Source organism: Nicotiana tabacum, chromosome 6 (genome assembly GCF_000715075.1).
Source record: "Nicotiana tabacum cultivar K326 chromosome 6, ASM71507v2, whole genome shotgun sequence".
NCBI classification, from domain to species: Eukaryota; Viridiplantae; Streptophyta; class Magnoliopsida; order Solanales; family Solanaceae; genus Nicotiana; species Nicotiana tabacum.
In genome coordinates, this window is record NC_134085.1 from 98,189,335 (window position 1) to 98,261,423 (window position 72,089).

General features: G+C 37.5%; 3 protein-coding genes across 3 annotated transcripts; 1 reads left to right on the top strand and 2 right to left on the bottom strand.

Moving 5' to 3' along the window:
* The first annotated feature begins 20,362 nt into the window (after positions 1 to 20,362).
* LOC107786892 (peptide-N4-(N-acetyl-beta-glucosaminyl)asparagine amidase A-like) lies at positions 20,363 to 22,607 on the top strand. Its single transcript, XM_016608411.2, has one exon. It carries the CDS (start codon positions 20,651 to 20,653, stop codon positions 22,388 to 22,390), a length of 1,740 nt encoding a protein of 579 aa, XP_016463897.1. The 5' UTR covers positions 20,363 to 20,650; the 3' UTR covers positions 22,391 to 22,607.
* Positions 22,608 to 22,980: 373 nt separating this feature from the next.
* Positions 22,981 to 27,025, bottom strand: LOC107816921 (putative methyltransferase PMT23). Its single transcript, XM_075255005.1, has 8 exons — positions 26,343 to 27,025; positions 25,715 to 25,864; positions 24,647 to 24,917; positions 24,460 to 24,570; positions 24,092 to 24,266; positions 23,759 to 23,998; positions 23,481 to 23,675; positions 22,981 to 23,341 (listed from the first exon to the last, which is right to left on the bottom strand). Exons 1-8 carry the CDS (start codon positions 26,892 to 26,894, stop codon positions 23,140 to 23,142), a joined length of 1,896 nt encoding a protein of 631 aa, XP_075111106.1. The 5' UTR covers positions 26,895 to 27,025; the 3' UTR covers positions 22,981 to 23,139.
* A 2,028-nt stretch (positions 27,026 to 29,053) lies between these two features.
* Positions 29,054 to 40,107, bottom strand: LOC107816922 (eukaryotic translation initiation factor 2 subunit alpha homolog). Its single transcript, XM_016642669.2, has 7 exons — positions 39,620 to 40,107; positions 36,612 to 36,668; positions 36,434 to 36,520; positions 36,206 to 36,352; positions 35,969 to 36,073; positions 30,021 to 30,119; positions 29,054 to 29,466 (listed from the first exon to the last, which is right to left on the bottom strand). Exons 1-7 carry the CDS (start codon positions 40,001 to 40,003, stop codon positions 29,311 to 29,313), a joined length of 1,035 nt encoding a protein of 344 aa, XP_016498155.1. The 5' UTR covers positions 40,004 to 40,107; the 3' UTR covers positions 29,054 to 29,310.
* Between the last annotated feature and the right edge of the window lie 31,982 nt (positions 40,108 to 72,089).

Here is a 72,089-nt window from a genome sequence, read left to right on the forward strand (position 1 = left end):
TCCAGGCTGGTAGTGGGCTGGGTTTTTCCGGGTTTTGGTGGGCCCATCCGGGTTCGGGCTTAACGGGACAGGGCCGGGTTACTTATTTTTTCAAGTATATTTTTTTTTATTCAATGTTATTGATACTTAAGTGTTTGCAAACTTTTAAGGCTTAGAATTAAGGCTTAGAATTAAACTTTAAACTTTGAAGTTTAAAGTTTTAAATTTGAAATTTGAATTTTAAAATTTTAAAATAGAAATTTGAAAGTAAGTGACTATAAAAAATTATTTAATAAAACCAATAGGTAATATGTAAGGATCAAACTCCGAAGGCTTTCGTTTTATATTTCCATTGAATAATAAATAATACTTCAAATTAATTTGCAAGTTATATTACATCTTATTACAACAATTATAAAAAATAAGAAAGAGTACAGCACATGCTTTGCGTCATTTTTGTAAGTTCATCCATGTCAACATGAGGTTCTTGGTTTTCGGCATTGCTTGAATCGGAACCATAAACCATTATATCTCCATTTTCTTGGTCCTCCTCTTCATCTACCTCTTCACGCCCTTGATTTCACCATTCTGATCTTATCTAATCTCTGAAATACACTAGAATTTCCAAAGTGTTGCTGCCCAATGAAAGACGGGTATCTCCTAGTTGCTGCCTTGTTTGGCTAAATGCGCTCTCTGATGCGACTGTTGAAATCGGCACATTTAGCACGTCTCGAGCCATGGCTGAAAGAACAGGAAATTGATTTGAGTTGCTCCTCCACCAACCCAGCGGTAGAAATTCCTTTGTGTGGGTCTCTGGTGACTTTTGCAAGTAGAATTGGAGTTCATCAATATTCCTGCTACTGGTTTGTTGATGCTCTCCTAGTGCAGACCAAATCAAATAATCTTCAACACCATCATTATCCTCCAAAGCACCGGTCTCAGATGTTGAAACTAAATTTGAAGGAATATTTGCATCTACCGCAGCAGAAGCATCAACAATGTTAGCATAATAATTATATAAAGTTTGTAAATATTTGTGTAGATCAGAAATACAAGTTTCAATATCAGGAGTTTCAGTTGGTCCAATATCCATATAAACATATAAACAGTGATTAATTGGCGACAAGTGGCCATTTTGATAGAAGGGTTTAAAATACCAATTAGGTAAATATGGAGAATTGGGTAGAAATATTTTTTAAATTTATCTAGCATAGATTCAAAAACATAATTATATCCTTCTTTCTTCTTCAAATTATGGAATAAAAGAGAAATTTCAGCAATATGAACTAAACCATTTGCAATAGCAGGATATAAACTCTAGAAAACTCAAGTGTAGCCATATAAAATTTTTGTAAAAATTTTACAACATCTTCAGTGACATCCCAAGTTCTAGATGTTAACAAACGGTTAGGATCGGTATAACGAGAATTAATAACTTCAGTTATAGGTATTTTATATTATAATAACATCTTAAGAATAAATAAGTATAATTCCACCTAATAACTATTTCTTTGGGCATGAGTCTTGGTTTTAGTCCATATTGTATATATTTTTCCATAAATGCATTTAATCTAGCACTTCTATTATTTCCTTGGATTACACCAACAACTTTTCTAACTAAAGTGATCTCATCTCTAAATAATTCAAGGCCACTCTTCACAATTAAATTATAAAGATGACATGCACATCTAACATAAAATATTTCAGGAAGTGGTGGGTGTAGATGCAATTTTAATATTGTAATAGCAGCATTGTTGTAAGAAATATTATCAAATGACATACACAAAACTTTTTCTGTAAGATTATAAAATATAGCAATTTCATGGATAGTATTACTTATAAATGCACCAGCATGACTTTGATCTTCATCATATTTAAAAGAAATAATACGTTTTTGCATATAAAACTTATCATCTATCCAATGGCATGTAACAGTCAAATAATTATTTCTATTTACAGCATGACCAATATCAAAAGTAAGAGAAACTCTACAAAAAAAAACTGGCGAACAAATAACGGATATATGTCTGATATTGTCCAAAAAACCTAAAGATATCAGCTCTACAAGTACTTCTAGGAATACCTTTAAACAAAGGGTTATAAATTCTTTGAATATAAGTAACAAGATATGGTGAAACAGCAAAACAAAAAGGTAAACAACCTAAAACAATCATTTTAGCTAATTTTTCCTGATCTTTCATTATATCGTATTTACCCATTAAATCGCAAGTACCCGGGTTAAGTTTTTGTTGCCCAGCTTCCTCGTCAGCACCTCATGCAATAGGGTGGTTATCTATCATGTGCCTACGAAGTTGACCTGTTCCCCCTCCCTTACCTCCGAACTCATGTTTATAAACTTCCTTACAAATTTGACATCTTACATAATTTTTATCTTCTTCTAGTCTTTCAGAAATTCCAACACTTACTTCTTAATCTTCGATTCCTCTTAATAGGCAGGGGATGCTTACCTGTATTACCACGACCTCCACCTCTAGTATTTTGAGTTTGACTAGCATTACCAGGTGTAGCTGGTGGTGTTCCAAGATTATCGGGTTATTGAATATCATCTAAATTATCATCTATACCATAATTTTCTTGAAGCCGCTCTTAATCTACATTTAAATTTTTAGGTGAACTTTCATAAATATGTGTAAAGCTACTAGAAGAACCAACACCACCTCTTGATTTTTTTAGAAGTTTTACTCTTACCACTACAACCCCTACTAGTGCACGCTTTTTTGGGTGCTCTAAGTATATCCATTATGTAAATTAAATTAAGAAATTAAATTACTAATTCTCAATAATAAAATAAAAATATACACCAAAGAAGAGAAAGAGATGGAACGAGTGTACCGGGATTCCGGATGCCGCACTAAATTTGATATCAAACTTCAGTTGCTAGACTGATACTTGATACCACACTTCACGTGAATAATTGATATTTGATAATTATAATTTTGTAGTGAAATATTTGATGAAACTTGAAATAATAAGTAACTGAGAATTTAAGAGCAATAATCAATATTATCAAGCGAGAATTGAGAGAGAATTATAGTAAGAGAGTAAATTGTGAGAAAAAATTAAGAAGATAGGGGACTATTCATAGTTTTTAAAAGGTTAAAATTATAATTTATCAATAATTAGGGGTAGGGGGATATTTTCTTAAGGGGGTAGGCCGAAATGGCCATTTTTGCAAAAAACAAATGGCCGTTGCCCGACGGTCATTTTTGAATTTGACCGTTGGCAGCTGTCCAAAAATTTAAAAAACAAAATTTGCAACGGTAATCGGCTGGACCGGGCTATAGCCCGATAAAAACACGATAACATGTAATCGGGCCAACCGGGTTCCGGGGCACCGGTTACCAAATTTTGTTCGTTCAAGCTCGGCTCCCCACCCAACCCTCCCCCGACCGTTCCCACCCCTACAGTACCGGGCTGAACCGGGTCAAACCGGGCTGTGAACGGGCTAGTCCGGCCCGATTAACAGGTATACTCTGGACCAGTGATTTCATTTTTTTATATATTAAGGACCCATTTGTTCATAAGAACTTTCTCCTATTTATATATTTTTGTTATTGTCATTGTTATACATTATACTAACTTTTTGAAGATGAGCTTTAAGTTTTTTACTATCTTTTTCAAGTAAATAATATTTTTTTTCACAAGGTTGTAACATTTTTCAAGTGATATGCATGTCCAAACATAATTTTAAGTTTTAAATATTTTTTTAACTTAACTTCAATTATTTTTAAAAAATCTCGCATTTTATATGTTGAAACGCCTAATAAGAATCGTAATTTTCAAGGGGGATAAATTAAGGACTACAATAAAGCAACCCAATATACGTTAAAAGAGCATTTTGATATTTTTTCGAGAAAGGATATATATATATGTATATTCTGTTTTAGAAAATTTTGCAACGAAAACAGACAAGAAACTTTAGAAAAGTGAAATAATTCAAAAACATCAATATCTCGAAATAGTTGAGTACCATGACCCTTCTTTTTGAAAAAATCTCATTTGTCGCCTTATGGGTCTAGTAAGCACCATTATTTCATTGACTTTTCATAATTTTCTTTTTCCTACCGACCTTTCATAATTGTTTACATGTTAAAGGCTAATAGTCTGTTTGAACAAGCCGCACAAATCACCTCATTTTGAGAAATGATTTTTCTCAAACGTGCTTTTCTCAAAAATACTTTTGGTGAGAAGTAGTTTGTGTCTGTCTAATTAATTTGAAAAGTACTTATAGGCATATCAATTTTATTGAAATTAAATCCATAAAATAATTTGGACTATATTTTAAATTCAAGATATATTAGTTCAAACAAATTTATTGGGCTAATATAATTGGATTAGTTATATAAGTCCAATATATATGGATCAAATAAATAAGTCTTAATCCATTGAGCTAGCCCATTTAATTGGGCTAAAGTGATGAGTCCACTTCATTAAGCCCAAGATGTCATCTTCTTAGAGGCCTAGTTTGGTACCACGTGTCAAATGACATGGCGCGCCAAGTCAAGCGGAAGAGACAATAGGACCATGCCACGTGTCAAAATGACAAAGGCATGCCAAGTCACACTAAAAGGCCAATGAAATCGTGCCACATGTGCAAGTGACATGTTCTGGCCAATCAAATGCGGCAATATCATACTTCAATTTGATTTGTCGGAAAGAGTTTGTTCTTATCACAACTCCTCCCTTCCATAACTAAATAGGGGTCTTCATAACTCAGAAAAGACATTAGAAGTTATAACAATAAGCAAGAGAGAGCTCGTGGATCAAACGCTGCAGATTTCTCTAAAAGCTACAAGAATTCAAGTGTTCTAAGGATTAAAAGATCAAGACAAAGATTCAAGAACAAGCTGCAAGCCCTTGGATTAAAAATACGTCAATATCAAGATCAGGCCTCAAGCACTTGGATTAAAATAAAATAAAATTCAAAATCAAGCTCAAAAGCTCTTTTATTTACTGTGGAAAAGTAGAATCAAAGGATTCATAGAGATTGTAACACTTAAATATTCGAAATAAAATACTATGATTGTTGCGATATTTTTCGGTTTTGATTTTATTTTCTCGATGCAAATTTATTGTCTACAAATTCTGGCATGCCCAGTGGGACAATGTCTACCTCTTATCTCAACTTTTCAATCACCAAAGTCCAAGATCATTGAAATGGATTCAAAGAAAATCAACTCCTGTTCAACTTCCACCAAGGCTGCTAACTCCAGGTTCTACGCTGATGTGGAAAGCATCCTCGATGTTACCTTTGGAAGCTTCGGACCAGTTACGAGGAGCAAAGCAAGCTCTTTAGGACAACAAGCACCCCAAGTGTTGTCCGCATCAACCCCTGTTTTCAGATCTTCGTCCCCAAAAGGAGCAAGATCTTCCACAAACGCATCTGAAGGAGGAAGCGATGTTGCTGAAAAGATCAAGAAAACTCTTGCTTTACTTGACCTCTCCGGATCCAAGCACTTTGTTGTGAAGGAAAATGATGAAGCTTCAAGTGATGGATCCTCCCCACTTACACCATATAGCGTGAGCCAATCAATGATCAATCTGTGTGAAAATCCATGCTACTCTTCGTCGTCCACGACAATCATGCAAGCCATGGTGACAAACACTTCATCTATGGAGGAGCAGTTGGCAAACCTGACGGAAGCAATCGCTGGCTTGACCAAATACATGAAAAATCAAGAGGCTAGAATTGACAAGCTAACAGACAGGGTGGGAATCTTGATGGAAGAAGAATACACCCATGCACCCGGCAAGCTCTCAGAAGTTCTAGAGAGTGACTCTCCTCCAAGACAAGTAACATCCACTAAGGCTATCCCTGTGTCATCTGAATGGATGATTCCAATCGATCAACTGAAGAGTTCATTGAAGGAACCATTAAGAACAAATATGAAGTTGCTACCAAATCTTCCCTTACATATGCAAAGTCATACACTGTAAGGGTCGATATGTTGAAGATGCATGCTGGCTATCAACCTCCAAAGTTTCAACAGTTTGATAGTAAAGGTAACCCAAAGCAACATGTTGCGGACTTCGTGGAGACGTGCAACAATGCTGGGACTTATGGAGATTACCTCATCAAGTAGTTTGTCTGCTCGCTAAAAGGAAATGCTTTTGACTGGTACACGGACCTCGAGGCTGGATCTATCGATAGCTAGGATCAACTAGAGCAAGAGTTCCTCAATCGCTTTTATAGTACGAGATGTACTGTGAGTATGATAGAACTTACAAATACTTGTCAACGAAAGGGGGAACCAATTATCAACTTTATCAATCATTGGAGGAATGCAAGCCTCACTACAAAGACAAGCTTAGTGAAGCTTCAGGCATAGAGATGTGCATCCAAGGCATGCATTGGGGATTGCGCTACATCTTGCAAGGTATCAAGCCTGGCACATTTGAAGAACTTGCAACTCGTGCCCATGATATGGAATTGAGCATGACCTCCGCTGGAAATAAAAGGATGCCCATCTATGAACCTCACAAAGGGAATGACAAGCAAGAAGTCAGGAAGTGGGGAAGGTTTGTACCGAAGGCTGAAAGCAAAGAAGCTATGAATGTCAACACGTTACCTATGAAGCTCACGACGAAGGTGAGAAAGAAGCAGAGTATGAAATCCACTTCTTTTCAAGATAAGCCAAGTGAAAAGTTGACTCTAAAAGAAATGTAGGAGAAAGAGTACCCATTCATGTATTATGATGTGCTGGCCATTTTCGAAGAACTCCTCGAGTTAAATCACATTGATCTTTCGGAGATGAAGCGACCAAATTAAGTTGGAAAAACAAATGACCCAAATTACTACAAATATCACCGACTTGTAAGCCACCCTCTGAGAAGTGCTTTGTCTTCAAGGACAAAGTCATGGACTCGGCTCACGAAAAGAAGACTGTGATTGAAGATGAGAAAGCAAGCGCAAACCAAGTCTCTATCACCTTTGGCTCATTCAGTCCGGATGAATTATGTGGTTTTAAAGAAAGTAAAGATGAAGAATTACTGGAGAGCGACAAAGCTGAAGTCAATCAACCTGATGATGATGAAGGTTGGACATTGGTGACTTGTCGTAGGCGCCACAAAAGGAGCCCACGAAAAGAACCAATAGAACAACCAACAAGGAAAATGATGGTGAAAAGACCAAGGAGATGGAATCCATTTAAATATTTAAAGAAAGCAAAAGTGGAGGTGCACCATCCTCAAAAGCCACGACATCCAGTGACCTTGGAGGAGTTCTTTCCAAGTTGGTTCCGCACGAAGATTTCCCATGAGGGTATTGAGGCCTCTTGTTACAATGCTGATAAAGGGGAAGAAAAGAGTGATGTCCTACCATTGGCACCATCTTTGGAAAAGCTCATCGAGTCCACTCCTCAAGAAGTTAATGTTTGTGAGGAAAAAATCACGTTCATAAATGATGATCTTCTGCTAGGTGACACTCTTCATAACCGCCCATTATACCTGATTGGCTATATGCATGATGAAAAGGTAAATCGAATTTTGGTTGATGGAGGACCTCAGTGAACATTTTGCCAATTCGCATTGTGAAAGAACTTGGTATTCCCATGAACAAACTCTCAGACAGTCATGTGATGATCCAAGGATTCAACCAAGGGGGCCAAAGAGCCATAGGCACGATCAGGCTGGAAATCACCATTGAAGATATGCAATCAAGTGCATGGCTACATGTGATCGATGCAAAGACTTCATACAACATCTTTCTTGGAAGGCCTTGGATACATGAGAACAAAGTGGTTCCATCTACCTACCATCAATGTTTGAAATACTATGAGGGTGAAGTCGAGAAGAAGATAGTTGTTGATGATGAGCCATTCACCGAGGCTGACTCACACTTCGCTGATGCAAAGTTCTACTTGAAAAACTGCATTGTGAAGGGGATAACAGTTGATGGTGGCATGAAAAGCAAGAATGACGAGCCCATAACTAAAAGAGCTGAGGTGACTATTGGTAAAGCCAAAGCTGTTACTGAGAAGGTACACGCCAACGTGAATAAATCTCATAAAGGGCGTATTGCATCTTATGGCAAGAAAGTAAGTCATGTGCTCCAATATGTCCCTAAAAGGAAGAAAGACGAGGGCAAATCATATAATCTCCAAACCACGCTAAAGGAGTTAACTCTTCCGGTAAAATGAATTGAGGCAGTAAAGTTGTCCTCGAAGCCGCTTGCAGGGTTTGTAGCCCAAAATCATTGGCAGAATGTGTCACTCCCTACAAAGCGAACAGATGAAGGTTTTGATCCTAACACTTACAAGCTATTTGCAAAAGCTGGATACAGTCCTAATGAGTTGTCAAAGTTGGGGAAGCTCCAATCAGAAGCTGCAACGAGGCAACCATGTGAAGGTTTGGGATACAAGTAACCATCACCAGTGCGCATCTCAATAAGAAGGGCGAGCAACAATTATATCACTATAGAATATGAATCGGCCGCTTCTAACAAGTCTTCTATCTTTGATCGACTTGGAAAATCACCTGCGAGGACCTCCGTGTTTGAAATATTGGGTCCATTAAATAAGGGGAACAAGTTCCGAAGAAATTATCAAAGCATAAGAACACCTGATTCACCCAAAATTCAGGAGATCTCTAAGGATTTCCAAAGTTTGGTTCCTTCTAGAATGAGGCTACAAGCAAAACTTGTGGTTTCATGTGAAGAAGTACTGAAGGTAAAGCCATATACTGTGGTCTACACTAAGGAACGTGACGAGGATGAAGAAAGTGTGGGTTCTTCGTATCATGTTACTGTACAAATCAAGATGGCGTTCTATATTCAATAGAGGATAATGCGGAATTGGAGGATATTTCACCGTGTTATCACATATCCTTCAACGATAGGGACCCTCAAGAAGATGAAAATGTGAAGGATGCTCCACCTGAACTTGAAGAAGGAGTGAAAACGACAGTGATGCCTTAAAAGAAGTTAACCTTGGTACCGATGAAGAACCAAGACCCACCTACCTAAGTGATTTACTAGAAGCTGATAAAGAGAGCACTTATATTCAGTTACTCAAGGAGTTCAGGGATGTCTTTGCTTGGAGTTACAAAGAGATGCCTAGCTTGGACCCGAAAGTAGCAGTCCATCACCTTGCAGTCAAAAATGGTGCTCGCCCTATTAAACAAGCTCAAAGTCACTTTAGGCCGGACTTGGTTCCCTTGATTAAAACCGAAGTTAACAAACTCATCGAAGCTGGCTTTATTCGTAAAGTTAAATACCCAACATGGGTTTCAAGTATTGTCCTTGTAAGGAAGAAGAATGGCCATATTCGAGTGTGCGTTGACTTTAGAGATCTCAACAATGCATGTCTGAAAAATGAATTTCTGCTTCATATTCTAGAGCTGATGATCGATGCTACTACTGGTTATGAGGCAATGTCTTTCATGGACGGTTCGTCGGGCTATAACCAAATACTTATGGCACCAAAAGATAAAGAGCTTACTGCATTTTGTACCCCAAAGGGTATTTATTGCTACAAGGTAATGCCTTTTGGCTTGAAGAACGCTGGTGTTACTTACTAAAGGGATATGCAGAATATTTTCGACGATCTTCTCCACAAGAATGTCGAATGCTATGTTGACGACTTGGTGGTAAAATCAAGAGAGAAGGTGATCACTTGAAGGACTTGAGGATGGTATTTGAATTGCTCCGAAGGTACCAACTTAGGATGAATCCATTGAAATGTGCCTTTGGAGTTACTTCTGGAAAGTTCCTTGGTTTCATTGTCCAACATCGAGGGATTGAAATTGATCAAGCCAAAGTGGATGCCATTTTGAAAATGCCTGAGCCTCGGGATATCTATGAACTGAAAAGTCTGCAAGAAAAATTAGCGTACCTTAGGAGATTCATCTCGAACCTAGCTAGGAGGTGTCAACCATTCAGTCACCTTATGAAGAAAGGTGTCCCTTTCAAATGGGACCAAGCATGCAGTAATGCCTTTGAGAGCATTAAATCCTACTTGATGAAGCCTCCAGTTTTAGCAGCCCCTATACCTGGAAAGCCGTTAATACCATACGTTTCAGCACAAGAAAGGTTTGTTGGAGTGTTGTTAGCCCAAGAAAATGGTGAAGGGAAAGAAAACTCCCTTTACTACTTGAGTAGGATGATGACACCAAATGAACTGAATTATTCGCCAATTGAAAAGTTATGTTTGGCGCTAGTCTTCTCAATCCAAAAGTTGAAGCACTAATTTCAAGCTCATATCGTTCGTTTGGTTTCTAGAGCAAATCTCATCAAGTTCGTGATGTCAAAACCTGTCCTTAGTGATCCACTAGCAAGGTGGTACCTCCAGTTTCAACAATTTGAAATCGTGTACATCCCTCAAAAGGCTATAAAAGGACAAGCATTAGCGGACTTCTTGGTAGATCACCCTATACCTGATGATTGGGAGCTAACCGACGAACTACCTGATGAGGACGCCATGGTCATCGAAGTTCAGCCTCTATGGAAGATGTACTTTGATGGTGCTGCACATCGCGGAGGAGCTGGTGCTAGTGTAGTATTTGTCACTTCTTAAGGTGAAGTTCTGTCATACTCTTTTACGTTGATGTAACTCTGCTCTAACAACGTTGTTGAGTATCAAGCACTAAAATGGTTGTTGAAATGAAGCGGTTGCAATTGCAAGTCTTTGGTGACTCTCAGTTAGTGGTCAATCAGGTTTTAGGTAAACGAGGTCAAGAAGCCTGAACTACGCCCATATCATGATTACGCTAAAAGGTTATGAGGTGGCTCAGTGGTGTGTCTATTCAGTATGTGCTAAGGAAAGAAAATAAGAAGGTGGATGCTTTATCTTCCCTGGCTTCATCTTTAACCCTGCCCGATCAAGCGCAAGTTACTATCTGCCAAAAATGGGTAGTACCGCTTCCAAATGAGGCTGAAGGAAAAGAAAATGAACTCAAGCATCTTGTCACTGTTTCTGAAGTTGAGAAAGAGGAATGGAGACAACCCATTATCGACTACTTGTGCTATGGGATACTTCCAGAAAATCCGCGGAGAAGAGCTGAAATCCGTCGACGTGAACCTTGCTTCTTTTACTATAAAGATACCATATACAGAAGATCATTCGAGGGAGTACTCTTGCGATGCTTAGGGGAAGATGAAGCACTCCAAGCTTTGCAAGAAGCACATTCTGGGATATGTGGGTCACACCAGTCTGGACCAAAGCTCCACTTCCATATAAAAAGGATTGGATACTATTGGCCAATGATGGTAAAAGATTGCTTGGACTGTGCTCGAAGATGCAAGGCTTGTCAACTCCATGAAAATTTTAATCATCAACCTCCTGAAGTGTTGCACCCGGATGTTGCATCCTGGCCGTTTGATTCTTGGGGATTGGATGTTGTTGGACCACTGCCAAAAGTCCTCTGGTGAGCACCTATACATCTTGGCTACAATTGGCTACTTCTCAAATGGGCTGAAGCTGTTGCTCTTAAGGAGGTAAAGAAGGAAAATGTTGCAAGTTTCATCCGAGTAAACATCATCTATCGCTTTGGCATTCCTCGTTACATAATAACGGATAATGGAAATCCATTCGATAATAGGTTGATGAACAAGATTTGTGATCTCTTTGGCTTCAAGCAACGTAATTCTTCGATGTACAATGCTGCCGCCAATGGTCTAGCTGAGGCATTCAACAAAACTCTATGCAACTTGTTAAAGAAAGTCATCTCTAAATCCAAACGAGATTGGAATGACCGTATAGAAGAAGATCTATGGGCATATAGGATGACTCACCGCACGCTAACACATGCGACTCCTTATTCACTCGTTTATGGAGTCAAAGTCGTCTTGCCACTTGAGCGCCAAATACCTTCGTTACGACTGGCTATTCAAGAAGGGATCACTAATGAAGAAAATGCTCGACTTCAATTAGCAGAGTTGGAGGCTCTTGATGAGAAGAGGTTGGAAGCTAAACAGAGTCTTGAATGTTATCAAGCTCGATTGTCTCGCGCCTTCGATAAAAGAGTTCTCCTGAGATCCTTTCAAGTAGGAGATCAAGTCCTTGCCGTGCGAAGACCCATAATTACTTCCCATAAACCTGTAGGGAAGTTCACTTCAAAATGGGATGGGTCATATGTCGTACAAGAAGCTTACTCAAGTGGGGCTTACAAGTTGGTTGATGCAGATGGCATGAGAATCGGCCATATCAATGGCAAGTTTTTAAAGAAGTATTATCCTTGAAGTTGCTACGCTCCTTGACGCATGAGCCTAAACTGCATGTTGCTACACTCCTGACCTGCATGAGTCTAATTTGTACGGGCTAACCAAAAAAATAAGAGTCTGCTAGGTTGAAAACTTCGAAAGAGGCGACCTAGGCAAAAGTTAGGACATAAAAAAAATCACTCAGTATGAACTACGGTATGACTTGATCCTCTTCACCGAGGTACGTAGGAAGCTTAGAGTTCCATTCTAAGTTCAGTCACATAAGTTCAAAAGATACATATTGCCCCAATTGTTGTTCGAATGAAGTATGAAGGAATGTAAGATCAAGCTGAAATGCCATCCTCCTATTGAACTTTGATCTCATTTGATTTAAAGGGGGTAACCCTCCATGATTCGTCAAACCTTCAAGTTTTTTAGTCTCCAAGTTCGCCCTCTGCCTTAAAAAAATGGGAAGAGAAGAGAGGCGTCAAAGGGAAACACAAGGATAAGGAAAAGATTGCTTGGTACAATGTTTCAAATTTAATGTGACTTGAACCCAAGATATTTGTGAGAATATAGCTCTTAAATTTCAATTGATGGCAAATAAGACATCTTCCAATCTCGAGGCTCCCATACCAAGATACTAAAGTTTTGGTGAAGTCGCGCAAATTGAAATCGTCAGCGTGCCAAATATAAAATTAATTTTAAAATATTATCTGGAACGATTCTGAAGTTGTTTGATTGCGAATTTTGGATATCTTCTAGTTCTTGAAGTCTAGTTTCAAAAAATCAAACGGTTTGTAATTTCAACGTTCCCACACCAAGATATGAATTTTTTGGTGAGACTGCACAAATCTAGAATTGATAGCGTGGTGCAATATAAAGTTGAATTCAAAATATTATCTAGGATGATTCTTAAGTTTTTTGATTGAAAATTTTAGATATGTTGTATATCTTGAAGTATAGTTTTCAAGAAATCAAACGGTTTGTAATTTCGTCGTTCCTACACCAAGATATGAATTTTTTGGTGAGACTGCGCAAATCTGGAATTGATAGTGTGGTGCAATATAAAGTTGATTTCAAAATATTATCTGGGACGATTCTGAAGTTGTTTGATTGTGAATTTGGGATATGTTCTAGATCTTGAAGTCTAATTTTCAAGAAATCAAACGGTTCGTAATTTCGACGTGCCTACACCAAGATATGAACTTTTTGGTGAGACCGTGCAAATCTGGAATTGACAACATGGTGCAATATAAAGTTGGTTTCAAAATATTGTTTCAAAGAAAGACAACTTTTGTTACGTAAACGTCAACGCATCATGCTAAGCAAGCAACTACTGATTAAAAAAAGAAGGGGAAACATCAATAAAAACGTGCAATGTAAAGTAAAACAGGTGGAGTTTTCAGTTTCAAGGATAGTCGCTAGTTAACTAAATGCAAGGGAAAAAAAGAGGCAAATAAAATACTCTATATAGGCTAATCTAAACACAACTTGCAATTGACTAAGTCCTTAAGGGTGGCCTCTAAGTGTTGTTTCTTCATCTCCACATCGGCCAAGTCATCAGCAGTTGCCAAGGAAACATCAGAACATCTACGATACTCCTCTTCAGTAGATGAGACTTTAGATTCAATCTCTTCAACCTCTTTCTTGGCAATAACTCGAAGAGCTCTTAACTGTTTCACCTTCTCCTTGGCCTCATTGAAAGACTGACTGATGGCAGACAATTTCTTGACCTTCTCCCCTTTCTTTCAAGACAAGATCAAGATGTTCCTTGGCGTTTAAAAATGATTCGGATTTTTCAACATCTACAACCTTGCCAGAAAGAGCTGATCGTGCCTGCTCATATGAAGTGGAAAGTTCGAACAAAGACGTCAATAGGTCTTTTAGAGGGGAAATATCCACACCATATCCGTCCATCTCCTTGAGAATCACTTGGATTGCGAATTGAAGAGAAGAAGCATTGTATGTGGTAGCATCCTCGAGTTTGGCCTAAATTTTAGCCCAGGCATTCAAAATGTAATCCTTGCGAAGAATCAAGACAATCTTTCTTCCATCAAAGATAGACATTACTGGTGCTGATTGTTGATGAAAATTAGGCCCCGATTTTGCTCCAAGACTAGGAATGGAAGTCGCCTCTAGGTCTGGTTTAGGTATTGGAAGTGATTTCCTCGAATTTGGCTCCGCCATGGATTCACTACTACCTTACGGCTTGCTCTAGTGTGACGCTATTGAAATAGAACACCATTTGGCTGCATGAAAAAGAATATATGGTTAGTAAAATTACTTGGATATTATAAGATAATATGAAAGTTTTAATCGTTACCTATTTGGTAGTCGTCAAAGTCCTTGAAGCACTGCTGATACTGTCAGTAATCTCGACTACACCCAAATTAGCATCTCCCTGTTTGTTTGAATATGGCTTCACCCGCTTAAAGTTTTGATCTCCATGAATACTATCACTCTCGTTTTGGGACGGACGTTTGTTGGAGATAGGGACAACGGTGCCCAATAGAGAGGAACCCCAATGGACTTGGTGAGCCTGAGAAGGTCCCTTCTTTTTACAAACTTCTTTATATGGAGGTCCCTTGACGTCTCATGGTGCAACCACTTTGGATTTTAAAGTAGGAGGCTTGCCCTCCCTGTTATGCTCTTGAGGCGTGATCTCTGAAGGCGTAGCAGTAACTGGCCCAATGGTATTCACCAAAGATTGCAAGTGGTTTTCAAGGAAGTTTCCATGCACTCTTTCCTACCAAGACTTATAATCGGACGAGACATACTTCTTCATCTTGGGCATAATAGGGGGAAATGTGGCCTTTGACCTACTTTTAGACAAAACACAAATTCGTAAAAGTTCCAATCCTTTGTTTAAAGAGCACTCACGAAAATCTTGATCTAAGAAACCAGGTATGTCTTGATAAAAACCAAATTGACGACTAAAGCGATGAGGGCTATAAGGCTCCACGATGAAGGTCGACCCATTTCTCAAAGGAAGGTAATTCGAGCGAATACTCATAAAATAATTTGACTCGGACTCTTCCTCGTTGCCATTATCACGATAATAATACGGTTGAGAATTACTTGGCATTGTGGAAGTCCATATGGCACTTTCTCCTCCATGAATATGTTTTCTCGCGTCTTCATTCCCAAATTATCTCGATGTTCCCTCACCTGAATATATGGCCATCATAGGAGTATCTGGCCTGTTTGTTAGAGAAAAATGAGTCTTGATGTAACAGGCCAACCAACCATACACATAATGAATTGGGAAGTGAAATCTAGAAGGATCGAGTGGTGAGCCATTTGAGATTGTGTTTAATCCCCTGTAAATGCTAGCTAAGACTGGAACATCGAGGTTAATTCTTTGCCCACACGCAAGAAGGCCTGCAATTTTGAAAGTCTCAAGCCGAATAAAGTCGCCTTCTTTTGTAGGGAGTGCAAAGACACATAACCAGCATGATAAAAAGTCAGCCAGGTATACTTTGTCTTTCTTGTCACTTCCAACACCAAGTTTAACAAATATTGCATCTTCAACTTCCGACCAATTGACCATTTTACCTATGGATCCAATAGGGTTGTGTGTTGATCTGGGACGAGCTGACTTCTTTTCTTTTCTCGTTGGAGGTTGTTTATACTTCACAACTTTTTTGCTCCAAAACTCTATCCATCTTCTCACAGGGACATTATGATTTTTAGTGTTTCCCTCTCGGAGTTGGTGATATGCATCAAACAATTGCTGACAGGCTTGTGGAAGGAACATTTTATCCTTGTCGTAAGCACCTGTAAATTCTCGAGTATTTGGAATAACCTCTTCATAAGGAGACCCAATTAAAGGCAGACCCCCAATAGTGCACAAGTCCCAAAGGGATATGGATTACTCTCCAACTGAGGGAAGCAACGTATTTGTAAGAGGACACCAAGCCTCACAAAAGGCTTGCATGATACTTATAGAATGATCATAAGTAAATAATGAGGCATAGACAACATCGTAAATATTGGTGGCTCGCAATGCTCGATGGTTTCTACTAAGGATATCTTCGGTCCACTCCCAATAGCCGGGAATATAATGAAATTTGCCATCAAAAGTTAAGGAATCACTCCAGTATACTTCTCCTTTGAGGATTCGTCGTCCTAAGCATGGGAGGGAACTTGTCACATTCTTAACTTTGTGATTATGGGAACAAAGAGTCCATGTCTTGAATTTACATTTGGTGTTCTCAAAGGTCCAATCTACCAAACGAAAGAGATTTTGCAAGGATGGCCACGAAGCTGCATATAAGCCAGTTAGTGGTGTGGCAACTAGTAATCCGGTCTCCGTTTTACTATCCTTGTGCTCTGAAATTACAAGATACTTGGACGTGGAGGAAGAGGATGTTGAATCTCTGAAGTAAACCATGTTCAAGCTGCATAAAAAAAATTGTTAGCACCTAAGTTAAAAGGGAAGAATAGCAATCACAATCTTGAAAGGGAGCATGGATAAAAGAAGAAAAAAATTCGCTTCAGACATTAAAAAGAAAAAGGATGTCTGTATCGGACTATTTTTAAAGGTTTTCGTTGCGAACTTTTAAAGGTGTTCGCCTCGAACTTTTAAAGGCATTCGAATTTTTAAAGGTTTTTCGTTGCGAACTTTTAAAGGTGTTCGCCTCAAACTTTTAAAGGCATTCGGATTTTTAAGGTTTTCGTTCCAAACTTTTAAAAGGCGTATATTTCGAACTTTTAAAGGTGCTTGTGAAGGTGCTCGTGACGAACTTAAAGAGTCCCCATTGCCGACTTTTAAAGATTTCTGCCACGAATTTTTAAGAGTCTTCATTGCGTGCTTTTAAGTCTTCAGCGTGAATTTTTAGAGATCTTGACCACGAGCTTTTAAGGATCTTTACGCGAAATTTTATGGGTCTTCGCCCCAAATTTTAAGGATCTTTACGCGAACTTTTATGGGTCTTCGCCACAAATTTTTAAGGTTTTCATAGGTAAAGTAAAAAAAAAAAAGCACAAGAAAAGAAAAAAAAGAAAAAATTACCTTCGCATCAATGCCTTCAAATCGTCAAAAGTAGACTCAAAGCAATTTGCAAACGTTAAAATTGGTATTAAAATTGGTACTAATGCAATGAAGAGTATAAGGTATTTATAGATGTCAAAAGGCGACTATAGGGAAATAAATACCGATGTGGGATGGCCGTAATCGAACTCAAAAAGGATTCAGATTGCAAGAATTATTCTCCAATTTGGAAAAGGTCACTGTGAGGCGGTGATTTACCTATTCCATGCCAAGCAAAAGCTACCAAAGCTATTAGACTTCCAGTAGGATTCTACTATATTGATCCGAGGTGCGCATAACTCATGTAAAAAGTAGGCGCATATAACTCAAAGTGTGATTGGTTTAACTTGGCATGCAATATCAATTGGAAAGAAAGTGATCGATTAAAGGACACACATGTCCACTTCATTGGGCAAATGGAACTATTTTGTTGTATCCATAAATTAAAATGCTATTTTAAAAACAATATTTGATGAATTACATGGTCCAGTAGTGGTGCTTTGAGATAATTCAAGTGTATAAAAGTTGATGCTTCTTATCTAAGCTATCGCCCAAAGAAATATGTCTGAATTAATCCGTGCATCAAGACCAGAATTTCGACGAGCCTACACCTCAGCAAATTTTGAAGTAGGGGTATTTGTACGCATATAAATTTTATTGAAATTAAATTCATAAATTAATTTGAACTATATTTTAAATTCAAGATATATTAGTTCAAACAAATTTGTTAGGCTAATATAATTGGATTAGTTATATAAGTCCAATATATATGGATTAAATAAATAAGTTTTAAGCCATTGGGCTAGCCCATTTAATTGGGCTAAAGTGATGAGCCCACTTCATTAAGCCCAAGATATCATCTTTCTAGAGGCCCAGTTTGGTGCCACGTGTCAAATGACGTGGCGCGTCAAGTCAAGCGGAAGAGCCAATAGTACCATGCCACGTGTCAAAATAACAAGGCATGCCAAGTCACACGAAAAGGCTAATGAAATCGCGCCACATGTGCAAGTGACATGTTCTGGCCAATCAAATGTGGTCATGTCACACTTCAATTTGGTTGGTTAGAAAGAGTTTGTTCTTATCACAACTCCTCCCTTACACAACTATAAATAGTGGTTTTCATAAGGGGCATTTGCATCTATACCCGTTTTTTGTGTCACGTTTTAACTTGTGCGCGCTTTGCAAAAAAAATTGCAAGCATACCCGCTTTTTCGCATAACTTCAGCATACGGGGCTGAAGTAGCAAAGGCAATCACGCAAAACTTCAGCATTCTAGTAGCCGGGCCTGAAGTTCAGCTCTAGAGCTGAAGTTTTTGTTTTTGTAACTGGCGAACTTCAGCTCTAGAGCTGAAGTTTTTGTTTTGTAACTGGCGAACTTCTGCTCTAGAGCTGAAGCACCACAATTAGCAGTGATTTTTTAAGAAAAATAGTATACATCTTCTCAGCTCAAACACGAATAAACATACAAAAACTCCAAAATTTTACAGCTCATCCTACTAGTAACTTAAACTTTTTTCTAAGACTAATTTGCTGTAAATTTGGAGCAAAAGTACCAACTGTCGAACTGTTCAATTAAAAAAAATTACCTTATAACTAAAGTATCGTTGCTTCTGGAGATAAATACCAGTTTGTTTTAGGGGTGTGCATTCGAATCGGTTTATCGATAAATCGAATCTATTATTTGTTATCGGTTTATCGATTTCGATTTATCGATTTATCGATTTCGATTTCAAAATTTTCCTTATCGATTTCGATTTTGTCCTCTTCGATTATCGGTTTATCGATAAACCGATAAGCTACAGTAAATTTTTTTTAATTTTTTTTTAATTTTTTTTACTCTTATTCTATAATACCCTTTCCTTTACCCTAAGTCCCTAATCTTATTATTTCCTCTACCACATTTAAGGAATGATCATATTTAAAGCTCAAGGGAATGAAGTTCAAATTAATGGAAAACAGAATTAGCCGTGATGATGTATTTTGATTTTTTGTTTGTTTATACCGTTGGAGTGTTGGTGGCATACATTTGATCCCTTACTTTAGTTTCGTTGCATGTGCTTGTTGACACAATTTTTATGTTATAAACGGTGCTCTTCTTATTTTAGCTTCCTTTTGTCCATATTAGTTAGGTGTGTTTGTAGCGATATACTTTCCGTGGAATCCCGTAAATTTTCTTATTGGTGTAATCGATAACCGAATCGATAAGCCCCAAAAATCGATAAATCGAAATCGAAAAAATCGAAACCTTATTGAAACGATAACGATAAGCATATGTACAAATCGATAATCGATAAGTAATTATCGATAAGGGTCAAAATCGAATCGATAAATCGAATGCACACCCCTAAGTTTGTTTTGTAACTTGAAGAAGAAAACGAAGGAGGAGAAAGGGGGCTGAAGTTATATAAAAAGTTGATACAAGTTAAAAGTTTTTTAAAAAAGGGTATAGGTTAAATGGGGGCCACCAAATAGGGCGCCCCGTGCAATTTTTACTCTTCGTAACTCAGAAAAGACACCAGAAGTTATAACAAGAAGCAAGAGAGGGCTCGTAGATCAAACGCTGCAGATTTCTCTAAAAGCTACAAGCATTCAAGTGTTCTAAGTATTAAAAGATCAAGACGAAGATTCAAGAACAAGCTGCAAACCCTTGGATTAAAAATACGTCAAGATCAAGATCAGGCCTCAAGCACTTGGATTAAAATAAAATAAAATTCAAAATCAAGCTCAAAAGCTCTTTTATTTATTGTGGAAAAATAGAATCAGAGGATTCATAGAGATTGTAACACTCAAATATTCGAAATAAAATACTACGATTGTTGCAATATTTTTCGGTCTTGATTTTATTTTCTCGACGCAAATTTATTGTCTACAGTACTTTTAAGCAGTAATTAGTGTTTGGTCAAGTTTTAAAAATTGCTTCTCAAAAGTGCTTTTGGAGAGAAACTATTTTTTTCAGATTCTCCAAAACTGATTTTGATTCTCTTCAAAAGCACTTTTTTCTTCCAAAAGCTTGGCCAAACACCTCAATTTTTTTAAAAAGTATTTTTAACCCAAAAAAAACTTGGTTAAACAAGCTGTAACTATCATCTTGTTTTCCTTTTATTTTTTATTCGGATAAATTGAATTTGTGCCGCGTAAAATTTATTAAAGAAGGAAGTGTCATTTTCATTTAAAAAGACTAGAACCCTCCCACCACTATCTTTGATGTTGTATTAGTCATATCTCTGCTATTATTATACTATTCCATCAATTTATGTTCTGTAAAGTCGACATGAAAGGAGAAAGATTGCAATCTCAAATTTTCACACGCAAAATTTAGCACGCGTATTTACACCAAACTTGAATCAGCATTTACATCTTCCCAGCATACAACTGCTTTCCTAAAGATCAGTCAAAACCACAAATTGGATCTCAAGATTGCTCTGTAAAACCCCCCAAAATCCTTCCCAAAAAAATTGAATACTCCATTTTCCTCTCTCATGGCGATTCTCATCTTCTTCTGTATCATCAGTTTTATAGCTCCATTTGCTTCTTCCCTTGAACACCATTCCCACTTAACCAAAAATGGTCTTCGCCAGAATAACACTTCTTCACAGCAATACTTAGAAATCAGTTGTCCATTGCCATTCGGTAATCTCACTCCTTCATGCACTTTTCATATCCTCACCCACAACTTCAGCAATACGATAGGTCTTCCACCGGTCTCTGTATTATACTCTCCTCCGGCCAATTGCTCTTGGACCCACGTGGCTCTTCAGTTCAGTGCTTCTTCCAAAGGTTTCCAATACGACCGTATCGCCGCCGTTTGGCTTGACGGCGCCGAGCTCCTCCGTACTAGCACCCCCGAGCCTACTGATAACGGCGTCTTCTGGTCCGTTACAAAAGACGTTACCAGGTACTCCTCCATCCTGGTCAACGCGAATAAATCTCTTTCTGTCATGTTAGAAAATCTGGTCAACGACATTTATACAGGCGTTTATCATGTTAATGTTAGTTTCCTGTACTATGATGTTAAGCCCGTGGATAATCCAATAGAAATGGGAGCGAACAATTTGAAAAGTTCCTATGAAAAACCGGCAGATTTGATAATACCAATAAAATCGGGAAATGGGAGTGAAGGATTTTGGTTCCGAATTCTAAACGAATCGGAGTTGCATGGACAGAAAGTTATTATTCCGAATAATACATATAAAGCTGTGATTGAAATTTACGTATCGTCTCACGGGTATGATGAATTTTGGTACTCAAATCCTCCTGATTCGTACATACAAAATAATAGTTTGACTACCCGAAGAGGCCACGGATCGTACAGGGAAGTTTTGTTGAATATAGATGAGAATTTGGCAGGATCTGTGGTTCCATTCCCAGTCATTTTCACAGGTGGAATTAATCCTCTGTATTGGGAACCACTTGTTTCAATTGGGGCATTTGATCTTCCTTCTTATGACATTGACTTAACATCATTTTTGGGGCTTTTACTTGATGGTCAAGATCACTTTTTTGGGCTAGGGGTTGCGGATAGTATCCCATTCTGGCTTGTGGACGCGAACTTGCACCTTTGGTTGGATTGCAATGAAGTGCTGGCTAAAGCTTTTGATTTGGGCACTCCTAAGTTCAAGATTGAGCGGTCTTCAAGTTTCATAGGGTTGGATGGGTCATTTGAGGTTGAGTTGAAGAGGAAGAGCGAGATTTCTTCTTGGGTGAATTCATCAGCAGGCAATTTGACTACTATAGTTTCGCGAGAATTGAAGTTCAAGAACAAGATAAACTTTTATCTGAACGGAACTGAGAAGCACATTAAGCAAAAAGTGGAAGAAGAGATTGAAGTTAGAGTACTGTCTATTAGTGGAAGCACGATCTCTAAGACCAAAGTAAAGAGGAAATATCCGCTTACCATAACCAGTAAGACTTTGCCATCAACGGAAAATGGTACAAGCTTGATGCTTTCTGATTTGGACCACGAATGGAAGGAGAAGAAGAAGTTGGATGGAGGTTCTTCAAGCACTTTGACAAATCGGCAGCAATGCAATGGGTGGATGGTTGTTCAAGATCACAATGTTTTATATGGTGGAGCAACCACTCAACAGAGTTATTCTTATGAGGGTGAAGCTGGTTGCTATTCTCGAAGCCTTACAGCTGCCAATGGCAAGCTTATGAATGACACTGCAAACAGTCTTTGTGCAGCTCCTTTGGTGTTTGATTCGTTTTCTGCTTTGTGACACCCTGTTTGAAGAATCCTCTCTTGCTCTACGAGCATCCCGTGTGTAGCACTAGAGTAGATTTTGGTTCCAACTTTCCTGTCTAATTAGTTTGCCTGTACGATTTATGTTTTTGTGTGAAAGGTGCAGGCTTCAATAAGGATGTGTGAAGCATTAGGAAATGAATTTTGTTTGATGGTTTGCTTGATATAGTGATTTTTCTTGCTTTCACGTGTGATATGAACCTTTGAGTCTGCTGAGTGTTTCTTGTCTTCTGGATATGCAGGAGGAGTAATTGAAGATAATCTCCTCTTGCAACTCTGTTCATATTTTGCTCCCAAAAGAAACAACAATAACAACAATGATAATAAAACAAATATTAAGTACTCCATGGAATTATCTTGATATCTAAGTGGAGGCTTTGCAAGCATGAGCATAACTGAGAAAAGGAAGCAGTGGATCCATAACATAGTTAAACCTGGCATTTATATCTTTTTAATCTTGTACATGGGCTAGGCTGCAGCCTGAAGTGCCATCAAGTGTTCATTTTACCCACTGTAGATAACTGTGCGAAAAAGCGAACATCTTTCCATCTTCAGAGACAAAATTACTTTCCTTTGGGAAGTATGTATTTGTATAAATTTGAATACTTCAGAGGAAATGAATGAATCAACATTTAGTAGTAAATTTGCTATAATTTCTTTTCTCCCTTTCTCTCTACAGATAAACTGGAGATATAACTGTAAAATATACAAAACCGCTTAGGAATTTCATATTTTTGCAGCGTCTTTGGGGCGCCAAAAATCTTTCTTACCAACAAGAAACTGCTCTTGATGCAGAGTTACTGACCAATGAAGTGAACGCAGAATTGAGCCAAGTTGTTTAATCATCTGCAAAGTGTCTTGAACTAAAATATATCCACCTGGTCTGAGCATTCTGTCCATCTCCACAGCTACATCCACTAGGTCACATCTGCAAAAAAAGACAAAAAACTAAAAGTTCATCCCAAAAGAAAAAGTTTGCTTACACCTGTTATGTAACCGACTGTTCTTGCTAAAGCAAATCATGCAAAAATTAGTTCAAAGTAGTAACCAGGAAGTAGTGACTGAACCTTTGACTTAAATTTCCAAAGAGGGAGCTGGAATGCAGAAGATCATAAGTCCGCGGATAGGTATTGAAGGACTCGCACCAGTCATGGTATGTGCCAATCAATCCCCTATCAAAAATAATGGGTAAAGTATCCGGTCCAATGATAGGAACAACGTTCATTACCCACAGGGGTCGATCAATCAGGGCTGTAGCAAATCTGTATTAACAATAGGAGTATCAGTAAGACAATGAGGAAGCAGCACAAGTTAATATGCTTCCAACAAAATAAATTTGTCTTACCCTCCATAGCCTGCATTCATGTCCATCACATTCCTCACATTTGACCAATTTATACCAAGGCTCCCTAAGTACACATCTGTAACCAGTGCCCAGTGTTTTGTATCCGCATTGAATATTTCTTCAGTGTCTGTTTCAAGGGATAGACTTAGAGGTTTGTTGTTGAGCCTTTGGGGCCAGGGTGCAGGCCACTCGTAGCTACTTGTGGCGAGTGGTAGAAGGCAGCTGTCCAGTGGCGTGTACCTGTATATTGGATGTGAAATACAAGATTAAGGAAATAATGTGATTAGAACAAGGATATAGATGACAATCTTCATCAGATTGTTTCAAGCGTACCATGAACTATTCAGCCTATGGTTCTGGTTGCACATAGGGGGATTATTTTCTTTACGATTCTCATAGCAGGAAGATGAATCTGGCTTTTGATATATAACTAGCCCGACTCTAGCTCTTTTAAAGTAGGTCTTCGTCACCATCTTCCAGCACATTGCTTCGGTCAGATTAACCATAACTGCAAAGAACAAGACAGAAAATCATGCTACCAAGCATAAAAAATACAGAGTAACTCAGTTCCAGATTAAATTCACCATTACAACTTCTGTATTTCTTTTCTTTAAGCTTTCCTCTTGCAGTCATTTTCTAGATAATTCACCGACAACAAACAGAAAGAACATAGAAAAAACTAAGTATCAATGAGCGAGAACCTTTCCAGACATTCTTATGTCCTTCATCTTTCTTATAAACTGGAGTTGCAGACCATATGAAGTACCCTCCTGGCCTAAGAATCCTGTTGAGCTCCATCAATGGTTTTCCTCCTGCAGTTCTCAATTAGTTACCATGTCGACAACGTAGATGGTAGAAGGACCTTAAATTTTGAGAATAGTCATTTACCATCTGCATGCCAGTGAACCCTGCATCTTGCACAATGAATCATATCATATGCATTATCTGGAAATGCAAGCTTTTTAGTTGCAATGACTGAGAGAGTAGCAGGGATTCCACGCTCGAGTGCAAACTGTATCTGAGCCTCATGTTCATCCTTTGGAGCAAATGACATGGTAATGACATTTTTATCCAGCAAATAACCGCCAAAGCTAGCAACACCACATCCAACATCTAAAACGACCCTTATATTCTTTCCCCATTCAATTGTTGGAAAAGTCTGAATAAAAAGCAAGAAGGAACTCAGATTAAAGAGACACCATGAGAACATTAGCAATAGGAAAGCTAAAATGAACACTAACTACTCGTTCTTCCACATCTTCCTGAATGATCAGAACTCAAATTAATCACACAAAGAATTCAATTTCATATTCCTGCCTTTTCAGCACAACATCCCTCATTAAAGACACAAAAATTCTAGGAAACAATGAAATAAATAGGTATTAGAGCGTGTATAAATCCATTAACAAAGCAAATTAGAGACTGCACCAGATAGCTAGTATCAGTGTAATTAGCATTTTAGTTTTTTATGGTTACCAACTGCATGAAGTGTATTCATTAATAATTAGTAGAAACTGTTAAAACTATACTCAATCTCATGAATCAGTAAGGAACAATGATGTAATAGAGATCGATTTGAAGAGCAAAGGAAACTATAATCTACCAAGGTACAGTCATTCACCTGCATGTACATATAACAAATATTATGATCAGGGGAAAGGAATTTGCTTTGCTTTGACACGTCTAGGAGTTCTTTTTTGAAACTGCAGGATATGAAGTGTCTCTTCCTCAAGGGTGAAGCCCTCCTAACTTAATATCACGAAATATCGCTTCTACTGATTAACTAGAATTTGAAAGACATCAATGTACAGATATTAACAATGAATATTACATTCATTAGATGATTGCTTTAGATGAAAATTAAAAGCAACACAATTGAACAGAAACAAACATATATTGTAGAAGATTGTTGCTTGGGGTGTTGAAGGACAAGAATGCAACAAATAAACAGAGTACCTTTTCAATGAATTCGATGTAGTGATTTACTCCATCCTTGAACTGTGTTCCACCTCCAGGAAAAACAAAATAATCACCAGATTGTTTTACCCAATTTTGCTCTTTCTTATATTCCACAAGCTTAGGATGAGGAACATTGCCATACCATATCTATCGCGCAAAAAAAGAGAGAAAGAAATGAGGAACAGAACATAAATAGTATGACGAGTAGAAAGTGATGCTCTAAGTAAACAAAATTAAGCTTTAGCAAATTTAGAAGTTGCTCCATTTACATAAACAGAAAAACAGTTATTTGGAACTATAATTAGTAACTTCCAAAAACCAACTCAAACCATATCTAGCTCCATGTAAGATTCAAATGTCAGTTGAGACAAAAATACTGGTAATTTCGTTTCATCTACCTAAAGAAATTTGATGGACAGAGTTAGCAATCGAGTTACATTAATTGTTAGTATTAAAGAATAAAGGTTAAGGCAAATAAAAAATCATATCTACAACGCTTTAAGTTCCAACCTACAGCGATCATAAAACCATTGGTTTACAAAATCCCATTAATTATCATTTAAGCAAAGCACCAAAGGGAAGAAAGAAAACAAAAATCTTACCACCAAAGAAGTGAAAATCTCACCATGTCCCTGCTCTTAGGCCACGAAACCGGCAACTTATAACCAACCGGCAAAGGAATCAAACACCTGGGACTAGGTACAGGGCAATGCCTTTCCCTATGCTCCATATGCCTTCTTGACCTTATTGCCTTTATTGCTTTCCAATTATCAAGGCACGGTATGTAATCAACCGCCACGGGACCCGGACACAGCTTCCAATCATAAGAGAACGTTTCCAATTCATTGTTGATTAATGTATCAGAATCAGTATTGATCGTATAATTATTATCCAGCGGGACGTTAGACTCAAGGTTGATCGTAATATTATTACCCAGCGGGATGTTTTCGTTTGAAATAGTGTTAGGATTCAAGTCCGGATTATCAGCAGGGATTGATGATTTGGATCGAGAGGTACGTTGAGCAAAGTCGATGGCAACGAATATGGGAGATTTCTGGGAGTTTGAAATAAGGAGGAAAGTGACGAAGATGAGTAAAAGGAAAAAAGAGAAGATGAATGGGTATTTGCGTTGCTTTAAGATATCTTGCATGGACGATGAAGATGATGATATAGCCATTTTTTTGGATTGAAAATTCTGTGTCTGTTCTTTTCTCTGGCCAGAGAGATGAGTAAAAAAACGATGACGTGAAAAAACGTAATGCTAATTCAGCATATGCGAGAGAGAGCGTCAAAAGTCCAAAGGCGGAAAAAACGAAAATGATGATTTTGAAATATGGTTAGAGATTACAAGGATCTGGGGTGTGAGGAGGCCACACAAAGGAGGCAAATCTGTTATCATTATTGTTTTTTAGGGGAAATGACTGTCATGACCACTTAAACTTGTACCCGTTTGCAAAGCCGATTCATTAACTTGCACTTTTTTCATTTGAACACTCCAATTTAACGGAATGGTACTAATAAACATCTTTGACCATTGACTATGCCTAAGTGGAAGGGCGCAGCTGACATGACTAAATTGTGTGCAAATCACGCTATAAAGACGCGTGGATAGTATTGTTTTTATTAATATATATATATATATATATATATATATATATATATATATATATATATATATATATATATATATATATATATATATATATATATATATATATATATGAGAATGGACCAACGAGTAATTAGTAGTTGATTCAGGAAGAGAAGAGACCTTTCCCTTTCCCCCTCCCTCCCACCTTTCACGTCTTCCCTACCAAACTCCCACCTCCCCTTTCCCCCTCCCCCTCTATTTTACCACATTAATGAAGTCAAGCATTTTAATTTTTTTCTTCACCATTTCTTTTTCTTGTATATGCTCCTTCTAATTTTAACGAAGTGAATAAAATTGTCAACAATCAAGCTCGAAATATATCACATCAAAGTGTAAATTTGGGTATCATTTTCGCCGGCCAAACACAAAAAAGGCAGAAGGGATAGCGGTTTTCGTTGCATTAATGGGGTCAAGTCATACCCATTGTTTCTGCTTTTACAAAAGGTTAGCAAATGCATTGAATAGGATAAGAGTAATTTTTCTTGAAGTTGTACTGATTTTTCTTTTATTTTGATATTGGGTTTCAAAATTGGACTCTGATTTTTTTCTTTCTTCTTGGTATTTTTCCGATTCTGATTTTGTCGACATTGTGAAGTCCCACTTTGAATGGATCAGATTTGGACTTTTACCGTTGGAAATGGGGGCTGGACGGGGGAAGGTTCTTGGGTGGGGGCAAGGTTCTTCTGGCAGGGTTATGGTGAAGAATAAAAGAAGGGAAAGAGAAGAAAAAATAAAAATTTAATAAATTGATTTTGGAAAAAGGCGGGGCCGACAAATTACAGCTGTCAAATAATAAATGGTCTGAGAATATGATGTGGTATTCATGTCGAGCAATTGAGATACACACTCTGAGAGGGGGGGCTTATCATAAGCTGATGCAAGTTTATGGCAGCAAAGGAGTTGTGTAAACAGTGCCACCGACCCCCCAGGCCACGGGGTTTGAGCTTACCCTTCTTTATTTAGCTTTTTTATTTCTTAATATCCGAGTTTTTCATTAACAAAGTCCTAGTCAGAGTGCAATTTTTGCTGTGAATAACAAACTAAGGTTTTAATAAGCACATGGTTTTTTGGACTACCATTTGTCACCGAGTCCCTTGATTTTTTATTCATGCAAGTGGATATATTGTAACTTAGAATCTTAAACGGAGAATTGACTGCTTACAGTCGAATCAGACAATTGCTTGATGACGCCTTTACATAGTAGTTTGAGATTATGACTGAAATGCTAAATATCCTACTACTCTTACTCTATATGTTTCCATTTTAACATTATAAACCATAACTCACTAAAATATGAGCCCTCCATCTACTGTTTGGTGAAAAAGAATTCCAAGAGCATAATTAAAATACAACAACCCAGTAAAATTCCACCAGTGGGATTTGGGGAGGAGCATAATTAAAATAAAATATAAAAAAAGGATAGGTAAGAGAGGTGGCTCAACAGCAAGGAACGACTAGGCAGAGGCATCTGTCTATTTACAAAAGATCAATATGATTTCAGAAAGTAGTTGATGGCCGGCTATCTTATTGACGTTGTCACGCACTTAGCTCAGACACGTACTTTTGATAGGTCAAATATATTATTTTAACATGCTTCGTGGACATTGTGCCATCAACAATCCCCTTTGTAGCTTGCCCAACGGCGTTGTCATTTGCACTTCTGAAGTGACAGTAAACCCATATCATTGCTCAATGCATTGCTAAATTTGTATTTTACCAATAGCCGTAAGGATAACATCAAGGTTGATTCAGTATACCATCTCAAATATTTAAAAAGAGAAAGGCCAAAAATAAGCAAAGGGTTGATTTTGTATACCATCTCAAATACTTAAAAAGAGAAAGGCCAAAAATAAGCAAAGGGCTTAACAAAGGACACAGAAAAGAGCAGACAGTTAGGTACGAAAATGCGGACTGTTGTTCAAGTCCACAACAAGCTTCAGTTTCAATCTGTTATTCCAGTTCCTGACTTTTCAAGATCAATTTCTCCCATTCCTGTATCTTCTTCCTCTTCACTATCTTCATCACCACTTCTCTCCTCGTTTTCACGTCCAAGTTTAGCCATTTGTTCAGCAAATAATTTATCTTCCCGTTCACTCACCTGAAAAGATTTTTTATCACATCAGAGCCGCAAGACGAGAAATATTAGTCACGAGACAAAAACAAAGAAAAGTAGTGACGAAACTATACAATTGTAGGGTTATTTTTATATGTCGGAACTATACAATTGTACAGTTAATCTCGGTGCTCAATTCCAGTCAATCAAATACTCTAGAGAAGCATCAACCGAGTTTTTAAATCTAAATCTTAAGATCCAACTTGATTCAACAGGAAAATAGTTCAAAAAAGTAATCAGAGCGCTATATCTGTTGAGCTCCTAATAACAAACCCCCTGAAGTGTCAGTTTTACTTATCAAGGGGGAAAAGGGAGGTCTCAGGTCTTCCCCAGCATCAAATAACTATCAAGAGATTTACAAGCTTTATTAATTATTGTTTGTTTGTGCTAAATCTTGCAATTCTAAGTCTACGCTTGATCCATATCTTTATGTGTCAACCATCCCAATGTCAAAGTAAAGGTCTCTCAGAGTTAGGAAGAAGAAAATGCATGACTATAATTGGAATACAAAACAGGTTTAATGAACAAAAATCTCTCACCGCTCGAGGGGCCTCCTTGACTGTAAGTTTTCCTTTATGACGTTCTATTTCCTGGGTGCAAGCCGCAATTGCTTTGCTGAGGACAGCTATACCTTGCTCCTGCTCCAAGAAATAAAGCACATATTGTCATCAGAAATTTTGATTCTATTTGAAATTTGACATAAATTTAAGAGGCAAGAAAATTATAGGGCATGACATAATTACAGATTAAATGCTTCATAAATCAAACACATAAACTCTGTGAATCCTCAATACTGTAGAAATAGCAAATCACAATCCAAGTGCCGCACCAAAGAGAGTGACACTCTTTAGCATTTGCAAAGTTCTTCTGAACAATGCAATGCACAACCACTAGACTGTTTTAACTTTTTGCTGCAGCATTTGGAGTGTGCTTTATGGAGAGCACCACTCTTAAGAGGGAGTGTGATTCTTCCAAACAATTCAATAGCACGAGCCTAGACTGTCTGACGCTATTACAAAGCAAAATTTTTGCAATCAATCCGTCACAATCTATGTTGCACGGACTCTCTGAAACACTGCAGCATCCGTATCGCATTCTCCAAAAATACACTGCTTTTGAGAATCTGACACGCACCCGACGACATTTTCGGAGAGCCTGAGCAACATAGGTCACAATCTATTAATTTCCTTTTGTCCCTGTTTTCCCCCTTTCTGTGACTAATTTTCAATGGTACCAGTCAACGTTCATGCTCTGAAGTATGCTTTGCAACAAAAGAATATTAAAGAAACTAATGAGTAAAAAGGAAGGCAAAATGAACATAAATTTTCTGAATTTCAAGTCTAAGTTATGTATTTAAAAGTATTTATAAGGGAGTTCAAGGGACCCACTTAATCACATTGTTGTCAAAGGCGCGCTTAAGCCCTAAAGAGAGGCTCAAAACATGTGGAGCGCTTTGCCTCGCTTTGCGGGCGCTTCCGTATCGCATCAAGGCTCTAAGGCATATTTTCCTTGGGTTGGTCCTTAGTTATTCTGCTTAGTACATTGGTTTATTCCGATCCTACTGTTACTCCACAAGTACAACCTTTAATCAAATTCAATTCAATTATAGGTACGACCTTGGTCCAATTATCAATCAAAGTAGGCTGAGGATAATTGGTATTAAGGATAATTTTGGTATTAAGAGAAATAATCATAGCTGGATCTCTCATTCTTCTATTAGCTAGGGCTTAAGGAAGAAGACATTGGCGATATCTTGCAGCGTATATCAAATTACGTTTAATCTTCAATGTTTTCTTCACAATTTGGTGAAAACCAAGTATAGCCCCACTCTTTCGTCCGCTAAAGATGCCAAAAGGAGTTAATCTAGAAACCAAAACCAGTGGAGTAATCATGACTATGAGAGACATCTACTTCTACACCCCAAAAGCCCCTAATGAAATCGATAAAATATTTTGCTTGGAAAAAGAGGAAGAAGAAAACAATAAAACAATCAAAGCAGCCTTAACAGAGCAGAAAAATCTGAAGAAAAGCAAGGATAAATGTAAGTAGAATTCCTCTATCAACCGAGGAAGAAGACTGCAGATGGGGTATAGGGAAGTTGAATTTTGAAGTATGCCGTTCTGCATTTTGGTTGTGACTTTTGTTTGACTTTTAGGGAACTCTATGGCATCTATAGCAAAGTAGATTCCTTTTTCTCAATTTATTTTGCTTATACTGAAATCTGAATTGGATTTTGGTTCATTGACTTTGTATGATTTGGTATTACTCTTGCTTTCAGTTAAAGAGTTAGCTGTTGGAGTGCTTCATGCCTTTTTGAGTTTTTTCCCCCTTCTTTGACTAGTCCCATTTTCTCCATTTAACTGGTCAAAAGTGCAAAAGATTTGAATCACTGACAAAATTGTAAACAATGTCTTACTCAAGCAGCAGCATCAACTCCTCCACCTTGATGCGCTCCTCCACAAGCTTCTCTAGTAAGGCGATCCATGATCTTAACTTCCATTAGTTTGAGAAATCAACTATCAAGGTTTCTCCCTTCTACTTCCCACCCTTTGGGCTCCAATACCTTGGTCCTCTTCTTCAATAATTAAGAAAAAGCTTTTCTATTTTGTCTGTAGCTGTAATTTTTCTCATAATTCACGAATTGCACAAGGTAGAAATTAACATTTGTCTATTACTGTTCATAATTGGACCAAACTGCAATTATGGTGTAATTGAAGGTCAGATGTGCTCAGCAAAGTTATACAACAACAAACAACAACAATAACATAATAGAATCTCACTAGAGGGGTCTGGGGAGGGTAGGATGTACGCAGACCTTGCCCCTACCCCGAAGGGATAGAGAGGTTGTTTCCGGAAAACCCTCGACTCAGATACAATAGATCCATACCACAACAGAAACCAGAAAAATAGTATCAGCATCGTAAAATACAACAAATAAATGTAAGGCTAAAATGTGAAAAACAACAAAAAATGTGAAACACAACAAAAACTGCTAGCAGTCAGTCCTAGACAAAACACTATCAGACTAGCCGGCGCAGCGAGGAGAAAGGCTCGATTACCCCCTAACCTACAACCCTAATGCTCGACCTCCACACCTTCCTATCAAAGGTCATGTCCTCGGAAATCTGAAGCCGCGCCATGTCCTGTCTGATCACCTCACCCCAGTACTTCTTAGGCCGCCCTCTACCTCTTCTCGTAACTGCCAGAGCCAAACGCTCACACCTCCTAACCGGAGCATTTAGGCTCCTCCGCACGTGCCCGAACCACCTAAACCTCGCTTCCCGCATCTTGTCATCCACGGGAGCCACACCCACCCTCTCCCGAATATCCTCATTCCTAATCTTATTCATCCTAGTGTGCCCGCACATCCATCTCAATATCCTCATTTCTGCTACTTTCATCTTCTGGATATGTGAAATCTTGGAAATCTGAAGTCGTGACATGTCCTGTCTGATCACCTCACCCCAGTACTTCTTAGGCCGCCCTCTACCTCTTCTCGTAACTGCCAGATCCAAACGCTCACACCTCCTAACCGGACCATTTAGGCTCCTCCGCACGTGCCCGAACCACCTAAACCTCGCTTCCCGCATCTTGTCATCCACGGGAGCCACACCCACCCTCTCCCGAATATCCTCATTCCTAATCTTATTCATCCTAGTGTGCCCGCACATCCATCTCAACATCCTCATTTCTGCTACTTTCATCTTCTGGATATGTGAAATCTTGACTAGCCAACACTCAGCCCCATACAACATGGCTGGTCTAACCACCGCTCTGTAGAACTTACCTTTAATTTTCAATGGCACATTCTTGTCATATAGGACTTCAGACGCTAACCTCCATTTCATCCACCCCATCCAGATACGGTGCGTGACATCTCCGTCGATCTCCCCATCTCCCTGGATAATAGACCCTAGGTACTTGAAACTCTCTCTTAGGGATGACTAGTGAGTCAAGCCTCACTTCCACACCCGCTTCTCCCGACACGTCGCTAAACTTACACTCCAAATATTTTGTCCTGGTCCTACTCAACTTAAAACTTTTAAACTCCAGGACCTGCCTCCATTCCTCCAGTCTCTCGTTAACGCCGCATCGCGTCTCATCAATCAGAACTATATCATCAGCTAACAGTATACACCAAGACACCTCCCCTTGAATATAGTGTGTCAGTGCGTCCATCGCTAGAGCAAATAAGAACGGGCTGAGCGCAGATCTTTGGTGTAACCCAATAACCACCGGAAAAGGCTCTGAGTCACCTCACACTGTCCTAACCCGAGTCTTAGCTCCATCATACATACCTTTTATCGCCCTAATATAAGCTACCGGTACACCTTTCACCTCCAGGCATTTCCAAAGAACGTCCCTAGGGACCTTGTCATACGCCTTCCTAGGTCAATAAACACAATGTGCAAATCTCTCTTCCTATCTCTGTACTGTTCCACTAACCTCCTAATAAGATGGATAGCTTCCGTAGTAGAACGACCCGGCATGAAACCTAACTGGTTCTTTGATATAGACACCGCCCTCCTTACCCTCACTTCCATCACCCTCTCCCAAACTTTCATGGAATGATTCAGTAACTTGATACCCCTATAGTTGTTACAATTCTGGATATTACCTTTGTTTTTGTACAGCAGAATCATCGTACTCCACCTCCACTCATCTGGCATCCTCTTCGTCCTGAAAATAACATTAAACAGCTCAGTCAGCTATTCCAAGCCTGCTCTACCCCCATACCTCCAAAATTCTACTGGGATCTCGTTTGGTCCGGTCGTTTTGCCCAAACTCATTTTACGCATCGCTCCCACGACCTCCTCAACGCTAATACGCCTACAGTACCTAAAGTCTCGGTGACTCTCAGAGTGCCCCAATTCCCCTAAAATTAATTAGAATAACCCAAAAATTAATGGACCCAAGCTGCTATTCTTAAATATAAATATAGCTGGCGAAGTGATGTAGTTATTGGGGAAACGTTAAGAATAAATTTGTCAACAAATTAGAATAGAAAATAAGAATTTAATTGTAGTACAAGATATCCGGTCACTAAATTTGAGTTAGAAACTTAAAATTGTATATTTGCATCTAAATAATAAATTGTAAATGATTTCTGAACTTGACTTACAAGATTAGTATTTACATGATTAGTATTCCGTTTTCTCATGCATACTTCATATATTCCACTTAATGGTAATCTTTTAAATCCACTCTTCCATATAATTATTGTTATTATTTTAGTTTTTTTTTTTACAAAGATGGTGCCCACTGCCCGGCTAGCTTGTGTGCACCTTGACTATCCACAGGGTACCTTCTACATCTCACCAACACATACCAGGTGACCTTGCCCGCCAGCGCTTAGTCAGATGGGAAGAAATCACCTAATTTTTTTGAAACTGATGGAATTTGAACTCTGGTCTCCAAGGTTTGTACACACTTCATTGACCACTAGGCCACATCCTTATGTGCTTTTTTGTTTAGTTAGTTCTTCTTGCATCACATGTCCATTTCAATTTTTTCCTCATTTATGCATTTTTCCTTCGATAAAGTGGAAACTTTAAGTGCTTCATACTTAAAGCCCTAACAGGTGTTAGAGCTTTTTACCCTTTAGCCTTTGACAATCTGATTAACCAGAGTTAGCAGCATATGGAAAGTGATAAATGGTGGAAGCGGCTGAGCAGATTAAGCTGCTTATTTTTCCCTTGTGATTGATTTCCTTCTTATTCCGTCCTACTCTAGAGATTCTGGACAGGTTCACTATCCTGAAACCCATTATCATTTTAACATTTTTTCTTTTAAAACAGGACAAAAGGATAGTTGGCAAAGTCCCTGTAAAGGAGAGATATAACAATATATAAGAGGTGGTCTTTGCAGAATCCTAGCAAGTAAAAGAAGTCCAGCTGTAGAGCTTCACAAAGAAAAGTACACCGAGCAGATCACTAAGAGAGACATCCTTGTTTGTTGTCAACAGAACTACTAGGGATGAGAGGGAGCATTGAGGAGGCTAGAGATCTTCCCAAGCTTCTTTTTTTTTAATAAGGTCCTTTTTTTTTGAGAAATTTCTTCCTTTTTTTTGTGAAAAGGTCTTCCCAAGCTATTTTGGTGAAGCAGTAATAACATATGAAATATAGACTCAATAAATTTCTCCTAGAAACTCATTAAGGGATGGCAACAAGTATGCTTTAGCTACTTCTCACTGAAGGCAAGTAGATAGAGTCTTAACTCAAACATCTAGTAGAAACTCAAAGCCCTTGAAGCGACCATCCTTAATTTCCTTAAAATCTTACTTTTTCTTTATCAAGTTTTCCTTAAAAAATCACTTGTAAGCAGCAACAAAGAAATGCCGCAATGCCGCACACGCTCAGTAGAAAACAAAGAACATATACAGTACTCATGCACAATATAACACCATTCAGTCATTCTCTGGTAAAACACACAACATTTCATCAGGCAACAAACAAGATGCCAACAATTACATACAGCAGTCTGTCACCTTGTCAAGAGTCTGAGCGTTCAGCACATATACTGGAGGCGCAACAAGTTTAATTTTAACTGGGCAATCCTGATTACCGGCAGCTTCAGCTTTACGCATTGCTTCCTGAATCAGATGGTTAATAAACCATCAGTGCAAATTTAAGTAGTGTTCAAAAAAACTATGTCCTCTACAAGTGTTGACAATAGGTTGAAGAAATAAATAATCACATAAAAAAATGATTCCAACTTTAATAACCTTAATGTGAATAACACCATCAAACTGAAAACATTTCATCTCAATATCTGCTCGGATCTTCAACGGTTGTGGGGTCATCCTCCTCCTAATGTTCTTGACCAATACATCTTTAACTTCCTCTGATAGAGCAGGAACCACCTTAGTAACCTTTGGAAGAATAAGATAGTATACATCATTTTAACACCAATGAAAGAAACTAACCTAGAAAATGATATGACAAAAGACTACCTCCTGCCCGTCGGGGCCAGTTTCTTTAATTTCACGGGTGAGGGAATTAAGGATTGGATCGGGATCATTGACAATTAGTTTGAATGCCTGGGAACCAAAACCAAGAAATCTACAAATGACAAATCTTGATAGTCGTTAGAGAAAAAAAAGGGCATTGGAAACAGATACCAATTCTCACCTCAATAGCATGACCATATTTTTTGTATAAAGGCCAACCAACATGGACATAAAGGTCCTGCAACAAACAGATCAGATGATTAATAGAAATTCGAGAGAAGAAATTCTAAAGATCTGGGCGGCTGCAAGAAAAAAGAATTGATCTGAACATAATAGCACAGAGCAGAAAGTAGATCATGCACAAATAATGCTTGTGTTCAGAAAAGAAAGCAAATAGAACAGTTTAATCTGTACCACCTCTCTGACCAGTAAATTACGATGATACTTTGAACAATGCTCCCAGTAACTAATCCAGCAGAAAGAAAAGAAACCAGTCAAGATGCTTCTCTATTAATTTAAATTTTTTTCCATCAGGTATCCCCACTTGTGGGAATATACTGGGTTTGCTGTCGTTGTATCTCTGTTATTTTAATTTTGAAGCACGGTGCTACGAATAAGCCTCATGCTTAGAAATGGACATTGCTGTTAAAACAAAAGCAGCAAAAAGTGCTTAGTAAAAACAAGGGGCATATAAATAAACAGTTTCCACATTGCACTCCCTCTGATCCAGCATCAATTCGCTTCATCAAACAAATGAAAACTGTCATGATGTTTCTCTGTTATTTTAATTTTGAAGCAGGGGACTTGGAATGAGCCCAAGTAAATGCCAGCTAGTGTCCTAAAGCATGCTCCTTTTCTTTTGGTATCTCTCACTTGGAACCTGATTCGCAAAACGGATACCAAAAAAATGCCAAGTTTTTTCCCAATCAAGAATCATTTCCCTCGGTGACTGTAGAAGGGGACCAACCAGGTCTTTATGTTGTTCCAGTGAAGGTCGTATCATAAGTTCTAGTTAAATATTAGGAAAGATATGATAAGGCACAATGCCTCAGAGATCTAGGTAGACCACAGTACCATAACTCAAAAATATAACAAAACCGCGGACAAACAGGAAGTAGAAATAAAGCAGCAGAGCACGACATATGGTATTATGTCAACCCATTACAGAGTAGTAGGGGCAGGGTAATTGCTAAATTCTCATATGTAGATAGCAAAATGATATGTGGTAGTAGTCAAAATCTTCCCTCTCACTTGCCCTACTCAAACAATTGATTTCTTCCTCTGAACGATAATAACTTATTTGAAATTTTGTCAATGCTCTCCCCACCACCCAGCCTGTGCCAAACATACACCCAATAGAACAGTTTCATCCTCCAATATATGTTCTTTAAATTGCACTGTGCAACATTAGGCACAGCAAATTGCAGTAGCAACACAATTTTTGTTTTACTCCTCATCGACTCCCCAAAAGAAATGAAATTACATCACAGTTTCAACTTGTCACTAACGCAAAAATACCCCCAAGAGCTAACAAATTTAGAGCTATTGTGGAAATAAACTTCTGCAAAATGCACAACAATAAATTTTGCATCCTATGATTCTGTAACAACATGGAGCCTTAACATAGGATCCATAAGCAGTATCCAGCAAACAAAATGAGAACCTGAATGCTTAATGTGACAATTAACTCAAATTTTCACTAAAATGTAGGTAATAAATAAAGTAAACTCCTCTGAGTGATTACTCTGTGAGTACACATGCACCTTCAAGACCCTTCACAAGGAGCCAAGCAAAGGAGCTTCAAGTGCTCGGGTTGTTGATCTCCAAGAGGGACGCCTCCAAGGATGTCATGGAGAGGTCTTTGACTTATTACACATTGCTAGAATACAAGGAAGGACCTCAAACAGAGATGGGAGCTGAAGAAGAAGACATGGAGGAGCTGTGGCAGATTGCTGGAACTGGAGCTGAAGCTCATTTACTGCGATCGCGGAAGCATATAACAATCGCACAAGAGGGTCTGAAGGATTTTCAGCGCGATCGGCAACTGTGGACACAATTGCCCAGAAGGATGACTGAAGCTCAGACTGGGAGGACATTCCAGAGCGCGATTGTGCAGGAGGACCACATTGAAGCGCGTTCACGCACCTCTAAGCGCTCTGAAGACGGGCCAGATTCTGATTTTTCACAAAGTGGTTAAATTACACCTTAAGCCACTCCTTAGGGCTATTTTAGGAATTACTTATACCTAATTAGCTATAGTATAAATTGTCAATTCTTGGTACTTCATAGGTTTAGATTTCGATGAACAAAGACAATGATATCGTTTATCCTTTCCATTTATGCATTTATGAGTTTAAGCTTTTAATTCCTTTATTGCTTTCTTCAATTGCTTTGATTAGTAAGCACTTAGCGTTACTTGGTAAGTGATTTGGTTGTGAATTGCTTAATTGCATATTAACCTTTGCCCGGAATTTGCAAGAGTAATCAATCTCTTGAGGATCTCATAGTTTAGGTGCATTCTTAATTGGGTTCAATGGTTATTAGGGTTTCATTATCCTAAATTTTATTAGATTCAAATTAACTTTGTGTCTAACCTCTATCTTCCATTTCCTTGTTATTCTACACTATCCAGGTTTTTGCTTCTGTTTGTGATCACTTAGTGCCATGACCATGGTACGAATACAAGACTTGGCACAAAGAACCAAGTTCCCTCTAAATTCTTGCTAGAAGACAAATATTTTTCATCATATGCTTGACCAGTGGCGGAGCTAAAAGTAAGGATAGTCCGAAACTATATTGTGCAAGTATAAAAAATAATTGTATATATATAAACTATTGAATCCTCTTAATCTAAGGGAAGCTTCTAGGTATTTCCTGGCTACACTATGTGCTTGACTATTTAGTGTATTGAGAAATTGAAAGGAAAGGTGATTTTAGTCATTCGGCCTTTATGCTCAAAACTCAATTTCAGATATAATTGGCATAACACCTGCAAACACTTCATTTTCCATAATTTGGACAGCATGCCAAATGGTGATTTGGATGAGTGTTGAAATAATGCCGAATAACAAAACAGTCAATTTCTACTTACATTACACTTCAACAACATATCCATATTCACAAGTAATTTCTCCATGATCAAATAAATTCAACACGAACCGAAGAAACTTAACATAACAAGTAGCTAACCTCCAAATCGATGTTCATAGTTTCAGCAACGTGGCGCATAATGGAATGAATAAGCTTGCTCTTATTGTACCTTTCCTCACAACCCTGAATATCTTCCTCAGAAACCCTTCGCTTACTAAGATCAATATAACCTCTCTCGTGGTCAACCCTAAGAACCATAACGGGCTCGATTCGGCCAACTTTAATGAGACTACTGATACTCCTAATTCGACGGCGAGAGAGCTCGGAGAAAAGGATCATTCCTTCAATGTTATTGTACTCAAGAAGGGAAACATAGGCGCCACTATCAGCCATGCTCTTGACCTGTATCATTACAGCTTGGTCCACTTCAGGATACTTGGCCTCGTACATTCGGCACTCTAGGTTCGGACTGTTCGTCGCCATGATTGGGCGAGCGCCGAACACTACGAGGGTTTAGGGTTTTGGCGAAGAAGAATCTGTGATGTATGAATTGTCTCGTGATTCTAGCTTTTTTTGGTTTGTGGTGAGATGGTGAATATCGGTATTTAACGGGTGGACCGGGCCGGGCTAGGTATGGGAATTTAGTATTCGGTTATGGTCCGGGCCGCCGATTACGGATTGGGCCATATCGAATTTAACGGATTCCCGGGCAAAAATTGAACCGTAAGGGTATGGGTTCATGGGGCCGGGCCGGATTATTGTTATTTTTAATTTATTTATTTTTTGTATTTTGAATTTTTGTATAACTATTGGAAGTTATATTAATATAAAGTAAAAATATAAAAAATACAACGAAGATGGGAAAAAATTGCACTTATAAATTGTAAGTGCTACATTTATTTTAAAATTACAAAATTGAAGTTTGCATTTAACAAGTAAATTAACAAAAAAATAGTAAAACTAAATTTTCATGCATAATAGTACTTCAAATTAATCTGACAAACTAAAACATTAAGCATAAATACGTTTAATAATTTTAAAATAACACAAATTGTCTCAAATCAACTTAAATACGAATTTTCGGAGGACGCTCAAGACAATTCTTTATATGCCTCCTTAAACTGCCAGTGCCAGACTTTGAACGAAGATTTAAGACTTGACCACAATCTTGCACTTTACTTTCTGAACTTCTTCATTTTCTTCTACCGCCTCATAGTGTTCCCAAACATATGAGCGCACTCTAAAAGTACGAGGCATGATTTAACTTGAATTGAGAACTGAGAGATGAATGAAGAAATGAGGAAGAGGGGGGTGTATTTATAGTTTTTCAAAGGGAGTTAATTTAAAAAAAAAAAAAAAAAATTGGGCTAAATGTCAATTTCAGTCGTTGGGCAACGGCCATATTGTGAAATGGACCGTTGCCAACGGTCAGAATCTGAGGCCCAAGCTTAAAAAAAAATTGTTATCGTTAAACCGGTCCGGGCCGGTTAACCGGATGAATAGTATTGTTCGTTGACCGGGTTTGACCGGTCCGGTTAACCAGTGGTTCAAAAGTGAACGGTACAAATCGCCCTACCCCTATAACCCAGTCCTACCCGGCCCCCTTCTACCGGTCCGATCCGGTTTTAACCGGTCTGGGCCGGTCCGTAAACGGGCTGACCCAGCCCGTTAGACACCTTTAAGTGAAATGTTCTGCTGCGACACTGGTTGGACAGTGGACTTGTTTTTACCAAGATTTATCTATTGAACTCCTTGAAGTTTCAATATAGGGCAAGTTAACTCATTGAAATTTGAGAATTAGATTCTAGTCCTTAAAGTTTCAATTATTGATTTGGTTGGGTCCTAAAATTTCAATGGTTCCACAGGTAATTAGGAATCCTCTTACATACTTAGAAAATGGTAAATTATGTCCAAAGCATATTGTCGGTACAACTTATTCTTATTGATAGATTAAATGTTTGTTATTATCTACAACCAAACTTCTACGGCCAATCTTAAGTACTTTTCCTATTATAGCACCCCTTATATTTGATGGTATAGAAAGATAAAGCTTTTAGTTTAACATATTACAAGTTTAACAACTATTTTAAGATAAATGGCAAAGGATATACTTGATGCAATAAAACTTTCTTTAATCAAACAGAAGCAAAATCAAGCATTAAAGATCAAACATATATTGTACAGGCAAACCTCTCTATAACAGTATCATTTATTTCAAAAAAAAAGATTGTTATAGTTATATACAGTAAAATTGGTTAGTGACAGTTGGACGAATGAAGAACAGCAAGTAGTCGATATCGGTTGCAAGCATATGACCGGTGCTGGATGAATCCCGAAGACAGAGTAGCCGATGACAAAGATTCAAAGAATTGACATCGGGTAGCATTCAATGAGCAGCCGTTACAGAGAATATCTGCATTTATAGCCAACCATTATGCAACCATCAATGACATGTATTTTCATTCAAGAGGAGATTGATTTGGGAATCTTGTCTCCCTAGATAAGAGCTATAAATAGGAGAATTAGTATCCACTGTAGACACGAAATATTTTGTACACAAAAGCTTAAGTCAGCTCTCATCCTATAATAGTATTCTTTGTTTTTATTCTTGGATATTATTCTCGCTTCTATTACCGGGGAGGCTAAGTTCATAGCCAAGCTTGTATTTTCTTTAGATTTATTTTATAATCTTATATTTGTTCTTGCTTATTTCATATTTCTGGATCAAATTAATTTACGTGTCTATAAATCACGTTACAAATTCAATTGTACTATTTTACGGGTAAACAGTTTGGCACCCACCGTGGGGCATAGATAACTTACTAACAAATTTTGATTCCTTTCTTAGCAAAAGAAAAATCAGATATGGCAGCTAACGATGTCAAAAATGTCTACAATGTTGGAGCAAACAGTGAACGTGAAGATGTGTTTCAGCGTGATGATTCAACCAGCGAAACCCGCAATGAAGGAGATGAAACAACTCCAGTTCGCGAAGGTCAGAATCCTCAACATATGAGAAGTCCAACTCCCGATGATGTGGATGATGAACGCTTGAAAGAGCAACAAAGAGCGATTATGGATCACTTCTCAATACAAGATCATGTGATGATAGAGTTGAAGCAGTCTGATAAAATAAAAATACCATGCAAAATATGAGTTGTTATTGAATTATTAATATTAATATTGTTACTTTTATGTAGGTAATATCAAAATATAAACAATAAAAATAAATAAATAAATAAGAAAGAAGAAGAAAGTTGAAAATGGAAAAGATTGGAAATAAGCTGGCAGAAGCATCAACAAATTGGAGAAAAAGCTAGTGTGTGCATATGATTAGGGGTGAGCATCAGTCGGTTCGGTCGGTTATTATAAAAGTACGGTTCAGTTTATCGGTTTTCGATTTTGTAATATTAATAACCAAATCAAACCAAAGTATTTACGGTTCGGTGCGATTTTTCAAAGTCCGGTTCGGTTATTTTTGGTTTATATTTTCGGTTTCAAACAGTTGTAGGAACAACAAAGTATTTACAGTTTGTAGGCACATCTATGATCTAACTATCCAAAACATAATTAAAAAACAAAGAAGTTCGAGTTTTAACTTCAATCATCACCTGATTTGAATTTTCTGTTACTCTACATCGAGCTTTAACATGCATTCACCTGCCGCTAGCAATCAAATTTATTCTGCCTGTCGACATGGAAGCATAAATTCAACCTGCTTGGGATTGAGGTTCGAGCTGGATATCAGCTTAGGGACGTTTATGCCCATCTCTATGCATAGAGGCGGTTTTATAAAATTTGACTGAGTTTAACCATAGATCCTTAATACTAAACCTATCACACTTTTGAAATTATTAATTCAAATTTGCTATATGTTAAAGTTATAGTAAAATTTCACGTATATACTAATGCTCTTATTTTAATTTTTGGGGTTCAGTTCTACCCATTGAACTTATGCATCCGTCTTTGTGTGTGTGGTGTTTAGATGCAATTTATTTATTCGGCTAAATTGACAGGTGAGGATGTTCTTGATGTCTGTAGATTTTTCTTTTAAATGTTTCTCTACGGAGCTTACACTAACTCCTCGGATGCAATGTCACACTTTTAGACGATTTACTGGTCCCAAATTATCTTCCTTTAAGAGAATTTCGAAATCCGAAACGTGAAGTTGTTTCTTTCATCAGTTAAAGAGGGATTTGGAGATTAAATTAATGTTCTAATCGTTTATGGGCACTTGGGAAGTAACGTAAGTGACAGTAGGTTTGGGTAAATTGGGTGGGGTGGGCTTCAAATGTATTGGATTATTGGGCATTTGGGCTTCAGCCTAAGATGGGTATTAATTAAGTTTTGAACTAATACCCAAATTTCGATTTTTCGGTTTAACCGAAAACCGAAATACAAAAACCGTTAACTGCACCGAAAAATTGAAAATTAATAATTTTAAAACCGTACACCGACCAAAAAACCGATTAAACCAAAACTGAAAAATTAAAATTCACGATTCGGCCGATTTTTTCGGTTCGGTCGGTATTATGTCCACCACTACGTGTGATTGTACATCATTTCTATCAATGGTCATTTACTTGTTATCAAGTTGAAAGACGAAGTTTGCTGAAACTTTGTTGTACACTGGCAAAAGCAATGGAAAGAAAATCTATAAATATCGTCATTCTTAAGCTGCTGGACGCGGATTTTGTGGGAGAAAGGAAGCAAATAAGTTGTTTCTATTTTTAGAAGTCTTCAGTTATCAGCTTCTTCAGTTATCAATATTGAAAATTATTTGGTTCCTCCTTTTAATTAAATAGCAGAAATTATTCTTCTTGAATATTTTTTTCTGTTTTCTTATTTAATGGACAAGAATATTTCTATTAGTAGTACTAACTCCAATATGGAGTAACTTTGTTTTGTATTGAGAGAATGACGGATCTTAATATTTATATATAATTAGTAGATATTATTTCTCGATTTAACATGCTTGAGTTGAAGTTTTTTATTTAAATTTTATCTATTTTATAGTTAGGTGTTATTTAATTTGTTAACATCTATCTATTCCATACATATTAACTTCTTACTAATTCTGTAATCGAGAGAGGCAGAAGAAGTAATATAGTTAATTTTGGTATTGATAGATGTTAACTTTTATTTAGTGACATCTAGCTCTTACATGTTAGAATTGATTCTACACTTATTTGTAATCAAAAGAGGCATTATAGTAATCACTTACAACAAGTAGGTTAACCGAAAGAGACTTACCAAAAGAACATATTTTAGTCTAAGTATATATTTCTGGTTCTTTAATATACGATTAATTTATATAACCGAGAAGAGTGCAATTAATTATTCAACTATAGTAATAACATATACATGTAATCGTGAGAGGCATTTATATTTATAAGAAATAAAAATTGAAGAATAAATATATCTACTGTCGCACCTCCTTTTTACCGTGCCCGCGGGGCGCGTGGGGAGTTTTCTCCAATTAAAGGACAGTCGAAACGGGATTTAATTATTTCAGGGTCGCCACCTGGGAATTTTAAGGCGTCCCAAGTCACCAATTTTTAATCCCTGAATCGAGGAGAATATGACTCTGTTTATTATTCTGCGAACCAGAAATCCTGAGTAAGGAATTCTGTTAATCCGGAAGAAGGTGTTAGGCATTTTCGAATTCCGTGGTTCTAGCACGGTCGCTCAACTGCTTTCATTTTTGGCTTAATTATCTTGATTTTTACTAAATACGTTTTTATTGCATGATTTTTACTACCGCTTTTTACTTATTGTTTACAATTATATGGACGAATTACGCGTACGTATATTCATATTATATATTTTTTATAAGTACCAGGGATTGTGTCACGCGTACGTGTACACAATAAAATTGTCCATGTTATATAAAAAATATATATTCGAAAATTAAAAAAAATCCGGAACATCATCATCCTTTTATTTGGACAATGAAATACACATCTTGGGTTATATGAAATTATTTTGACATCCGCGGAGAAATCCTTTAAAATATTCGCTCGAAATTGAGCGTACGCATAATCCGAATTTGCTTTTAAATATAATTAGGGTACGCGAACGTATCCCTAATTGCGCAAAATATTGTAATGGTATTATGAAATTTCCACAAATTGTTTATTATATCACGAGAAATCTCCATTTAAGATACCCTTTAATTTTGAAAAAGAATCCACAATTTATTAAATGCTGCCCGTCGATTAGAATTTCCGCGTATAATTTATGTTCATCCAAGGCTATTCAAATTCAAAATAAAGAATAAGAATATGATTAATACTATTCTTCACAAATACAACATATATACATATACCAAAGAATGAGGGACATATGAAACTCACAAAATGATTTATGAAGGGAAGAAATATTTTTGAACAATTTTTATTTATTTCTTATTTAGTGCAAATTCTATTTCTACTTACCATTGATATAAGTATTGCAATTTATGCTTGTACACCTCATTTTATTCTCATATACTTGCTTTTGATCTAATTGGCCTAATTGTTTGGTTAATTTATTTATGAGGGTGAATAGGCATCAAGTTGATAAGAAAAGAATTATTATACAAATTGATTGACAACATTGCCTTACATGCAACGTATTTGTATGTCTTGAAACATTCATAGCATTTTAACATCATAATGAGCCATAACAACTCAACTCACCATCCACTAATGGTTCTATAGATACCTGTTATCATACCACATAAGAACGTACAGCTTATATCATTTCATCCATAACTAAATCAAGTATCAGAATAAACTAGCAATATGGTTTTGACATTTTCACTCTATTCTAACAACGCCACAAGGCCTAGTTAATGGCCAATCTTTATGTCATGTTTCCTACCTTGACAGTTCAAATATGACTAAACTAATGAGATGAAGGGCTAACATTATTACAAAGCTTTATACGAACTTTCAAAGTAAGACAATTAGCTCATAGCTATCAAATTGAATTCACTACTAATTAACTAACATGAAACAAAAATGAAATTTAAACTGATGAACTTGGACAAATGGAAAACAGAATTTCAATTCAAGCTTCATTGATTAGTCATGTTGAATCTCTTTCCAACTTAAAATTTAAAAGACACGTACCTGAAAATGAAGGTAGAATGAGTAAATTTCAGCAGTAGCAGCAGTAACAAAATCAGCAGAATAACAGTCTTTCCACAGACTTGAGTAATAATGAGACCCGAGAAACCCAGATACACAGTAACGGTATTTTTAAAAGAAAAACTTCAGATTTTAACTGAACTATGGATTCAAATAAATCCGAACAGATTCAATAAAGGGACAATATTTCAGACTTCAATTTCTTTTCTGTTTCAAATTCCTGTTTTTTCGATTTTTCTGTTTCTGATTTTTTCTGTTTCTTCTTTCTCTTCAAATCTGATTTTTTTCTTCTCAGATTTCTGTTTCTCTCAAATGTATATGTATTTCTATGTGTATTTTCTATGCTTTGGAAATCAGCCTCTCCTTTCTTTCTTTTTCTTTCTTCTCTTTTCTTTTTTTTTCTCTGATCTTTTTTCTGTATGAAAAGCTCTAAATCAGATTTTTTCTCCTCTTCTCCTAAATCAGATTTTTCTTCTTCCAAAATCTCCCCTCTAAAGTCTGTCCAGCTCCCTGTATTTATACAGGGCTGGTCCTATACAATTTAGTGCTGGATGGACCCTTTTCTCCTTTAAAAATCAGAAAGTTTTTCCATTAAAACTACTTTTGAATAATTTAAAACTAAGTGCTAATTATCCTATTTTTTCAGCAGCCCCATTACTCTTTGTTTCCCATTATCACTTTAAATAATAGCCACTAACTTTTCACTTTCAGCACATTGCTATTAACATATTATCCTCATTGTTTTGTCTCAAAAATGTCCCAGAAATCCTACTGTGATCACTATTATTACTGCCTTAAATGCAAAATCATAACAGAATTTACAAAACAGATTTAAGAATCTGTTCAAACTTAATTATCAACCTGATTTAAAACAGCTATAACCAATTCTCTTAAGTTTGGATTGAATCCTAAGAATGTAAACCTTCTATCACAATTACATCTAACCAACATTTGTAAACTTGAATTCAAACTTGACAATATTACACTGAGTTCAGCATAATAATTCAAACTGAACTTCAAATTGAACTAAGATCAAACATACACAGGAGCATTTTCAATATACTGACAATGCCCTGTTTAGAAAACAACATATACAGCATACATTTGAATTCACTGATTCACAAACAAACATGATTTAATTGACGAGTATTAATCAGTTGACTATTTACAACATTTGTCAATAATTAGTCTAAAACAATAGAAGCAGACTGTTTCAGTCAGCATTCTCAGAAATGAAAATTCGTAATATAACTAATCGACGAACTTAATCGAGTCAATTACACACATTGTAAACAATCACAATTAACAGAAACAATTCACATTTGGAATCAAGTAGACGGGTAGGGGACAGTATAACAAAATTGACTAGAAAATTATATAAAAAATCAAACAAACTAATGAACGAACATAGAATACACATAAGCAACAGAAAATTACCTCTGAACCTTCAATTCATCCGGACTCAACTCAACTTGGATTCGGACATTTTTGAGGCTGAACAGACTTTACTCGAAGTATTCTCAGTTGAGAATACCTCGATTAAAGTCTCTTAGACCTCAGTCCTTCACTCGAATCGGAAAAATTCCAAGATTGGAAAATTTTTAGGGTTTCAAATTCCTGGATCTTAAATCCGAACATTTTTGGGCAGATTCGAAGGGAACCAAAGATGACACAAGGGTGAGGGAGGCCTAGGGGTCATTTGGTGTTAGTTTGAGGTAGGTTGGGATAGGTTCAGGTTTTACTCGAATCTTCAAATGAAGATTCGAGCAGTTCTAGTAGGATTCGAGCCATGCAACTAACAGATCCGTGATGAGGGTATCTAGGGGAAGTTGTGGTGTTATTTTGGGAGCCATCGGAGAAGGTAAGGTTTTCAGGCCAACCTTCGATTTAAAATTCGAAGAGTTGGGACCTGATTCGAAGGAAACCAATGTTAGATTTGTGTAGAAGATGTTCAGGGGATTCTAGGGTGTTATTTTGGTGACCGGCGGCGTTGATGCCGCCGGGTTTCAGGCGGTGGGATCTTAGGGCGGCTAGGGTTAGGGGGAGGGTCTGAGGAAGATGATGAACAGTGAGAGGAGGGGGGTGTTCAGTTAGGGGTCGGGGTAGGGGCTTGGGACTTATATAGGGGTGGGGTGGATTGATACTATCCGTTAGATTAGATAGAATGAAGGGCCAGGATCAATTCATTAAACCAAACGATGTCGTTTGGTTTAATGCCAGGGTCGGCTGAGTCGGGTCACTGGATCGGGTTACGGGTTACGGGTAAAGGGGGTGAGATCTTGACCGTTGGTTGGATTTGATCCAACGGTCCCTGATACACCACAATCAAACGATGTCGTTTTGACTCGTTTGATTTGGACCGGATGCCTGGGTTGTTTGGATTGGGCTGTGGGGGGGGGGGTAAATTGATTTGGGCCTGGATTTTAATCCAGGTCCAATTTTTACAACTTGTATATATTTTTATTTTCTAATTTCATTATTAATTAATAAAATCCTAATAAAAAATTATAAAAACAAAATTATCATTACAATAATATTAACTATCTTTTAATAACCATTAACGCATAGATGAAACATTAATCACACAGTGGAATAGAGCAAAAATGCATATTTTGGTGATTTTATTTAAATTATCTTTCAAATACATAATTAAATCCTATATGCATGCAACATGTATTTTATTTTAATTTTCATTTTATTATGACAAAGTAAACACTTACGGACATAACACAAATATTTAACACCACGCAAATTCAAAAATTATACAGTAAAAGAAATTTATTTTATTTTTTGATTTATTTTGGAGTAATTTTTCGTAAGGCAAAAATCACGTGCTCACATCTACTATATAATAAAAATATTAAGTGAAGTCAGGATCCCAATACCTTTTAATTTTGTGAAAATAAAATATTTTCTGTTGCTCTATTTCATGCATTTTTAGTTAGTTATTTCACAACTCAACTCTTTCTGATTTTCTTAAATAGTAATTAAAATAAGAAATGTCTGTAGAATAGATAAACCAATTTCTGTAGGTTCGACATCTTTCTATACTATTATTTGACAGAGTACGAGTTAAAATTTTTACATACACCAGACGCTCGTCACAGTTCCAATTCCTCCCAGCGTTACAAATCAAACGGTTCAAAGAGTAGATAACGACGCTCCAAGGGAAGAGTTCAGTTTTAACGAGGCAGGAGGTACCGGTAGTGGATCTGGGAACAACAACTCAAATGACCCTTTCAAAACCGAGCTCATGTGATTCATGAGGGAAATGAATGAATGAATGGAACAAAACGCTACAGAGTTCCATGCTCGGATGGATCAGATCCCGGTAGCGTCGCCGGTGTTACAAGGATCGGATATCAAGAAGTATATGCAGTTTCTGTTTAAATCAAGTGAGGCTCCGGAGTTGATCCCAAAGAGGTTTAAGATGCTAGATATATCAAATATGATAGGACTTCGGATCCTCAGGACCTACACTACGGCAGTACATGGAAACGACCTGGACTAGTACTAGACCGAATCTATTTTGTTGAAGAAGTTTGGCGAAACCCTGGAGAAGGGTGCTTTAACTTGGTATTCTCTCTTGCCTAATCATTCCATTGATTCTTTTGAAGATCACGCTGGAGCACGAAAGGTCCAGGCAAGGAAGGCAGATATATTCAGCATATCCCAAGGAGAATCCGAACTGTTGCGAGAGTTTATGATCCCGTTTCAAAAGGAAAGGATGTTGTTACCGGCGGTACCAGATGAGTGGGCAACGAAAGCATTTACAAAGGGTCTCAACCCCTTGAGTTTCGATACCTCCCGAAAATTGAAGGAAAGTTTGCTAGAATTTCAAGCAACCGCATGGGTAGATGTTCACAATCGCTACAAGTCAAAGATTATAATAGAAGTGATCAATTGGGTCCTTTGGTGTCTTCCAAAGGACGGAATCATGATCAAAATCAAGATAAGTTCAAAAATAATTTTGATGCAAATCGGAGGTCCTCTAGAAGTCGTTTTCAACCTTGCGAGAGGGTCGATGGGCATGGAAATAAAGGTTTACAGTCATTGAATATGTTCGCTTCCAAAAGAGGGTGGATCGTGGTCGAAGTAGCAGATCGTTGTAGGAGAAAGTGACGTCGTGGTCCCGAGATTCAACATATCCCAGATTATCTTACTATAATTTTAACATCAACTTGGTATAATTAGTGTCAGCTATGAGGAATATTAAAGAAGTTAGCTTCCCGTAACATATTCGATTGAATCCTAGCCAAAGGGATCCTAATCTATGGTAAGAATTCCATAGAACTCACGACCATAGGACTAGGGTCTGCCGACATCTTCGGGAAGAGGTAGAAAGATTTTTGAAGAATGGTAATCTCAGAGAGTTTTTGAGTGACCATGCCAAGAACAACTATGGAAGAAGCTGGGATGTTGCAGAACCATCAAAACCGGATGCAAGATCACCTTGTGTGACGATAAACATGATTTTTGGTGGAGACAAAGTAAATGGGGTGACATTTTCGGCATCAAAGAAGATGAAGATATCGGTGACTCATGACAAGAGGATTTGAGAGGTCTCAGAAGATGATATCACCTTCATAGAAGAAGATGCTGATGGACTTCTTCTACCGCACAATGATGCTTTGGTAATTTCTCTTAATGCTTTAGATTTTAAAATTAAACATGTGTTGGTTGATCCAGGAAGTTCATCCAACATCATATAATGGAGAGTTTTGGAGAAAGCAAAGCTGACCGAAAACATAGTTTCGACAATAAAGCTTTTGGTTGGATTTAACTTAACAAGTGTGACAACCCGAGGAGAAATTTTGCTACCCATACATGCCGAATGAGTAACGAAGACCACCACATTCGAAGTGGTAGATAGCGACACGGTCTATAATTTAATCCTTGGAAGGCCATGGATACATGAAATGAAGGTTGTACCTTCAACATCCCATCAACTGTTAAAATTTCCAACACATAAGGGATCAAACAAATCAGAGGAGATCAACCGACTGTAAGGGAGATGAACATAGTAACCGTTTCCATTAGCAATGGCAATGAAACAAGCAAATAAAAATTACATGAACCAGTGCCTTCTTTCACCTCGATTGAAGACGAGCAGTCATCGGAATTACATGAAGCACATTAGTCAATTCTAAGTCATGTCCTATGCGTGCACTACCCATCCCATGCCTATGGTCCAGGAGGCATTTGGACCTCTATTTCAGGGTGGTTCTAGACTTTAACTTAGGCTGCTCAAAATGTCAAAAGATAGGCGATACAAAACACATTGGACTTTCACTTGTAAGCAAGTAAAGGGCTCAAGTTGGCCTCCGCAACTAGACAACATATGCAAGCCAGTCAGATTAACAAAGACAGATGTTGATTTTAAATAGTTAAGAGTGCAAAAACCTATGGACAGGATCTCTATATGAATCTGGATTTAATGGCCGGATAGTTATACGCAAAAGCCATTATACTTTCCAAAAACCTATATGATTTGCCTACTGAACATAAGGATTAAACCTATAGGCATGATGTCTAGGCGTTGTACGCGATAATAAATGGTGGTAATTATAGAAGCACATTCAGAATCACTCATTTGACCTTACAGGCAGGTTTTCTAGTGAGAGCAACAGCATAGTGTTTGGAAACTCGTGAACAAACGGGCAAAAATTATAATTAAACTGATTCGTTCCAATTTTAAATCCTATAGACATGATTTCTATAATTTTGTATACAGAACAACATGTGAATGAGGTTTTGCATACACATTGAATATACAATTCCCAATAGGCATGGTTTCTAACGCAATTAAACCAAGCATTGAACCTATAAGCAGGATTGCTAACATATAGTGGTTGAACACAATAGGATACCTATAGGCATAATTACTAACACACGATAACTGAACATGTAATAGCATATCGTTGAACCTATAGACAAGATTTCTACCCAATTTGTTGCAAGTATACAAAAATTCCCTTCCCAATTTCACTAACACCCCAAAATGTTATTACAATAATTATTACTGACCATAATCGAATATGGTAAATTGCATCATAAGTATAACTATAGGGAGCCTATTATAGGCCCAAATACACCTAAACAGGCCAGACCTTCAAATCACAATAGCTCCAGAAGCCCATGTTCATAGATACAACATGACCAGCGGTGAGTGTTCACCCATGTTTCAAGGATGAGCATACAGAACCCAAATCTCTAGTGTGTCAGAGTTCCCAAGGGCTTCAAGAACCCAGGGCAGTACTCACACTAGAGAAATTAATCAAAAATAGTTCAAGGAAGACTAGGGACCAAATCCTAGTGTGTCAGAGTTCACAAGGGTCTCACATGGACCCCAAGCAGTGCTCACACTAGGGAGGTCAAGGACAAAACCTAAATAGCCTTGGCTTTCAGCCGGCTAAGAATGAGGATTCAGAAAGGCGAGATAATAGAGGAGTAGAATGAAATTAGGGGATCCACTGAAGGACAAAACACATGTAGAACATGTACAAAATAGCAAACACATTTGAACCTAAGCATACTTAATCCAATTTTAGGAATTAACAATCAATCACATGCTAGTAAGGCTAGTTCATATGCAGATTCATAATGATAATAGAGATTTTAGATTAGACTAAGTCATAGAAAGGGAACACATTGATTAACAGTAAGTCAGGAACTGATTAAGATAGTTCAAGAGAGGTATCATAACATAGTGAGAACAGAACCTGACAGACCAAATTATAACAGGTTCAATAAACAAACTTATAAATCTGTTAAGGCACACATCTATATATGCTAACCAGTCTTTAGGGAAAGGTATGAAAGCATGCTTATAACAAACTTAACTCTAAAAGATGGTCCTCAATAACACAGAGTTAGGCAGATTTCATTAATCAATTCAAACTAAGTTCAACATGTCTTAACTACAAGTAATAGCATCTAGGATAACATGGTCTAATAGCAGTAAAACATTGAACAAATAGTCATAATGAAATGACAGTATTCAATAACTCACCAGTTAAGATGAAACAAGGAAGAAAGGAATCCAATAGTATAGCAAGTATCATCAAACGGAAATAAAGACTGGAAGATTTCTGGCTTTGGCTTTCAGCCAACCAGGAATCAAAACACAGAATAAGATTGCTCAAGAGAGTAAGAGTACACGACTTTTGTTTAGAGTAGTGAAAAAACTTTCGAACTCTGAACTTCTTTTTTTTCAAAGGGGAGTGGGGAGGGGTTTAAATAGTGCAGAAACTAAAACATAAACAAGGAAAATATTGATTCAGACACAAAAAAGGGTAAGCACTTAAATAGATCTGAAACCCTAATTTAGGGTAAGTAAAAGAAATCGACAAAAATAGGCATATTCTCACATAATGGGGTGAATAGAGATAGAATAATGCCAAAAATCAAGGTTTGAACCAGCTTAGGTTCAAATCAAAATAGAATCTGAAACCTTAACCTTTAGGGTTAAGTACGAATCAACGAGATACGAGAGAATCAACACAAAATAACACGTTTGGACTCAAAGTTGTCCAAATCCAGTCAAATAGGACAGAATCAGAGTAAGAATACTTGCCATGTTTAGGCAAGTACTAGTTAATACCATAGAGAATCACCCAATAATGGAAACATATCGAAATGGTAAGGGAATGGGGAGAAAATCCTATTAGAGTCGGGATTAGGAGAGAATTTTGGTGAGGTGGCGGGATAGGGTTCTTGAGAGATGAGAGACGAGAGTGTTCTGGGGCGGCGGGGTTATAAAATGATTAGGGTTAGGGGTTTGGTTAGGTTTAAAGGGGCAGATGTAACGTGGGTCGTTGATCTTAAAGATCAACGGTCCTGATTTAAAGGGTCCTGGGTCAGGTATAAAAAATTGGTATGGGACTGGGCTAATGGGTTTTGGGCTGGTGTATTGGGTAGTTTTATGTCCGAATTTGGGTAGGAATTTAGGCTAGTTTTTAAATACCCAATTTTAACAAATAAATAATCTACAAAAATAATAAATAAATAAAAAAAATATTATTTATGCACTAAAATAATTTAAAATAGTTACATAACATTTAAAAAATATAAAAAATTATTTTTTGCATAAATAATATAATTACACCTTAATATGGGCTATTATTGCAAAAATATGCAATTTAGCCTTCAAAAATGCAAATATAATTATAAAAATGCACTAAAAAATATTTAAACACTATGTTGGCATAAATTATTAATTTAAATTATTAAATTCATCGTAAAAATAATATGAAGAATAGTTATTGGATATTTTTTAGTGCATTTTTATAATTATATTTGCATTTTTGAAGGCTAAATTGCATATTTTTGCAATAATAGCCCATATTAAGGTGTAATTATATTATTTATGCAAAAAATAATTTTTTATATTTTTTAAATGTTATGTAACTATTTTAAATTATTTTAGTGCATAAATAATATTTTTTTTACATGAGGGAAAAATTAGGTATCGACAGCTGCCCCTCTTTACCCGGGAAGGATGAAAGAGTTGTCGAGTAAAGAAGTGATGACCGATTTTGACCGAATGGGGTGTTTTGAAAAAATATAGGCCACACCTTGGTCTTTGAACTGCCTACATATCCCGGGTTTTACAGGAATCAGGCCATGTGTAGTTCTGGACCCAACAATGAACGAAACTGATGGAATTGTTATAGGAATTGTCGTGCGTTTCAGAAATGTTTCTTTTGAGTAGGATAGTATCAGATGAATTTATGTGAAGTCATGAATGTGAGTTTGAGGTGTTATGGATGCATCACAGGGCATACATCTGAACAGTCATAGAGTAACGACGAGTAATTGATGGGAGTCAGTTATGTTTGAAATACCAACAGGGTGTGAATGATGTGAGCGGAATTTCAGCGAAGGTTGCTCCTGTTTGAAAAACGATTATTTCCTGGATTACCTGCAAAAACTTAAAACATGATGCACGAAAATATATGTAGGTTATTACGGGAATTTAAATATGATGCAAATTCCCTTTGGACCATGAAGATTGTCTTCGGACGGTGAGGATGATGTCCCTAGACCATGACGTCATGGGCCATAAATCGTGAGATAAGGTATTCGCAGGCCATGAAATGATGTTCTCAGGCCATGAGAATGGTGCCTCTGAACCATGACGGCTTTGAATAATGATGTGCAATATGAGATCCTTAGGCCATGACATGGTGTCTTTCGACTATGAGGATGATGCCTTCGGAAAATTTGGCTGTGCCTCAGCCCATGAGATGAAAAGACATGATGCTTGAGATGAAACAAGACAGAGCTTAGTCTTGTGTAAGGGCGGGGGGCTGAGCTTAGCCCCAAGAGAAAAGAATAATGCAAGGTTTTGATCAGCGCAACATTTGTGGTTATGCAAGGAGAGACAATTCTTAGTCTCGTGCAAGGAAAAACAGAGCTTAGCCTTATGCAATTAGGGAAGCAGGGCTTAGCCTCATGCAAGAAGAGGAGACAATTCTTAGTCTCATGCAAGGGAAGGTAGTGCTTAGCCTTATGCAATTAGGGAGGCATGGCTCAACCTCATGCAAGAAGAGGAGACAATGCTTAGTCTCATGCAATGGAAGGCAATGCTTAGCCTTATGCAATTAGGAAGGCAAGGCTTAGCCTCATGCAAGAAGAGAGACAATGCTTAGTCTCATGCAATGGAAGGCAGTGCTTAGCTTATGCAATTAGGGAGGCAGGGCTTAGCCTCATGCAAGAAGAGGAGACAATGCTTAGTCTCATGCAATGGAAGACAATGCTTAGCCTTATGCAATTAGGAAGGCAGGGTTTAGCCTCATGCAAGAAGAGGAGACAATGCTTATTCTCATGCAAGGGAAGGCAGTGCTTAGCCTTATGCAATTAGGGAGGTAGGGCTTAGCCTCATGCAAGAAGAGGAGACAATGCTTAGTCTCATGCAATGGAAGGTAGCGCTTAGCCTTATGCAATTAGGGAGGCAGGTCTTAGCCTCATGCAATAAGATGAGACAATGTTTAGTATCATGCAATGGAAGCCAGTGCTTAGCCTTATGCAATTGAGGAGGTAGGGCTTAGCCTCATGCAAGAAGAGGAGACAAGGTTTAGTATCATGTAAGGGAAGGCAGTGCTTAGCCTTATGCAATTAGGGAGGCAGGGCTTAGCCTCATGCAAGAAGAGGAGACAATGCTTAGTCTCATGCAATGCAGGGATAACGAGTGATAGCAGAGTATTTTCTTATCTGGAGACATGTTTGCGTTTGGCAGCCTTGTCGTTATGAAGATAGTGATTTTGATATGTGTATACTTGTGAATACTCATGTTATGTTCATTTTGCCTACATCCAAAGAAAAATCGTGAGTTTTTGCGGGGAAGGTTGGTTCATGCCTTCGCCTGCTTGCTTTGCTTTGCTTTGCTTTGAATCGAGATCCTGTTCCAGTTACCATGGGTAGCATCTGACTGTCATAGAAATAATTTTTTTGAAAAGTATGCATGTATTTTATAAACATAGTTATTTTAAAATATAGTAGTAAATTAAATGAACCGATGACTGCGACACTATAGAAACATTGCGACTTCTTTTAGAATTTTGAGGGCCAGTTTAGTAAGCAGTTCTTCGGTCGTTCTGCATGTGACGACATTTGTTGGATTTACTCCAGAATTTTGAGAATCCTTCTCAAAATTCTGCCCCAGTTACTTAACCGATTCTTTGACTGTCTTGCATATGATGACTTCAGCTAGACTTGCTCCGAAATTTGAGGGTCCTCCTCAAAATTCTGCCCCAGTTTCTGGTTGTGGGAAAAATGAAAATTTTATTGAGATGTGACCAAACCCACAGGGCTGCCTATGTATCCCCTATTAAATGGGAATTAGGTCAAGTGTAGTTCAGTTACAACGAAAGAAATGTAAATGATTTAAATATAGTATCTCTTGACTGCGTCCGAATTGATAGGCTTTGGCCAAACTTCTCCATCTATTTCTGCAAGTATGAGCGCTCCTCCTGTTAGTACCCTATGAACCATGTAGGGCCCTTGCCAATTGGATGAAAACTTTCCTTTGGCTTCATCTTGGTATGGGAAGATTCATTTCAATACCAACTGCCCCGGTATGAACTATTTAGGTTTGACCCTTTTGTTGAAAGTCTGGACATTCTGTTCTGATAAAGTTGACCATGACATACTGCATTCATTATTTTTTCGTCGATAAGAGCCAATTGTTCATAGCGACTCCTTATCCATTCTACATCACTAAGTTCTGATTTCTGTATAATTCTTAAAGAAGGAATCTCGACCTCAGCAGGAATGACAACTTCAGTACCGTAAGACAGCATGTAGGAGTTGCTCCGGTTGATGTGCAAACTGTGGTACGATATCCCAATAAGGTAAATGGTAATTTCTCGTGCCATTGCTTGTGGTTGTCTCCCATTTTTCTCAGAATTTTCTTGATGTTTTTGTTGGTGGCTTCCACGGCTCCATTTATTTGAGGTCTGTATGCTGTGGAATTCGTATGCTTGATTTTGAAGGTTTCACACATAGCTTTCATTAATCGCTATTGAGGTTGGCGGCATTGTCGGTAATAATGGATTTTGGTACCCCGAATCGACAAACAATACGATCCCTAACAAAATTTGCGACGACTTTCTTGGTTACAGCCTTGTAAGATTCACCCTCAACCCATTTTGTGAAGTAGTCTATGGCCACTAAAATAAATCTGTGCCCGTTTGAAATGGCAGGCTCGATCGTACCGATGACATCCATTCCCCAAGCGGCGAAAGGCCAAGGTGCACTTATTGCATTAAGTTCATTTGGTGGTACCCGTATCATATCTGCATGTACCTGACACTGGTGACACTTTTGGACATACCTAATGCAGTCTGTTTCTATAGTCATCCAAAAGTATCCTGCTCTTAATATCTTCTTGGCTAGAACGAAACCATTCATGTGTGGCCTGCAGGTTCCAGCGTGTATTTCCTCGAGTAGTCTGGAAGATTCTTTGGCGCCAACACATCGTAATAACCCTAGGTCTGGAGTCCTTCTGTATAGAATTCCTCACTTTGGAAGAAATGATTGGACAATCTCTGGAGCGTGCATTTCTGAGTATGATTTGCATGCTCCAGGTATTCTCCTTTTGCCAAGTATTCATTGATATCATGTTACCATGTATTATAGTATGTTTCTTCTTCAACATGAGCGTAGTAAGATGGCTGATTATGGATTCTCACTGGAATAGGATCGATGAAATTCTTGTCCGGATGCTGTATCATGGAGGACAAAGTGGCTAGTGCATCTGCAAACTCATTCTGGATTCTCGGAACATGTTTGAATTCTATCTTTGTGAATCTTTTCATCAACTCTTGTACGTGATACAAATATGGAAATATCTTGGTATTCTTGGCAGCCCACTCTCCTAGAACCTGATGTACCCGAAGATCTGAATCACCAATTGTAGACATGTGATTTTTGACCCTCCCCAAATTTTTTTATATTTTAGCATGTAAATATTTAGTTTAGGCCTAATATCTTTATTTTAACTAATTTTGACTCTTTTACTTTATTTCATCACAAAAATAAAAATTACAAAAGAATTACATATTTTTAGAGTATTAGTTTTATTTTTCATTTACAAAGAAGCAAAAGTTTCCAAAAATATAGTTTTATCTAGTTTTAGTGCAATTTTTAAGTTAGAGACTTTCAACAAATAAATGTTGAATATAACAATTTTACCTTGGTACTTTTAGGAGTAGATTTTATTTTTATTTACCTATTTTCAAAAAAAAAAAAAATTAATACAAAGAGAGCCAATAATAAAGAGGCACATGGAAGATTCCTTGAAATCTCCTCTAACCAATTTAGACCTCCCTCTCTCCAACGTCACATGGCATGAGTGCACCTAAAAATATTCCATGACACAATGCCAAAACGGTTCTTCTTTTCTCCCCAAAATATTCTTTCTTAAGTTTTCATACTATATAATAGAGACACACACACACATTAGAGAAAAAAGGGAGGGGGAGGACAGAAAATACAAAAAAGAAGAAGAAAACGAAAAAGAGAGGAGAGAAAATCTGGGGGGAAACGGAAAGAAAAGAAGAACGGGGAGGGATCTGGGGAAAAGCAGATTTGCACAAAAGAAAAAACAAACGGGGAAAAGGGATTCGCACAATAGGGGAACGAAAATACAGGGAGTTGGGGGAATCCTTTTGCTGGTTGGTCTCTTCTTCTTTCAACCTAGCAAATCCCTTCACAAAAATCAGCGTTAAAACAAAAACCAAATTCAGCAAAAATCAGTTGAAATACCGTCACAAAATCCAGGAGAAAGTCCGCCCAAAATACTCCAAAAATGCTGCAAAAAACCAGCTGAAAAAACCAGCTAAAACAACACCCAAAATACCATTCAAGTAGTCGAGTCGTGTCAAGGTTTTCAAGTTTAATGTCGAGGTCGCTTGTGCACTTTTGCGTTTGAGTCGACAAGGTCAGTCGAGTTTTCCGTTCGAGCTCCGGCGAAAGTTCATTGTTCCTTTCAAGTTTTGGATGTCGCTCTCATTCGAACAATACAATTGTTGTACAACTTTACGCGGAAATTATATTATTCAATCAAAATCTTTGGCTCTGTTTTGAGGTTCGTCTGTTACCTCATCCCTGATTTCTCATTATCAGTCTTATGTGTCTTATTAATTTTGTTTGGTTATATTTTAAAACTGATCTCTATCGATTTTTACAACCTGTTATTAAGTTTATTTTTCAAATGGACATTTAAATAGATATGTGTGATATCTATGCTCTATTTAATCACTTTCATAATCTCATGTTTTAGTTGTAGCGTTACTTTGTATTTATGAAATTTTGGATAATTTTGATGATGGAAGGAAAAATGGGAAAAGTTTTGTCCGTTCATTCTTGCTGCGTCAGCTACATTTCCATATGTAATTTTGTTTGTTTCTTGTTAATTGAAAAGCATGATATCCCTTTTAGTTTCCTTTTCATTATTGTGGTCTTCATTCCTTTTTAGCTTTTTTTTTTCTTTCCTTTATAGTTAGCCTTTCATTTAGTTAGATATGATTTAGATCATAAAGAGTGCCATCGAATCATATAGGTGCCCCTGTTACGGTCATATGCATAGTAGGCGGTGACCCTTTTACTTAATTGTTATACTAGCCTACTAGTGAAGAACTCAATCATGTGTAGCTTGCTTTAGGCGCGTTATTTTAAAAGTTACCTTCCTAAACTCGGGTGTGCATTGATGTGACCCAAATCCAAATCTCAACAACGTTAAATAAAATGTGTCGTGGATCGTGAGTGCATTTATGTGACGTGGTTCAAGACGTGTTTTAGATGATGTTGAATATTTTCTAAAAATAATAAATAAAAGCAGTTTTAAAATTAAAATTGCATCATAGGCTAAAACATGTACTAAAATCAAGTAAATAGTCCAATTATAAAAGTCGAGTGACCGTGCTAGAATCACAGAACTCGGGAATGCCTAATACCTTCTCCCGGGTTAACAGAATTCCTTACCCGGATTTCTGTGTTCGTGGACTGTAATACATAGTCAATCTTTTCCTCGATTCGGGATTTGAACCGGTGACTTGGGACACCATAAATTATCCTAAGTGGCGACTCTGAATTTTACATAAAAATAATTACGTTTCGATTGTCATTTTAAGTTGGAAAAAACTCCCCTTATATCCTTACGAGGGTAGTAAAAGAGGAGGTGTGACAACTCTGGCGATTCTGCTGGGGATAAGAACCCAGAACTTCTGGTTCAGGGTTCAAGAATTCGAGCTTAGAATAATTGTTATAATTGGCTTTATTTATTATCTGATTTTATTGCATGTTTGAGCCTAATGTGCTAAATGCCATTTTTTACCATTTTGATATTATTTGAATTGTATATAAACTGTTATGAAACCCTTCTCTTCTCATCTTCGGGGATGTGCACGCTGGCATGACTCCTCCTTCTGTTAGTGTCATACCTTGAAATAAGAAAGAGGCTCGGACAAGTTACAAAGCCGGATGACCTTTTGGTTCCCGGTACGTAGCCCCCTCCTCGGCTCGAGTTGTCCGCTCGGGTACACAAGTCTAGAACAATATACCCAGGTTTTTAGCTTAGAATAACTCAGCCTCATGCCGGATCTTTAGTAGGAACATTTGTTTGTATCATGTGCATTTGACTTTGGGGACTCAACACAGGGGTTGGGTCCGTCTAGGACGGGCGCACCTAAATTAAAAGACCATCCTGATACATCTTGCGTGTTACTTGTGTATCTGTCTATTTCAGCTTGCATGCTGACTAGCTTCTAGAATAGGGAAAGAAAATGAAAAAAAAATGAAAATCGAAAGAAAGAGAAAAGAAAAGAGAGTGAGAGGTAGGTATTTGAATTACCCTGAAATTCTGTTGAAATTTTGAAAAAAAAAGAAAAGTCATTTGAAAATAAGTCATAGTTTCTTTTGTTTCATCAAACTGGGCGAACTACGCAGGTCTGATTCTCGCCGGATGTAAGATACGTAGGCAAACCTCATCGGTTCCGGCCCATAATTTTTAAAAAATCCAAAAATATTTTCCTTTACTTCTTCTCTAGAAAAGTTTTTTTTAGACCCCAATTTTCAAAAAAATCTAAAAATATTTTCCATTACTTGCTTCTTTAGAAAACCTTTCTTTTAGACCCTAATTGTTTTTAAAAAATAATATACAAAAATATTTTCTTTTAATTTCTTCCAAAAATCCAAAAATATTTTCAATCTTCTTTCAAAATTGAAAAGAAAATTCAAAATTCAAAATAAAATTCCAAAAATATTTTCTTTCTTCTTTAGAAGTTTTTCTTTCGAAATATTCAAAAAAAAAATCTTTCTTCTTTAGAAGTCTTTCTTTGCAAAAATGCTGAAGAAAAATCAAAATCCAAAAATATTCCCTTTCTTCTTTATAAGTCTTTCTTTCGAAAAAATAAAATGAAAAATTCAAAATCTACTGTGTTTGAGAAAAAATAGAATACTGAAACAGCAAATGACCGAAATGTGTCAAGCATGGGCCAGTGGTCAAGGACAGCCTCGTCATGAGTCACAATTTGCTACACAGCAAGAGCAGTACCACTCTCCTGAGTACCACTCATACTCGTTTGATCTTCCTGCAAACATTGAGAAGCTTGTCCGAAAGATGGTACAGGAAGAAATGACCCAAAGAGTGAAAAGCTTAGAACAACGGTTGAAAAACATGCAAGGGTTGGCAGGTCAAAAGAGTATTGCCTTCAAAGATCTATGTATGTTCCCCGATGTCTACTTGCCGCCTGGTTTCAAGACTCCCAAATTTGAAAAGTATGATGGACATGGAGATCCCATAGCTCACCTGAAAAGGTATTGCAATCAACTGAGAGGTGCGGGAAGAAATGAACAATTGTTGATGGATGATTTTGGGGAAAGCCTTACGGGAGTAGCCTCCGAATGGTTTATGGATCAAGACACGTCTCGCTGGTATGTCTGGGATGACATGGCACAAGCCTTTGTCAAACAGTTCCAATACAACATTGGCATTGCCCCATACCGCAATTCCCTTTCAAACTTGAAGAAGAAACCAACTGAAAGTTTCAGGGAATATGCCATTAAATGGAGAGAGCAATCGGCCAGAGTTAAGCCACTCATGGATGAGCACGAGTTAATCACTATCTTCCTTCAGGATCAAGAGCCAGATTATTTTCAAAACATGATGTCCGCAGTGGGTAAATCTTTTTCGGAAGCAATAAATATAGGGGAAATGATTAAGAATGGTCTTAAGACAGACAAAATTATAAGTCAAGCAATTCTCAAAGCCGCAACTCAGGCTGTCCCGATTGAATCCGATAATTTTAGTAACACGAATGAGAAGCACGAAGAAATCATGATGACATCAGGGTCGAGAAGAGGTCCTAGGAGAGCATCTCGAAGGTATGAGCAACCTCATCAGGTTTCCCATGATTCCCCTGAATACTATTATCCATTTCAGAACCCTCAATCCTCTATTGCTGCACCTCAGTATGTTGCCCGGCCACCAAGACACCCCAGAAGGCGAGCACCAGCACCGCAAAATCTCCACCAGCCTCCACAAAATTTTCAGGTGTCCTATAACCCACATGCAAGCCAGGGGTATAATGGGAAATAAAGGTTGAAAGATAATTTTACACCAATAGGAGAGTCCTATGCAAGCTTATTTGAGAAGTTAAAGCATCATGACATGATCGCACCTATTCCTACAAATCATTTGGACCCACGTGTAAGAAGCTTTGACCCTTCTAAAAGGTGTGAATACCATTCTAATGCCTATGAGCACAATATTGAAAGCTGTCGGGATTTGAAAAGAGAAATAGAAAGGATGATCTAGGAAAAACTGATTGTGATCAAAGATAGTGACACCCAGAATATTGTGCAGAATCATTTACCTGCACATGATGATGCACACTTTGTGGGGATAATGCCTGGTGACATGGAGTATGAGAATCCTCACGTGAGCTTGCCGACTGAAATTGGAGAAGGCCATGGTGATTCTGATGAGCAAATTTGTGGCTAAATGTCAAGCTTAGAAATTGAAAAGTCATTCTCTCCTTACTAGGAAGGAATCTTGGTAGCTTGTTTTGATGTTTTTCCTACTATCTGGGTTATTTTAGGGTTGTCATCCAAATTTTATTTGTTTTATTGAGTCAAACCCTTTTATCCCTCCATTCTGTTTGTTCGAGTCTTATCTGTCTGTTCTGTTGCTATTTTCATTATTCGAGTTATCTTAGGGTTGTAACTCGGATTTTAGGCTGTTTGTCTTATTGTCAAACCCTTTCATCCTTTACTCAATAAAATACAGCTTGTTTGTTTGTGTCATTATATTCCTAGTTCTTTTCTCGCTAGTTCTAATGACATGACATGCATGCGGAAATTTTGGCCAGATCTTAGAAACTAATTTAATCTGGAGTTGGATAACTGAAAAAATACTTTTGAGGATGAATAAAGAGTCGAAGTACTTTGTAAACTAAGGTCGAGTAAAATTCACCTTCAAATCATTGTGAAAATCGGGCTTGAGGATGTTTAATCAATAAAAGTTTGTTGGAAAGTTTGACATTAAGGGATGGAAAGTGTCTTGTGACCACGACACACTAAGAAGACAGACATGTTCATCAATACTGTGATCGCGAAAAGATACTATGTTTGGCATTTTCGAGGCTGGGAGGCTCTTTTTCTGCTATCCAAACACTTTATATCCTTCGCTACCCCTTTTAAGCCTGTGTTATTTTCATTGACTACCCTCTTTTGGAATCAAGTTTAGAGTCAAGAGTCAAAAAAAATGAAAAAAGAGAAAAAAAGTCCATGTCCCAAGAGTACAAACTGGGGCAATTTTCAAGTGAAAAAAAACTGAAGAAGAAAAGAACTGGCAAAGGTCCATGCCCCCAGAAAATAGAAGCTGGGGAAACCTGTTTTGAAAACAAAAAAAAAGACAAAAGGAAAAAAAAGACAAAGAAAAAAAATGAAAGATGAAAAAATAGTTAGGTCAGATGTTTTAACTACGTTCGACCTGATTCCTTAAAAAAAGGATATGTAGGTAGCCTCACGGTTCAGTCCAACCAAATAAGAATTCAAAAAAAAAAAGAAAAAAAATAAAAATCCCAAAATAATCCCCAATAGCTGAAACTGGGGCAGAGACTTTATTTCATTTTGAAAGAGTCGATTCCAAGAGTTGTAAGTATACAACCCCCATCATTTTGAATCTACTTTGAGCCTTCATGCAATCCTTTATTTCCAACCCTATCCAAAAACCTTTCAAATAAAGACCTCCTGATATGCCTTCAAGAATGCCAAGATAAGCATGTAATGAGCGACGGTTCTCACGCGACAAACACTGCCAAGTCGCTTACACAAGAAAACAAAAGAAAAAGAAAAGAAAAATGAGAGAGTCTTACTAGTGAAAACCTTCACGGGCACTGTAAGACGAATGTGAGCAGAGAAGAATAAATGAGAGAGACTTGTTGGTGAAAACTCCCCGGGGCACCACTAGTCGAAAGTGAGTCGCGAAGCTGATGCAAAGAATTGGCACAAACAAGCCCGACTTCAAAGCTCATAAGAATGGTAAAAGGAAAGATTACAGCAGTTGATAGATCATGCCGTTAAGTACAAAATGCATGTCATGATCATTAATGCTAGTTATTGAAAAGAAAGAAGAAGAAAAAAATATAAAAAAACCTTCTTTCTATCCTTCCCAACAGGGACATTTCTTGTTAATATTATTTCTTTGCATCATTTGTGTCCTTCACTTTGAGTACATCCTTGTCAAAACAAGCAAGAAAAGATTTCAAAATCTGCTACCAGCTTTTCAATTGCACAAAGTAAAATTGGCCAGCACACTCAGTTGTCACTTTCAACATGTCCTGAGGATTCATGCAAAGTCTCCCCCCAAAAGACTCTTGTCAGCCTACTTGGCGCAAGCAAAGATAACTTGTGACTTTATCTGACAAACAAATTGCTCAAAAAACAATAAGTCATTCATGATATCAGAAAGGGTCATCTAAGCAAAGATCTCCAGTTGTGATAAGGCTGATTGAGATGCAAATATAAATGGTACTGGGTGTGAAAAAATCAGAGTTGATGCAGAACAAAAGTCTCTTGAGACCGAGTCAGGCTGATCGAGCAAAAGCCAAGCTACTCAAGACTCAAGGCCACAAACCGACCACCATTTTCAAAACTAACAAATTTCTCTTTGTGTGAAATGGGAACAAAGCAATGCAAGAAAAGTGGTTCAAAAATAAAACCAAAAGAAAAAACAAAAAAAAAAGAGAAAAAAGAAAAGAAAAAAAAGAGAAAAAAGAAGAAGAAAAGAAAAACAAAAAAAGAAGAAGAGAAGAGCCGACAAAAGGAAGTTTCTCAAATCTTTGCCTTTATTTATCTTGCTATTGTGCATAAAATCTTGTCATTGATTTTTAAATTTTTCCTCCTAGGATAAAAAGTACAAGTCTGATGGATTTTCCTCCCAATAAAAATCTTAGTCTGATGAATTTTTCTCCTAAGATAAGAAAACCTAGTCTGATGAATCTTTCTCCTAGGATATAAATCTTAGTCTGATGAATCTTTCTCCTGAGATAACAAAAAAAAAGAACCTAGTCTGATGAATTTTCTCCTAGGATCAAACATCTTAGTCTGGTGAATCTCTCTCCTAAAATACAAAAAAAATCTTAGTCTGATGAATTTTCCTCCTAAGATAGAAGACCTAGTCTGATGAACTTTATCCTAGGATAAAAATCTTAGTGTGATGAATCTTTCTCCTAAGATACCAAAAATAAGAGACCTAGTCTGATGAATTTTCTCCTAGGATCAAAATCTTAGTCTGATGAATTTTTCTTCTAAGATAGAAGACCTAGTCTGATGAACTTTCTCCTAGGATAAAAATCTTAGTTTGATGAATCTTTCTCCTAAGATACAAAAAAAAGAGACCTAGTCTGATGAATTTTCTCTTAGGATCAAAATCTTAGTATGATGAATCTTTCTCCTAAGATAGAAAACCTAGTCCGATGAATTTTCTCCTAAGATAATAATTTTTTTAAAAAAAGGAAGTCTGAATTTGAAAAAAAAGGGGGAGTCATTTTTTTAGTTTTCTTAAGATTATCAATGTTTAGTTTTCCTGAAATCAGGGGGGCCCACCTGGAGAATAGGGTCAGTTTTTACTTTAGTCAAGCTTAGTTTATAGTTTTCCGCAAACTCAATCACTTTTAGGAGACACACATCCTAGTCGAGTCATTAATTTTACTCTCATCATTGCATCCTTCATCAACAGCGTAGGTGATTTATAGTTTTGTTAACACTCACAGATGTTCCCAATATCAAACTGGGGCAGGAAAATTTCTTTTGTTTTGTCTGTTTTTTTGTAATCAGGCGCCCACCTGGAGAACAAGGGAAGACAACTCAAGTTTCAAGGGCAAGCAGTTTCGAAGGAAGACAACTCAGGTTTCAAGGGAAAGCAGTTTCGTAGGAAGACAACTCAAGTTTCAAGGGAAAGCAGTTTCGAAGGAAGACAATTCAAGTTTCAAGGAAAAATGGTTCAAGGTGCAAGGGAAAACAGTGTCAAGTAACAAGAGAAGACGGTTCAAGTTCAGCAATCAGGCGCCCACCTAGGAAAAAAAAGGGAATTCAATTCAGAATGCAATTCAGGTCAGCAACAAAACAAGCTCGCGTCAAGAATGCGAGTCAACAGTCCAAGATGATCAACAAAAGTTAGTCACAATCCAGAATAAAAACAAAAAAGAAACAAAAAGAAAGACAAGAAGTGAATCCAAATGCAGAAGTTAATGAAAGATGTGAGCTGCTCAAGACAGGACTGAGGTCACAAGCTCTGCATGTCCCGTCTTGGTTTGAAAAGCTGAAGAAGATTGAACCAACACCTGCGGCTAACAAGCATCAAGATTCAGATCAGGGTCCGCATGAAGAACCAACTAAGACTCAAGATCAAGCTTCAGAAGACTCATAGATAGGAATCTTGTAACTCGTAGCTATTAGGCTTAGTTAGTCTTTTTTTATTTTTGATTTTGATGTAATAACGGGACCGCGGACCGGAACCTCAGCGGAACGGCACCTCGACCGGCTCTCCACCTCGGTACTCCATCACTTCATTCACTTCTGAACTACACGTGGCCTGATTCCTTTATAGCCAAGGATATGTAGGCATCTCAGATACCAGGGCTCGGTCACATTCCCCTTTTCTCTTAGTTTTGGTCTTCTTAAATAAGGGTCGGGTCAAAAAACCTGTCTAGTCGTTCTTTGTCCGAAAACTCTTCGCATTCCTAGTCAAAGAGGGGCAGCTGTAGACATGTGAGTTTTGACCCTCCCCAAGATTTTTTATATTTTAGCATGTAAGTATTTAGTTTAGGCCTAATATCTTTATTTCAACTAATTTTGACTCTTTTACTTTGTTTCGTCACAAAAATAAAAATTACAAAAGAATTACATATTTTTAGAGTATTAGTTTTATTTTTCATTTACAAAGAAGCAAAAGTTTCCAAAAATATAGTTTTATCTAGTTTTAGTGCAATTTTTAAGTTAGAGACTTTCAACAAATAAATGCTGAGTATAGCAATTTTACCTTGTTACTTTTAGGAGTATATTTTATTTTTGTTTACTTATTTTCAAAAAAAAAAATTAATACAAAGAGAGCCAATAATAAAGAGGCACATGGAAGATTCCTTGAAATTTCCTCTAACCAATTCAGACCTCCCTCTCTCCAACACCACATGGCATGAGTGCACCTAAAATATTCTCTGACAGAATGCCAAAACGGTTCTTCTTTTCTCCCCAAAATATTATTTCTTAAGTTTTCATACTATATAATAGAGACACACACACATTAGAGAAAAAAGGGGAGGGGACGGACAGAAAATACAGAAAAAGAAGAAGAAAACGAAAAAGAGAGGAGAGAAAATCTGGGGGGAAACGGAAAGAACAAAAGAACAGGGAGGGATCTGGGGAAAAACAGATTTGCACAAAAGAAAAAACAAACGGGGAAAGGGGATTCGCACAACAGGGGAATGAAAATACAGGGAGCTGGAGGAATCCTTTTGCTGGTTGGTCTCTTCTTCTTTCAACCTAGCAAATCCCTTCACAAAAATCAGCTTTAAAACAAAAACAAAATTCAGAAAAAATCATCTGAAATACCGTCACAAATCCAGGAGAAAGTCCGCCCAAAATGCTCCAAAAACCAGCTGAAAAAAATCATCTAAAACAACACCCAAAACACCATTCAAGTTGCCGAGTCGTGTCAAGGTTTTCAAGTTTACTGTCGAGGTCGCTTGTGCACTTGTGCGTTTGAGTTGGCAAGGCTAGTTGAGTTTTCCATTCGAGCTCCGGCGAAAGTCCAATGTTCTTTTCAAGTTTTGGATGTCGCTCTCATTCGAACAATACAATTGTTGTACAACTTTACGCGAAGATTATATTATTCAATCAAAATCTTTGGCTCTGTTTTGAGGTTCGTCTCTTACCTCATCCCTGATTTCTTATTATCAGTCTTGTATGTCTTATTAATTTTGTTTGGTTATATTTTAAAACTAATCTCTATCGATTTTTGCAACTTGTTATTAAGTTTATTTTTCAAATGGACATTTAAATAGATATGTGTGATATCTGTGCTCTATTTAATCACTTTCATAGTCTCATGTTTTAGTTGTAGCGTTACTTTGTATATATGAAATTTTGGATAATTTTGATGATGGAAGGAAAAATGGGAGAAGTTTTGCCCGTTCATTCTTGCTGCGTCAGCTACATTTCCATGTGTAATTTTGTTTGTTTCTTGTTAATTGAAAAACATGATATCCGTTTTAGTTTCCTTTCCATTATTGTTGTCTTCATTCCGTTTTAGATTTTTTTTTTCTTTCCTTTATAGTTATCTTTTCATTTAGTTAGATATGATTTAGATCATAAAGAGTGCCATCGAATCATATAGGTGGGCTGTTATGGTCATATGTATAGTAGGCGGTGACCCTTTTACTTAATTGTTATACTATCCTACTAGTGAAGAACTCAATCATGTGTAGCTTGCTTTAGGCGCGTTATTTTAAAATTTACTTTCCGAAACTCGGATGTGCATTGATGTGATCCAAATCCAAATCCCAACAACGTTAAATAAAATATTTCGTGGACCGCGGGTGCATTTATGTGATGTGGTTCAAGACGTATTTTAGATGACGTTGAATCTTTTCTAAAAATAATAAATAAAAGCGGTTTTAAAGTTAAAATTGCACCATAGGCTAAAACATGTACTAAAATCAAGTAAATAGTCCAATTATAACAGTCGAGCGATCGTGCTAGAACCACGGAACTCGGAAATGCCTAATACCTTCTCCTGGGTTAACAGAATTCCTTACCCGAATTTCTGTGTTCACGGACTGTAATACAGAGTCAATCTTTTCCTCGATTCAGGATTTGAATCGGTGACTTGGGACACCATAAATTATCCCAAGTGGTGACTCTGAATTTTACATAAAAATAATCCCGTTTCGATTGTCTCTTTAAGTTGGAAAAAACTCCCCTTATACCCTTACGGGGGTAGTAAAAGAGGAGGTGTGACACCAATTACCAGAAACTCTTGTATATTCATGTCGATAGCCAAATTGAGCCCCATGATGCAAGCCTCATATTCTGCCATATTGTTGGTGCACGAAAACCTGAGCTTCACGAATACTGGATAATGTTGACCTGTCTCTGACACCAAAACTGCTCCAATACCTATTCCTTTGAAATTTGTAGCTCCGTCGAAGAACATTCTCCAACTATCGTAGGCTTCGATAATATATTCTCCTAAAAACAACACTTCTTCATCGGAAAAATACATTTTCAATGGTTCGTATTCCCCTCCCATAGGATTTTTCGCAAGATTATCTGCTGGTGCCTGTCCCTTGACCACCTTCTGAGTTACATAGACGATATCAAACTCACTCAACAATATCTTCCATTTGGCTAGTTTCCCTGGAGGCATTGGTTTCTGAAAGATGTATTTCAGAGGATCCATCCTTGATATGAGATATGTAGTGTAGGCACAAAAGTAGTGCCTCAATTTTTGAGCTATCCACGTCAGGGCACAATAGGTGCGTTCCAGCAAAGAATGTCGTGCCTCATAGGGTGTGAACTTCTTACTCAAATAGTAGACGGCCTGTTCCTTTCTTCCTGTCACGTCATGTTGTCCCAAGACACAACTGAAAGCTCCATCTAGTACAGACAAATAGAGTAGCAAAGGTCTACGGGGTTCCGGCGGGACCAAGACTAGTGGTGTGGATAGGTATTCCTTGATCCGGTCGAAGGCTTTCTAATATTCTTCAGTCTATTTTGTTGCAGCATCTTTCTTCAGCATTTTGAAAATTGGCTCATAGATCACGATCGATTGTGCTATGAATCAACTGATGTAATTGAGACGCCCCAAGAAACTCATCACATCTTTCTTGCTCTTCGGGAGATGGCAAGTCTTGTATTGCTTTGACCTTTGAAGGGTCTAATTCAATCCCCCAGCGACTGACGATGAAACCTAGCAATTTTCTAGCAGGGACTCCGAAGGCACACTTTGCAGGATTCAATTTCAGATTGTACCTTCGAAGCCGATTAAAGAATTTTCTTAAATCTGCTATATGATCTGCACTTCTTCTGGATTTGATGATGGCGTCATCCATGTATACCTCTATTTCTTTCTGAATCATGTCATGGAAAATGGTCGTCATGGCTCTTATATAAGTGGCTCCAGCATTCTTCAGGTCAAACGACATCATTTTATAACAATACATCCCCTACGGAGTGATAAAGGCTATTTTCTCGGCATCTTCCTCGTCCATCCAGATCTGATGTATCCCGCGAAGCAATCCACAAAGGATTGGAGTTCATGCTTGGCACAATTGTCAATCAGTATGTGTATATTGGGTAACGAGAAATCATCTTTGGGACTTGCTTTGTTTAAATCTCGATAGTCGACATATACTCCGACCTTCCCATCC

Bases quoted from the DNA above. Each gene is read 5' to 3' on its own strand.
- LOC107786892 (XM_016608411.2), top strand. From the start codon at position 20,651: ATGGCGATTCTCATCTTCTTCTGTATCATCAGTTTTATAGCTCCATTT.
- LOC107816921 (XM_075255005.1), bottom strand. From the start codon at position 26,894: ATGGCTATATCATCATCTTCATCGTCCATGCAAGATATCTTAAAGCAA. The intron at 24,918-25,714 runs GTACTCTGTTTA...CTTTTTATTCAG, and splicing joins ACATCGAATTCATTGAAAAG to ACTTTTCCAACAATTGAATG. The intron at 23,342-23,480 runs GTTCAGTCACTA...CTTTTTTTGCAG, and splicing joins TTTGGAAATTTAAGTCAAAG to ATGTGACCTAGTGGATGTAG.
- LOC107816922 (XM_016642669.2), bottom strand. From the start codon at position 40,003: ATGGCGACGAACAGTCCGAACCTAGAGTGCCGAATGTACGAGGCCAAG. The intron at 36,521-36,611 runs GTGAGAATTGGT...TTTGGTTCCCAG, and splicing joins AATATGGTCATGCTATTGAG to GCATTCAAACTAATTGTCAA. The intron at 36,353-36,433 runs GTAGTCTTTTGT...ATTCTTCCAAAG, and splicing joins CTGGCCCCGACGGGCAGGAG to GTTACTAAGGTGGTTCCTGC.